This window comes from Piliocolobus tephrosceles, chromosome 13 (assembly GCF_002776525.5).
Source record: "Piliocolobus tephrosceles isolate RC106 chromosome 13, ASM277652v3, whole genome shotgun sequence".
Classification (NCBI taxonomy): Eukaryota; Metazoa; Chordata; class Mammalia; order Primates; family Cercopithecidae; genus Piliocolobus; species Piliocolobus tephrosceles.
The window spans coordinates 92,728,020-92,800,108 of NC_045446.1; the positions used below are offsets into that span (position 1 = coordinate 92,728,020).

General features: G+C 39.7%; 1 protein-coding gene and 1 pseudogene across 1 annotated transcript; one reads left to right on the top strand and one right to left on the bottom strand.

The window, feature by feature from the left end:
• Positions 1-15,702: 15,702 nt before the first annotated feature.
• MMP12 (matrix metallopeptidase 12) lies at positions 15,703-28,006 on the bottom strand. The gene is made up of 10 exons (XM_023208134.2): positions 27,808-28,006; positions 25,840-26,087; positions 24,772-24,920; positions 24,562-24,687; positions 20,857-21,018; positions 20,207-20,330; positions 19,253-19,386; positions 18,711-18,870; positions 17,091-17,197; positions 15,703-16,139 (listed from the first exon to the last, which is right to left on the bottom strand). The coding sequence occupies exons 1-10, from the start codon at positions 27,907-27,909 to the stop codon at positions 16,039-16,041; spliced, it is 1,413 nt and encodes a 470-aa protein (XP_023063902.1). The 5' UTR covers positions 27,910-28,006; the 3' UTR covers positions 15,703-16,038.
• Positions 28,007-33,780: 5,774 nt separating this feature from the next.
• LOC111540054 lies at positions 33,781-34,129 on the top strand (annotated as a pseudogene).
• Positions 34,130-72,089: the final 37,960 nt, after the last annotated feature.

Genomic DNA, 72,089 nt, shown 5'->3' on the forward strand with positions numbered 1-72,089 from the left:
TTACTTAGAGAACTAAATAATATATTAGTTATGACTGAAAGGCTCACAGCAAATGTCAAACAGGTAAAAGTCAAAAAAATCCACAAATCATGTAGACGTTTCTAGATTTGCAGATTCTACATGTCAGATATACTCAATATTCTAAAAACTAAATTTTTAAAAAGTTGTATTTCCACAAGAAAGATCAAGTTATCATCTAAAGTCTCTCTAATATATAATTGAAGTCCTCATTCATATGTCTGCAGAACACTCAAACTAATCTTGTAGAACCAGGAGTTTTCTAACCTTGCATGAGACAGTCAAATTGCATTTTGGAGTGTACGTTTTAAAACCAATGGAGTAATGAGAAGGAATAGGTAAAATTAAACAACAACTGAGTGTATGAAGGAAGGGAGGGAGGAGGGAGAAGAGAAGGGGAGAGGAAGAGGAGGGGAGGGGAGGAGGAGAGCAAACACTCCAGATGTAGAGGGAGGAACTGAATATCAGGAAAAAAAAAAATGGGCATTTCCAGCAAGAAATGAAAATGACTGTTCCACAGAACAATCGTTTGTTATATGATTAAATAAACACAAGGGTCAGATAATGGCTAGTCTTATAAATCTGACCTCCCAGGGATCAGAGGCTTAGAATTAAATTTACATTCAATCTAATCCTTGGATTTAAAAACTGGATTTAAAAAGCCAAGTAACATTCTATCTCATAACTTTTCACATTTGTCTTCCTATTTGTCACACTTCTCCATGACTAATCAGACATGATTGTGCAGGATCCTTGCTACTTCTAGCTGATAACTGATATAATCATTATTTCAGCTATACATTCATTTATCAAGTGTCTGAGTCTCAAGGGCTTCAGAATACCCAAACTTAGAGTGTAGATTTGAAGATAAAAATTTAGAAAATTTTAGTAAAAAAAAAAAAAAACTGACTTAAATTAGCTATTTAAAAGCAGGAAAGAAGAAAGGAAGGAAGGGAAGGAGCAAGAGGAAGGAAGGAAGGAAGGAGGGAGGGGGGAAGGAAGCAGGGATGGAGGGAGGGAAGGAAAGAGGGAGGGAGGGAATATAACCTAGCCAAGGAGAGAATCCCTTATATAATTAATTCTATAAGAAATAGCTCTGGTGTGGTGGCTCTTGCCTATAACACCAGCACTTTGGGAGGCTGAAATAGGAGGATTGCTTGAGCCCAGAAGTTCAAGACCCGTCTAGGCAACATAGGGAGACCTCAGCTCCACAAAAAAATGAAAATAATTAGCCACTTGTGGCGGTGCACACCTGTAGTCCCAGCTATTTGGAAAACTGAGGCAGGAGGCTCACTTGAGCCCTGGAAGTGAGCTGTGATGGCGCCACTGTACTCCAGCCTGGGCAAGAGAGCAAGACCCTGTCTCAAAAAAAAAAGTACAAATTTGTACAGGAATTAAGCAGAACGTGCTTGCTTACTTTAGGTGTTTCCTTTAGAAAAAACTCATAGATAAAGTAGCAGATAAAGTGAGCCTGGAATGATCTGGAAATGGAGGAAAAATTGCTTCTTGGCCTTTTGGCTAAGAACAAATGTGGAAATGGAGGAAAATTCAGTAACAGAGTATATAAGTATGCAGAGTCAAGAAAGAGTCTATATGGAAAATGCCAAAGAGTTACTTTTTATTGAAATAAAAGGTATGTGAAGGGTAATAATGAAAAATAAAAAACAAAGTTGTGAAAAGATAGGTTGGAGTCCAGTCATAGAAGACCATTAGTCTGTAGCTAAGGTGCTTAGAGTTTATTCCATTGTTGGTGGAAAGTCATGTGATATGGTCTGGCTGTGTCCCCAACCAAATCTCATCTTGAATTTTAACTCCAACAATTCCCACATATTGTGGGAAGAACCTGGTGGGGGATGATTGAATTATGGGGGTGGGTCTTCCCTGTGCTGTTCTCATGATCGTGAATGAGTCTTGTGAGATCTGATGGTTTAAAATAAGGTAGTTTCCCTGCACAAGCGCTTTTTTTGCCTGCTGCCTTCCATGTAACACATGACTTGCTCTTCCTTACCTTCTGCCATGATTGCGAGGCTTTCCCAGCCACGTGGAACTGTAAGTCCATATTAAACCTCTTTTTCTTCCCAGTCTCTAGGATGTCTTTATCAGCAGTGTGAAAACAAACTAATACACTAGTTTCTACAAAACATTTAAATACATTTTACATACTTAAATAAAATGTTAAATGTTTATTATAGAAAATTTAGAATATATAAAAAGTACAAAGAAGAAAATAAATCATTTATAGTCTTGACCCAAAGAGAAAACACTACTAACACTATTAACTATGTACTTCCTCTAATTTTTTTTATGCCTATGTATTCTTTTTCACATCATGCTGATCATGGGAGTTTATAAAATCTCATCTACGTTTTCCACAATTTTGAATTTCACTAGCTGGACAGAAGTACTAATAAGGCAACTTATTCCATCTGAATTATAGGGCCATGTTGCTCAGACTGGTCTTGAATTCCTGGGCTTAAGTGATTTGCCCACCTTGGCCCCCAAAGTGCTAGGATTACAGACATGAGCCACCATGCCTAGCAATAAAATATTTCGATACTGGTATGCAATGTGTAGCAATCACATTGGGGTAAATGGGGGTATTCATCACCTCAAGCATCGATCATTTCTTTGTGTTACAAATATTCTAATTTATTGTTTTAGTTATTTTAAAATGTACAATAATTACTGTTGACTATAGTCACCCTGTTGTGCTATCAAATACTAGATAATACTCATTCTAACTATGTTTTTGTATTCATTATCCATACCCACTCCCACCACCCCAACTGCCCTTTCCAGCCACTAGTAACCATCATTCCACTCTCTATCTCCATGAGTTTAACTGTTTTAATTTTTAGCTCCCACAAATAAGTGAAAACATGTGAAGTTTGTCTTTCTGTGCTTTGCTTATTTCACTTAATGTAGTGTCCTCCAATTCCATCAATGTTGTTTCAAATGACAGATCTCATTCTTTTTCATGGTCGAATGGAACTCTACTGTGTATATGTACTATATTTTCTTTATCAATTCATCTGTTGATGGATATAGGTTGCTTCCAATTCTTGGCTATTGTGGATAGTGCTGCAGTTAACATAGAAGTGTAGATATCTCTTTGACATGTTGATTTCATTTCCTTTAGATAAATATTCAGTAGTGGAATTTCTGGATTATATAGTAGGTCTATTTTTAGTTTTTCAAGAAATTTCCATACTGTTCTCCATGGTGGTTGTACTAATTTACACCCTCACTAAGAGAGTACGAGGCTTCCTGTTTCTCCACATCCTTGCCAGAATTTGTTATTGCCTGTTTTTTTTTTGTTTGTTTGTTTTTGGAAAAAAAGTCATTTTTACTGGGGTAACATGATATCTCATTGTAGTTTTGATTTGCATTTCTCTGATAATCAATGATGTTGAGCACCTTTTCGTATCACATAGCTTTTCATAGTTGAAATCAGACTATGTATTCTGATTTTTATGCCTATTTGTAATAGAAACTTTCAAACATTCTAGTTGGAAGGGGAATTAGAATAGAAAAGGGATTAGGCAACATAAAGCCATCTAAAAAAAAAAAAAAGAAAAGGAATTAGGCACAGGTAATTTCTGCACGTGATGTCTCAGTCTTTTTTCATTTATAAAAGCATAATGACTCAGATCACTCCACATGAGTGGTAAAAATGTTGAAATCTATCACTTAAATTCTGGGAGGGGGGAGGGGGAAGGGATTGCATTGGGGAGTTATACATGATATAAATGATGAATTGATGGGTGCTGACGAGTTGATGGGTGCAGCACACCAACATGGCACAAGTATACATATGTAACAAACCTGCACGTTATGCACATGTACCCTAGAACTTAAAGTATAATAAAAAATAAAAATAAAAAAAATTATTATTTTAGTCACAGTGTGTTTTATATCCTTAAAATTTAAAAACCATCTTAAAAAAAAAAAATTCTTTGGGAATGACAATGGTTTTTATGTGGCCCCAGGCAACTCTGGTTTTATGGAGGGAAAGAGCATTTTGTAATATTCTTGGCACAAATATTCCAGTTATGTAAAACAGAGTAACATAAAGTTTTCAGTGGTTCTCCAACACGCAGTATATTTCATCTGGTTGTAGGGTAAAATAATGATGCTTGATAAACAATTTTTCTCATATGAGGATTAGAGTGGATACAGGAGAACAGGTATGAAAAACATGGATAAAGCTTAACTCCAGGCTGTCAAATCCACCTGAAAAGATATTTTTCAATCAGAAAACTGACTTTTGCAAACAAGCTCAGTAAAGGTAGCTCCATTAAGCTTTTCATAGCCTGACCTATGCATTCTGGAATTGTTCATTTTTAGCGATTTGGCAATTGTATGTCTTTATGTAAATTTTTTCCAAAGGTGGTTCAGGAGTGAAATTTACTGATTCCAGCATGTCTGAGCATGTCTTTTGTTAAAATATCCTATGGGAAATACCTTAGGTGAATATGAAAGTCAGTTCACAATCATTTTTCCTCTCTTCCAAAATCAACACCTGTTCAGTAGAGATACAGCTTCAATGTTTTCTATTATAGTTGATAAAAATATATATTTCCTGGCCCCGAAGAACAAATATCTTTCTAGATCTTTCAGATGACAAGAGATTCTTCAGGTTTCACAAGGCAAACATAGACAGGTTTCTGAATATTTTTTCTAATATAACTCTGCTGTTTTTATAAAAACTGGAAAATCATTCTTTAAAAAAAGCTTTTATTTTATGTGCTCTAGTGCAAGTTTGGGAAAGGCTGCTTCAGTGGCTACTAAGGAATTGTCCTTTTAGACTGAAAATGTTCTGTGTATTACTCTTGATAAGTGACATCAGAACTGTGCTTCTGTGAGATTTATCTGGTAGCAGTGACTGAGATGGATTAAAATGCGAAGCAAGTGAAGTTGACTAGTTCAGGGGCTGTTATAATCATCCAAGTGAGGCACAAAGGCAACACGAAGGACTGCAGATATAAGTAAAAAGAATTAAGAGGCCGGGCGCGGTGGCTCAAGCCTGTAATCCCAGCACTTTGGGAGGCTGAGACGGGAGGATCACGAGGTCAGGAGATCGAGACCATCCTGGCAAACACAGTGAAACCCCGTCTCTACTAAAAAAAATACAAAAAAATACTAGCCAGGCGAGGTGGTGGGCGCCTGTAGTCCCAGCTACTTGGGAGGCTGAGGCAGGAGAATGGCGAAAACCCGGAAGGCGAAGCTTGCAGTGAGCTGAGATCCAGCCACTGCACTCCAGCCTAGGCGACAGAGCGAGACTTCATCTCAGAAAAAAAAAATAAAAAAAAAAGAATTAAGAAAGGAAAGTGATGTTACAGACAGAAAGTAGAAAGTACAGGCAAGATGAGAAAGGCATGGCATGGCATTGAGGCTTGTAAATTGGGAAGAACTGGAATGAGCTAGTCTATAGTTAAGGTTGGGGTCCTTTCTTTGTGACTTGGCAAATCTTTGTCTGGTGTAGAAATAAACAAAGACCAACTAAATAGGAAAAAGCAAAGGCTGTTTATTCAGAGCTTGTCATAGCAAGGGTGTCAGCCACTGTTGCTTGTGTTTTGGCAGAGACTCTGAGGCAGGCGGAGAAGAGGAAAAGCTTTATAGTGGAAAAAAAGGGGGATAAACTGGAGGCTTTGGAATGGGGATGCTATAGGCAGGCTAACTAGCTGTAGGCATCCTGTGTGATTGGTTAGGAGTGCATATCTTTCTCTAAGTTGGAAGCAGGGACAAAAATTAGGGATGCTGTCAGTTATTAACCAACTCTTGCTCATTTGGGGCCAATTGTGATAGAAGTTATGCTTAGCTTCCTGGATTGTCACTAGAGGTAACAATCTGGCAGTCTGCAAATCTGACTTGCAGCAGGCTGGCCTATTTATTGTAGACAATAAATTGAGCTATTTATTCTAGACAAGAGGATTGGTTTCCTGAGCAGTTTGCCGCAGTTTGTGGGTCAAAGTTATATATATATATAAAATCTGGCCATTGTCCATTTGTACATTCAGTCTCTCACTGGAAAACTGTCTTTTAACTCCGTGGCTTAAGTGTCTCTGTAATGGATGAGTCCTGGGTATTTCCTTGGCTCAATGACCTCTTCTTTTGCTACCCACATGATTTTTGCTTGAACTCCGGAATTCGTAAGTGCTTCATTCCAGAGGTTAGGTTTCTTCATATAGTTATAACCAATAATGCTCATTGCTCGGACAGATCTGTGGTAATGGTCCTAGGCACTGCTTCACCTCAGCTCTGACACAGGTCATCATCTTCTGAGTCATGACTTCATGAATGCTGACACATCCTTTGAATGGATCACATTATGTAAGAATGACAGAATGAAAGTTTGTGTTGTAGTAACAGCTAAAATTAGGGTTGATGTACACCAAGGCAGAGCTAGCTCATACAACTCCACAGAGCTGCTGTCGGTGAGCCAGCTTGTTCCACATTTAATCCATGCTGCGGAAAGAAGAGAATCAGGGTTCTAAACTTTTGTTATACTTTATAGTTTTAGGTAATTAATGACTTTGAATCTTCTCAGAGTGTGTAATGTGGTCAAAAAGACATATATACATATATATACATACATATATGTGTGTATGTGTGTGTATATACATATATATATAACTTGTCCTTTAAGAACATAAATATATATATATATATATAACTTATTTTTTATTTCATTTTATTTTATTGTTTTGAAACAGAGTCTCCCCCTGCTACCCAGGTGGGAGTGCGGTCACATGATCTCAGCTCACTGCAACCTGCACCTCCTGGGTTCAAGCGATTCTCATGCATCAGCCTCCTGAGTAGCTGGGGTTACAGGCATGTGCCACTACGCCAGCCTAATTTTTTGTATTTTTAGTAGAGACAGGGTTTCACTATGTTGGCCAGACTGGGCTTGAACTCCTGGCCTCAAGTGAGCCACCCGCCTCAGTCTCCCAAAGTGCTAAGATCACAGGCATGAGCCACCATGCCCAACAAATATATGTATATACGTACACACACACACACATAATCTTATAAGTTATATGTATATATAACTGTCCTTTAAGAAAGAGGAAAACCACCATATATTGATCATCAACTAGGTACCCAACATGTTACATGTATTATGTCTTATCTTTACACCCACATTGCAAGGTAAACATTAGTATCTCCATTTCACAGATAAATAAATTGAAGATTAGAAAAAGTCAAAAGGTTTATTCAAGTCCACATAGTCAGTAAGCAGCAGAGATGTAAAAATCTTGTCCAATCAAAATCAGAACAAACAGAAATAAGGGTTTGAAGTCTTTAGACTTATCTCAACTCCTGCTTCTTATCTGTTTATAATACTCTCTTGGACTGGACTTAACCCTTTCTATAAATTTTATCTTTCAAATTTTCATATTCTTGAAAACCGAAACCTGGAAATGTTTCTTAATTCAGTGTCTAATGGATAATTAGCATCAATTTTGGGGGTATGTCTCATCATTTTTCTAACTTTCTTCCCCTCTCTTTAAGCTTGGTCTTTTGTGCCCATCATCTTCCACTGGTGCTGCCCAGATGTGACCCAGTTAGGACCCAAGTCTATGAGCAGTCACTATGTGTCACTATGATTCAAAAATACAAAGCCTCCTCATTCAAGAAGGTTGGTAAATGTTCCAAATCCTGGGAAAAGAACAAAATCTTACTGGCTGTGAATTTGTAAGCACTCATCAACGTCAACAAAATCCATCTCTAAGGTTCTGAGTATACACATCCAATCCAGTACCTTTGTGGTTTGATACACATTTCACAATCCTTTTTTGTTTTGAAAGTCATATTTTATTCAATTATAAGATGGGAACATGCTGTTCAAGATCATGAATTTAGAGTATAAGTGGAAAAACCTCTCCTCAAACTTCACTTATGTTCACATCTTTCTTAATATTTTCATAGTAACTTGACTGCTCCAAAAAGTACAGAGAATGTTGATAATTTACCAACTTTTAAATTTTGTACCAAATAATTGGGCCAAATAGTATCAAAACATATTCCTTGTTAACTATAAGACTATCAGCCAAGAGAGACTAAGTTCTATAGTAGAAAAAGCATGGGTTTGGGGGTTAAACAGCCCCCAGTTAGAATCCTAGTTTCTGTACTCAGTAGCTCTGACACCAAACAAATTGCTAATCTTCTCTATGACCCTTTTTCTTCACTCTTAAAATGGCAATTAAAATGTCTATCTTATGGGCTTGATATAGGTAACAGAAATTATGTAAGAACTTCATGGAAGATAATAAACATTATTATTCATAGCAATTAGATAGTTAGAGTGAGGGCAAAAAAAAAATGAAGTATGTCTAACTTTGGATGGTCTTAAGTAGTTGGGACTGAGGGTAATATGGGGAAAACGAAAGAGTGAACACATGAGTTCTCTTCCTTCTCGACAAGTCAGAGTGGTTATTAGGGGATGAATGTACTTAGTGAGGAGGAGAGCAGCAAAATTGGGAAATTCTGGGTCCAGAAGAAGTTGAGATGCGAAGAAATAAGTTTATTTTGTTATTTAGTTCAGCCTACTACGTGTCAGAGGCCTTACCTATTTAATTCTCAGAACAAATCTAAAAGGCAGATACTGTTTTCCCTGAGATTCAAAGAGGTCCATAACTTGCCTAAGATCACACAGTGAGTCACAGAGCAGACTTTCTAACTTATCAAAATTGTAAACTTTGTATAACCAGTCACTGCCCGAAACTCTGCCTTTCAAGATATTTGCAACAGGTTGAGACAAGCCACAACTTCACTTCCTGCAACAGAGCAGATGATATATTCTGAAGGACTATTTCACAATAAAACAACTACAATCTTTTTTTTAATTAGGTAAGCACTCAAATTACTTTTATCTAATAAAAGATATTTTTAAGAAAACATTCTCAACTAACATTCTCATTAGAGGTAAGTGATTCAAATTACAAATAATACTAACCTAAGCATTGTCATTACTTTTAAAATCCAAGTTTCTCAAAGTTTTATTTTTTACTTAATACAAAAATGACCTGGTTCTCCCTATTAGCTGCCCAACAAACTGTTTAAAAATTATTCTTTGTTGAAGAGCAGATTACAAGAAATGCTTTCTATGCTCTTATTTAAAAAAAAAAAAAAAAAGATTCTGATACACATAATGAATCTAAATCAAAATTCACAAGTGGTGGCTGAAATCCTGTCAACTTTCAGCCCAATAAAATAGAAATCCACAGTTATGCATAAACAATTCAAAATTAAAGTTTATAATGGAAATGTGAACAAGTCATAACTAGTACACATTACTACTGATGAGTTCCACTATACTTCAAGCACAGTAGATGTGCATATCTGACAGACAGACTGCTTAGAAAATTAAAGCTATTGGAGCTATAAAGAAAAGGAATACACAAACATGAACATAGAAATGCCAAAGCTTTTGAGCCATTGAAAAAAGTGAATAACGAGGTCGAGAGATTGAGACCACAAGAGATTGAGACCATGCTGGCCAACATGGTGAAACCCCATCTCTACTAAAAATGCAAAAATTAGCCAGGTGTGGTGGTAGGCACCTGTAGTCCCCGCTACTCAGGAGGCTGAGGCAGGAGAATCGCTTGACCTGGGAGGTAGAGGTTGCAGTGAGCCAAGATGACACCACTGCACTCCAGCCTAGTGATACAGCGAGACTCCATCTCAAAAAAAAAAAAAAAAAGTGAATAAGATGTGATGTAAACACATCTGATAGTTCTCTCTGTAAGCCACTGACCACTGGTTTATAAAGCTATGGTTTTATAATTCTTTTAAAAAGGAATTTTTTTTCTACACTGCTGCATACAGTAATTTCATTGTACATTCTTGACTACAATACAATCTTCAAATCCTCTTGCAGAGCTTGTATGTATCATCAGAATTTCTCCAGAAAGTCAGCTTGTCATATTTTCAGCAGCCTGTGACAGAAAAGAACTTCTTAAACATGGCACTGTAGAATAATTGGCTGGTTAAATTAAGTACATCAAAATTAATTTCAAATGATGTCAGCTGGGATGGTAGAGTAAGGACCTTCAAAATATCGTTTTCCATAAAACAAGAACATTATCAGAAAAAAAAGTCAAAATCAACTTTTTCAGAATCCTGAAAATGAATCAACTGCGTACAACAATCTTGTTAGCAAAAAAAGTGGTTGAATGTTCAGAGAGCTGCTCAGTGGTGGTCTTGTAAGCCAACAACCCACAATTACAGCGAAAGCAAGCAATCTAGCAGCTGCTAGAGTCCAAATAAGGTAAGAGCTCTTTCAAAACCCTATCTGAAGAATTGTCATTATTTGACCTGTCTGCCGGTTTCCTGGAAAACACCACTCACAAGGCTTGTTTTTATTTAACCTGACTCAGAACACACCCAGTGCAATCAACATTTTCCCAGGTCATTTGTCAAAAACAATCAGCAGTAGTTGTTTAACATTATAGCTGCCTGAGCAAGTAAACACTTGATAATTCCAACATGCAGTCATTCCACATTTAGGGATATACTATAGAGAAACTCTTGCATTTGTGTTTTTTGACTTAGACAGAAATCTACCACCTCATCTGTAATAGTAAAAGACCAGAAATAACCCAGATGGTCATTGGACAGTAGAGTGGATAAATTGTAGTATATTCATATAATGTTTTATAACTTTATTAAGCATTCAAACATATAAAATGCTACAACTATACTTAGTATTATCAAATATTATAAAAATAAAGTATATATGAATTTTTTAAAGGGAGGAACTGTTATGTACTTAAGAACCAAAATATGAGATATAAAAAGTACATCTGGGGGAGATGAAGACCAGTGAAGGCTGGACTTGCTTGTGACTATAAAGGTAGTTAGGATTTGTATATAAGACCAAGAGTGCAGCAGTTAAGGAGAAAAGACATGAGGAGCAAATGTGCAGAGGGGGCCACTGGTATGACAGGAGAGATTCAATATGAACATATCAAATCATTGCAACAATTTTAACAATACATTTATCAGTCACTGTTTCTGTGACAGTGGTATAGATACATACATATATTATATGAAATCTCTAGCATTTAATAGCCACACTTCACAGATGAGTAAACCAAGATTCAGCAGATTAAGTGACCTTCACAAAGTGATGTGGTCAGATGAGTAGCAGCACTGGTATCCAAATTCATCTTGGATACTTTGGTCTTTTAAAATAATTGATACATTTATAATTATGAAATGCTCCTCTGTATACAGTGAGTCTCAAACTGTGGCATGAATCAAAGTCACTCCAAGGACTTGCTTGATGAAAGAGACTTCTGGACTTCAATTTTAAATTGATTCAGTAAGTCTAAAATGGGACCTGAAATTTACATTTCTAGTAAGTTCCTGATTTATTGATGCTCCTGGATAAGGAACCACATTAGGAAAACCAGTTTCGTATCCAATTTAGCTGTTATTAACGTACCCACTCCATCTTTCTTATGATTAGTGTTTGCATGGTATATTATTTTCATCCTTTTACTTTTAACATAAATGTCATTATATTTAAAGTGATTTTCTTAGAGACAGGAAATAGTTTTTGTCTGACAATCTCTTTCTTTTCATTAGAGTGTTTGGACAATTTATAATTAATGTAATTATTGATATGATTGGACTTAGATCTACTCGCTTGCTGTTTGTTCCTATTTGTCCCATCTGTTCTTTCTTCCTTTTTCCTCTTTTCATATCTTCTTTTGGATTAATAGAATAATTTTCAGTATTCTATTGTATCAACATTATTGGCTTATTAGTTATACTTCTTTGTCTATTTTTAGTGGATTTTTTTGGAATTAAAATTTTTATCTCTATCTTTTCAGAGTTTACCTTCAAATGGAATTATACCACTTCAATTACACCTGTAAGAATCTTGGACCTATATTTTTCCTCACATCCTTTTTGTGCTATTGTTGTCATACATTTATTTTGCTTGTATATATTCTGTCAACTCCATAACACACTTTTATTTCTTTGCTTCACATAGTTATTTTTAATAATTAAACATAGAAAACTGCCTTTTATATTTACCTATATATTTACTCATTATGATACTCTTCATTTCTTTGTATTGATATGTTACCATTTGTTATCATTTTCCTTCTACTTGAAGAACTTCCCTTAACATTTCCTGTAGTGCTTTGTCTTCTGATAATCAATTCTGTCAATTATTGCTTGTCTGAAAAAGTCTGCACCATTTTTTATTTTTGAAAGTTATTTTCACTAGATATGGAATTCTAAATTGATAATGCCTTTTTTCTTTCAACATATTAAATGTATCACTCCATTGTATTCTCTCAATATGCAAATATATATATATTTAGAGAGATATTTATTTATGTAAATATGTTTACATAAATTTTATAGTGTTTAATAATATAAGATTACATTTTATAAATATAAATAAATATTTCTCTGCATATATAGAAAGAAGTCAATAAATGTTTCTTATATTTCTCTATATATAAGACAGGGTCTTGCTCTGTCACCCAGGCTGGAGTGCAGTGGTATGATCATGGCTCACCTTGACCTCCCAGGCTCAAGCAATCCTCCCTAACTCAGCCTCCCAAGTAGCTGGGACCGCAGGTGTGTGCCACTGCTACCAGTTAAATTTTTGTAGAGAAAAGGTCTCCCTATATTGCTCAGGCTGGTGTCAAACTTCTGGGCTCAAGCCATCTTCCAACCTCAGCCTCCCAAAGTGCTGGGATTAGTCAAGTAATTTACAGATGAGTTTGATCTTTTCAAAGTTTGTTTTTAAGTTTTTTTTAGGGTGGGTCTAGTGCTGCTTTAACGGTAGGACTAACTGAGTCCTACTATTAAAGTGGCTTCACTGATTTCCCCAGGTGTTAAAAGATATCTTGCCATTCAACCTGGATGAAATTCAAACCTCTCCTAGCCCTATGTAATCTCTGGGAATTGTTCAGTCTACAGTTCCTTGATGGTGCATATGCAGTTTAGTATTCATCAGCAGACCTCAAGGGGACTTCTCTCCCAATTTCTGGAGTGCATTCTCTACGCAACTTCCTCCTCTTCCTTACTTTTCCCTGAAAATTATAGCCACCTCCACCTCCCTGAACTTTAGTATCTATCTTCTCAACTCATTGAGACCACTGCATTCTACTTGGTTCCTTTCCCCTGTGCTGTGTCCTGGAAATTACCTACAGGTAGAAAGCAGGGAAGACTAGGGGTTTGCACCATCAATTTTCTTCCTTCTTGGACTATTTGCTACACTACCTAGTGCTCAGTGAATGAAACCATCTCTTTCATACATTTTGTTCAGTTTTATAGTTAATCACAACAAGAAGCAAAATCCAGTACTAGTTACTGCAATATGACCAGAAACAAAAGTGATCCTGGGATGCTATATTTATATACTAACACAAACAAAGACAAGAGCTTAGATTTTAACCCTCATGGACTGGGAGCTGTCTTGCATAAATGAGCAAATCAGGTCTTCTGCCCTCATAGGCCCTCATGGACTGGGGACTGATGATATAAATAGGTAATATCTTTATAGGACAGTAAAATGTAATGTTTGAGAGTATCTCTTCTATCTGGCACAAATCAATTTTATCTCTAAGAGGTAAGATTTATTTGCATTGATATAGAAAGAACCTTTCATGTAACTGTCAGTTCGCTACTATTTCTACCCTTACAGATTTATAAACTAGTCTATCCAATAAAAAGTCAAAGATGCATACCCTCATAAAATCAGCTACTCCAGAATATTAGCTAGACAATGTGCAGCCCTCAATTGTAAAGGCATCTGTAATTTCCAAGTCTTGGACATTTCCTTTCCTGACATCAACAAAATAATACTCCTCCATTTCCCAGAGAAAAAGTGATATTCCCCAGACGGGACACACACACAACTCTTAAGACATTTTGAAGTCTTTTAATTGAAAAGTAAAAATGCAAAGCTTTATAGAGTGAAATGCCAGAAGTTTTAGCTTTAACTTTTTCCACTTTATAAATCTAAAAGGCACAATCTAGTGGTAGTTAGTAACATAGATTTTGGTGTCAGGCTGCCTGACCGTGCATCACAGCTCCAAGGCTACCTGACCTAGAGCAAAGTAAAAACTCTTGATGCTTTAGTTCTCTCATCTGAAAAGTGAGAATGACAGTTACCTCATGTTTGTAATCAGGACTACATGAGCTATTTTCATTTTATATTTTGTGTGTATACAGCACTTGGAACAGTGCCTGGCACATGGTTAACATTATAAGGATTTGTTTAACAAAATTCGAAAGTGTGACACGGATAGAACAAAAGGAAGAAAGGTTCACATTTAAGTCTTTGAAGGCATCTTCATGAACATTCATGATAGTGACTCTGGACTTTTATTCCTATTCAGCCATCATTTAAGAGAAATGCCTCCCTCCTGAATTACCTAAGGCCAAAGACAATTCACCCAGATATCATTCAATTTTCTTTTGATGCTGATTCTGTAGGGAATTTTCTTCTTTTGAGGGAAATCCAGCATTTAGTAACCTGTGGGGAATAACATTTCTCCTAGTGGTGAATTGATTCTACTCCTTGCAAAGACAACTCCAATAATACTGAAGGAGCACATACTTGAATTAAGAATGGATCTGAGCACAGCGGCTCATGCCTGTAATCCCAGCTCTTTGGGAGGCCTAGGTTGGGGGTATCACTTGAGGTCAGAAGTTCGAGAGCAGCCTGGCCAACATGGAGAAACCCCCGTCTCTACTAAAATTACAAAAAGTAGTTGGGCGTGGTGGCTGGCGCTTGTAATCCCAGCTAATCAGGAAACTGAGGTGGGAGAATCTCTTGAACTCAGGAGGTGGTGGTTGCAATGAGCCGAGATTGCGCCACTGCACTCCAGCCTGGGCAGCAGAGTGAGACTCCGTTTCAAAAAAAGAAAAAGAAAAAAAGATCTGAGACACGAGGGACAAAGAGCTCTATCTCCCTCTAGATACTTTCTGAGCCTCATATTTCCCCTGATTTCAGCTTGTTCCACTAGCTAAAAATGATCATCCAACTTGAAATGAACTTGGTCATTTCTGCAAACTTAAGTACATCAATCAGCAATGATTTACCAATAAATTGAAAACTAAAAGCATTCCACAAACCCCTAAGCTATAAGTGAGAGCTCTACAATGTATACAACCCAGAAGATAGGGGAACTATGTGTCAGGGTAGTGGAGAAAATGGATACAGGACAGGCCAAATTGCCAGAATGATGTGTTCACCATGCATTGTGTGGTTTTTCACAATAAACCTGTGAGGTGGGTGCCTCCTAATTCTACTTCCTCTGAAATTTAAGGAAGTTTAGATTTAATTGCTTGTTAAGGTCACACAGCAATTACACTGTGACACTTGACTGTGGATTTTACCAGAATGGGTAATTCCCACTTCCTCCCTTCTCTCCAGTCTTGTGGCCATACTCTATGAGTACTCCTTGGAGTCATGTGTAGCCTAGAGAACGCTTTCTTGCCTTGAGACCAAGGACACAGGTGATGCTACCCAAGTGACCAAAAGAAATCTAAGCTTTTTTTCCTACTTGCCATATTTCTATTCATCCCTTGATACAGTCAGAGAGACTTGTTTTTATTTAGGAGTAGGTTCAGAGTTATTTTCAAAATACACATTCTGTTTCTCAAGAAAAATATATTAAACACCAACTGATTGTTTTTCAATTTTTTTATTTGAGCCAAAATATATATATTTAATTTTAGTTATGCCAAAAGTAATTATAATTTCTCAGTCCAAGGATGTTAGGAACTGACTTACAGAACATGCTCCAAAAAGAATTCTCTTGGCCTTTGAAAGTATCTATTTTCAAACTTAACAGTAGAGTCAAGCAAGAATTGACAATTAGAGTTTTCATATATATTATATAATCATTATCTATGGTTTACAGATTTTATTTTTATGATACATATCTCTATGTAGTGGTACACTGAGGACATAGCAAATATGCAATAAATACTTATTAAACTGAAGTGAACTAACAAAAACCATTAATTACACCATCTCTAACAACCAAACCAGCTATTGCTTTTCAGTATTTTGGTGATACGTTGGAGTAGGAAGTCATATTCGAATTGATTAGATCCTTGGAAGAAATAGTAGTATTCTGAAAATGAAAACAAATTAAATGTATTTTGTTTAACAAAATAACTACCTGTATTTCTTTACAACAACAACAACACAAATGTGTTTTCATAGATTATCTAGAATAGATGACCTATGGGCTGTGGTTCATGCCCTTTACTACATACTTTGAGAGGCTGAGATGGGAAGATTGCTTGAGGCCAGGAGTTTGAGATCAGCCTGGCCAACATCACAAGACCCCATCTCTATTTTTTAATCAAAAAATAACAAATAAAAAAAAGATGAGATGTGATTCGAGAATGTAAATGTTGGGGACCCTTGGTATCATGCTCCCCAAACATCTACCTACAGCCAGTCATACTCCAAGTGGAGGACTCATGAGACAGGATATCAGACCCAGCTAGGGCACACAGGGGCTTTGATGGAAGAAACAACACTGGGGAGGGGAGGGAATACAAACAAAAACTATTGGTCCCTTGAATAGTTGCTTAGGCTGGTCTTGTTTGAAGACATACGACACAAACTCAAGCTTTTCTCAACCCACCCTCAGTCCCCAGCCCATGAGGGCCTATGAGGGCAGAAGGGACTACAGGAAAGGTCAAGAGTGCAAGGTGTAGGAAAGGGTGAGACTCCAGACTGCCTGAGTCTTGGCTGCCATGTGCTCGCTTGCACATACTGTGTGGCTGATGTGGTCAAAGGAAATTCCAGAGACTCAGGTACATGGGAAATAGGAACAATCACATTCCCGCTGCCTGCCAGATAACCCTGGGAATACACCACTTGTGCCACCAGCCCCTGCTCATTCTAGCTCTCCTATTCAGAGCCACGTACGGTGTGAGTTTTTCCTTGTGGCCCTGTGGGGAACTGCAGAGACCTGTCCCTTTCCAATTTGGAGCCCTATTCTCTAATCTTAGAGGATTTATAGTTTTGAAATGGCATTTCCAGTATCTTCATGGTTTCCTCATCTACTTACTATTTTTAGAGTAGAAGACTGCATCAATTTTAGGCCCAATTCCTCGGAAGTTCTTGGTAATCAGTTTGGGATAACCAGGGTCCATCATCTGTCTCCTTTCATCATACCTGAGCAAGGAAGAAACCAGCAGGAACTCAGTCAGAAAGTGGTTTTCCTGACATGCACCACAAACCTGCCTTCTCTACTGAAGAGCTGTTCTCTACTGAAGGGCTTAAGTTGTTCTGATGAAGAAAACCAAGGACATAAACAGTTCACTGATTTCCTCTAAGTCCCTATAGGACTCAAACCTACGCTTCCTGACTCTGGTTAAGTCTTTTTTCCACTATCCCATAATACTTCCACTAGTGCTTGTTCCTGCTTCATAGAGTCTGGCATAGAAGGTGATTTGGCTACAGCATAGGCCCCAGTGACCAATTTTTCAGTTGCTTGTCATTGTCTTCTTATCAAAGCTATTCACTGAGACAAAAATACCCATTTCCCCCAAGAAGATAATAAACAGGTCAAGGGGCTAAGAGCCAGGGAACCAAAGGGATTTATAGACACATGTTTGAGAGAAATTGAAAATAAACCCTTTCGTTTACAGGCTGTATGGTCATATCCTAGTTTCTCTCTTAAATTCTCTTTTACCAGCAAGTGGAAAGAGTTTTGTATCTCTCTAGACTTTCAAGTGGCAACTGAATCTAACCGTTGTCTTGTTTTTATTCAATTTGGTTCTCTAAGTATTTATGGCTTGCTTAGCATTCTCTCATTGGCCTTTAAGGGAAAAATCGTGGGCCAAGTAGAAGCAGAAAACTAAACAGAACCACTGTTCAGAGGTGAAATGTCAATGTTCATTATAACAGGCTACAGCAAACTACGCCCATTTATGAGCTCTTTGGAAAGTGTTATTTGCTAAAATCAAGTTTTGTTTCTCAAACAGGGCTAAGGGCTGGTGGACAAATTCAAGTCATAAGCACCCGGTATTCAATTGGAATTAGATGTTGAGTTTTAAGTGTTTAAGAATAAATAATAGTTGTAAATGTAAGCTTAACATATATGTTATGTCTCATGTCAACCAGGTAAGCAATCTAGCAAATGACTGGCTTACCCAGAAGAAGGAATAGAGAATCCTCTCCTCCTTCAAAATTTAGACACTTGAGACAACAGAGACAGACACTCAAATGAGCTCCTATCCTCACTTGACCATATGACTTTCTTTTAAGGAAGACCTTGCAGGACCTCCTGACCTCCTGTCATTTAGAGGATGGTTTCTCGTTTTGTCTTTTAAATCCAGTGATTATAGAAAGGAATCTGGAAATCCATAATCCTCCAAACTGACTGTAGATTAAATACTTGGTCTTGTACATCTATGATACTCTTTTCCAATGTGTTTCCACTATGATTAATAAGATGATATTTTTTAAAGTGTTTTTTAAAAAAAAACACATTATCTACTATTTCTTATATTAGAAACCAAAAACACAAAGAACTTGGTTGACAACAATTATTTCAGTCTTAACCTCTCTCCCTGGAAGGTCAAGGAGTTTTGGGAACTTGCACAGAAAACATGCCTTTTAGAAAACCTCATTCCATGCCTGTTTCACAATCTGAGGGGTGAAATGACCAACTGTTAAAACTCACCTCCAATATTGGTTATCTACGAAGAAGTAGGTCTTATAAAAATGTGGGTTAAAAACAGCGGCATCAATTTTTTTCACAAAGTCAGGAAAACCAAAAGAATATATGCTCTTGGGATAATCTGGCTGTGGTCTTAAGTTACTAATTAACCAGTATTTGTCATCTGTGAAGACAAAGAAATAGGGTAAATTTGAATTATACAGAAAGAGTAATAAGAAAATACTGATTTACTATAAACAACATAATTCCTTTCCCACAGTTATAAAATGTATTGCTTATTGATCTTAAACATAGTCTCTTTTCCTTGGTTCCTATGGTTTTTTTTTTTTTTCCACAAGTATTACTATTTTGTAGTTTACAAACTTTTCCCAGAAATTGTATGTATTACTTAGGTATTTAGGCTATTTTAGTTTACAGTTCAGAGCCACTATTAATAAAATCAAGAGTGGTTTCTTGGCCTATATCTATTAAAAAGTATTAGTCTCTTCTTAATTTATTCTCTTCCTTGAATTAAACTCAATGGCAAAACTAAAGATTAGAAATACCTTTAAAAAGAAAAACTTGATTTCTGGCTTCAATTTCATAAGCGGCTTCAATGCCAGATGGCAAGGTTGGCCATAAGGAAGAAATTAAATTAACACTGGTTCTTGGTCTCTCAGAAAGCTTCAGCAAGAAGAACCTGACATGAAAGACATTTAACACATGTTATAAAACAATGTGGACTCAAGAACCATGGCATGTGAGTAGGAAGGACCTGTGAAAAGACCCAATGTTTCTTTCCATCGTCTTCACATTCTGTTCCATGGATGTCTGATGTTCATGTATCCATAAGGAAAGAATATCAGTCAACTCTTTGATAATAACAATGACTTTAACAAGCAATCTAATATACAGAAATACCCTGGAGCTTGGAATCCAGGGATCTAAGCTTCTAGTGTGACCCTACAATCCACCCACCAGTTTTGTAACCTCAAGGAATTCACCTATCCTCAAGTGTCTCAGTCTTATAAACTCAAAAATGGGAAATATTTGTACTACTTGACAAATGTTAGTCTTCCCAACTGCCCCTCCTTACCACCAATATCTGCTTCACTCTGTGTTCTAAGAAAGAAACAGAAAGTTATCCTGGAATTCTCTCCTCCATAACCAGGAAATCAAGTTTCTTGCATAGGTACTCTTTTACAGTCTTAGTTTCAGACTTCACCATTTTTATCTATAATTAAAATAGTCTGGCTTCTGTTTCCTGTCTTCTGATTCCCCATCCCAGATTCCTACTGCAAATCCTTTTTTCACACCAGTTTTCTAGTTAAAACGCAAATGTGATTACACCTGTCTCCTGCTTGAAAACCCTTAAGATCTCCTCACTGCCTACAGAATTGAGTCCAAGCTCCTGCTTACAAGTTTCATCTACTTCATTTTCAATTATTTCCCACTGTTCTCTGACAAAAAAATTTAAAGGCAGAAACTTTAATATTGGTTAGATATGAAAATGATCCTACCTGTCTTTGAAGAAAAAGATCTTATCTCCCACTGTAGTGACAGCATCAAAACTCAAATTGGGGTCACAGAGAGCTGGTTCTAAATTGTCAGGTTGTGGCATGGGTTGGTGCTCTTTTGGGCCTCCTGAAAATACATTTCAAGAAGCATCAGTAAACAAAATCTGCATTTTATTTCAGAGGAGGAACTGTTATTTTTTAAGTACTCAATTTTCTTAATGAACATTGCATCAAAATCATTTTAAGCTTTCTATAACATTCACAGGAAGCATAAAGTAAGGTATTTTTTTCCATATGATTGCAATATCATGGAGGAAGAAAATCTGATTATCTTTACTTTCCTTTTCCAGTTATAATGGATTATTTAATGGATTATTTAATGTGTGGCCTTCATCAATAAGGCAGTGGTATCTTGGATAGAAAGAACATGAGACTTGAGGCCTCTGGTTCTGCCTCTGGCTCTGACATTAACCTACTAGGTCTCTTGTCCTCATCTGTATAATGAAGTTAATACCTGTGTCACCTGCTACAGAGGGTTCTTATGGAGCTCAAAAAAAGACAGATATTAACATTTTATCCAAATATAGATATTGTTAGACTATTCATAAGAGCGAGTATCTTATTTGGCAAAATGATAAAGAAATTCAACTCACCATAGAGGGACTGAATGCCACGTATGTCATCAGCAGAGAGATGAAATGTGTTGATGTCAACATATTTGTAGGTGGGGAACATTATGGCCTTTGGATCACTGGAATGGCCAAGACCTAAGGAATGGCCAAGCTCGTGAACAGCAACAAGGAACAAGTTTGTGCCTAAGAAGAAACCAATCAAAAGACAGAACGCTGTGAAATGCATTATCATCTTGGACAGTAACATGATATCTTACACAGTGAAAAAGAAACATTTGAGAATCTTTTACTTATTTCTCTACCCTTTTGAATAAGGTTTCTCAACCTCAGCACTACTGACATTATAGGCTAGTAGTCTGGGCTGTCCTATGCATTGTAGATGTTTAGAAATCTCAGGTTTTACCCCTAAATGCAAGTAGCAAATCCTTTTTAGTTTTGACAACCAAAAAATGTCTCCAGACATTGTCAAATATCTCCTTGGGGATAAAATTGCCTTGGGTTAAGGACCTCTGTACTAGTAGACAAATGAAATATATTCTGCTGTAAAAATTCCTGGAATAACTCAGAGCTGCCTTCAACAGTTTTCATTGCTTCTAAATAATCCTCAACTCTCATGACTCAATTCTGGTTTTAGTCTTCATGAAGCTTCACTGGATATAGAAAAAAATGTCTTTAGCAATCATCTTTTCGTAAACCCAAATATAAGGCTATCATTAAGTTTCAGGTACTGTGAGTCACTGAGAAATGTAATACATTATGTCTAATTCCCATACAACTGAAAGGAAACCACCGTGCTCTCCATTACAGATGAGGAAACAATATCTATAGGATTAATCAAATTAAGTGCTTGAGCCAAGATTAGTGTTTATGCTTTTACTACACATGATTCTAAATAAAATTAAAGAGTCTATATGACTCAAGGAAAGAATGTAAGAAACAAAAAAGAGAAAGTAACTAATTCTTAAAAGAGTCTATACTTATAATTTAGACATATTTGGACTACCAAGTTACAGTGTTTTCTGTCTTTTATTTTGAGCCCCACTCAGAGCTTACCATTTTTATCTATGATTAAAATAGTCTGGTTTTATATCTGTCTTTCCTTTTGAGTCCCATAAGAAATCCTTGTTCATTTTTGTGGTATGTCCTAGAGAATACACCTTTGTAGGTAAGAGAAGAGAGAGGAGTGTGTCCCTTCTTTTGAATTTCTCAATATGCAGAATATTTGAAAATTCCTGACCAACAGTTTTGTTTCCTAGTCCAATGCCTTCATTTTTATCTTTTTCTATGACAAAATTGCAGTTCAGAAGAACTGACTTGCCCAGAGTCACACATCACTTAGCTGCAGAGCCTGGCTTTGGAATAGTCTCCCATACCCAAGTGCAAAGAGCCTACACTCTCTTGGGGAGTGTCTAGACAGAAATCCTTCAAGAATTTTCTATATCATGGGTTCAGTAACCTTCCCAGCAAGACTGGGAAGAGTAAGCAAAGTTTTTACAATTTGTCCTAAACCTGAACTATTCTCAGTTCCTATAATATGCCTATGAGCCACCACCACTGATCCTCATCTGGAAATAATGGGTTTATGTTTGTATTCTGTTTCTCACTAGATTGTGTGCTCAGGGGTTGGATTGTGTCCTTTTCGTCTCTGTACTCAAGTAACCTCATCACCCAATACTGTAATAGAATAGATCAGCAAGCATTGACCTATTTGTTTATTTGATTTACTGGGTAAAAGAAAATAGGCTGAGGCTGAATGCAGTGACTCACGCCTGTAATCCCAGCACTTTGGGAGGCCAAGGCAGGAGGATCACCTGAGGTCAGGAGTTTGAGAGCAGCCTGGCCAACATGGTGAAATCTCGCCTCTACCAAGAAAAAAAAAAATTAGCAGGGTGTGGTGGCCAGCACCTGTAATGTAATCCCAGCTAGTCAGGAAGCTGAAGTAGGAGAATTGCTTGAACCCTAGAGGCGAAGATTGCAGTGAACTGAGACTGCACCATTGCACCCCAGTGTGGGCAACAGAGCAAGACTCCATCTCAAAAAAAGCAAATAACAGCAACAACAACAAAAACTGCTGAAAATAAGCATTTTATGTTATAATTGTCATAAATAACTTCACCTTTTGAAAGCATTTAATCAATCCAATTAAAAAATAAGGCAACATGGACAGATAGAAAATACTGGGTTAGGAGGTAGGAATACATATTCTGGCCCAGCTTTTCCACAAACTAGCCACTAACCTTCTCTTGGTCTTAATTTCCTCTACCTACAGAAAGCTGTGTTAAATTACTCTTCTAAGGTCCATTAGAATTCCAAAACATTTTTTTGAGGCTAACTGGCACATGTATCCCACTTTAGATGAAGGAATTACAATCCCCCAAATAACCTTGGATAAAATTTAGGCACATATAACATGTCTCGCTGAGGATTTGCAGTTCAGCAACCACCTAATCCTACATGATCTGTCTTTTGACAATATGAAAGTCCTCTTCTCATCAAAAACTTTATAAGCCTCAGGCTGTGTGTTAGATTAAAACAGTCTTTCTGGTGGACATAGTATTTATAAAAATATTGCCATCCAACTTGTGCAATATCAGCTAGAGAGGAGGATGCTGAGTAGAGAATATTATTGATGACTTTCTCCCCATTTACTTTCCACATGACGGAGTCATACACTCTCATACACTCTAAAATTTCCAATAGAAAAATTAAAAAGGCTTCTGTCTTGATGGTTAGGATTTTCCCATGCTAGTGATTCCCCTAAATAACGGGGGAGTTTAATTAACCCCATGTCAACTATCTGCAGGGGATAGTAAGTTACTGTTCTTCTGTAAATGCCCCCAAGGTATTAAATGTTCAGTTGAACATTCTGAAATTTTTATCCCAAGACCACTTGAAAGTACATGACTGTATAATCTTGTGTTTCTCTATAGGGATATCTAGATTCTCTATAACTTTTTCTTTCCTGGTCACTATGAACCTAAGAAATTGTCAGTATATTATGAATCATGCAGATGACCATCTTATCCTCTAATTGTTGGCACACACAGAATTAGTATGTGTTTGTTTTTGAGTTTATGGATTTCACTAGGTCAAGAACTTATCACCTAGGCTGGGCACAGTGGCTCACACCTGCAATCCTAACACTTTGGGAGGCTGGGACAGGAGGATCTCTTGAGGCAACACAGCAAGATCCTGTCCCTACAAAAAATAAAAAAACTAGCCAGGTGGGTAGCGCACACCTGTGGTCCTAAGCTGCTAGGGAGGTTGAGGTGGGAGGTTTGCTTGAGCACAGTAGTTCAGGGCTGTAGGGAGTTAGCATCATGATATGTCATGGCAGCCTAAGTGACAGAGCAAGAACTTGTCTAAAACAAAAACAAAAACAAAAAAACTTACCACCTAAATAACAGCTTTTAGCTTTTCATATTGTGCTTCTTAAGGTTCCTCTGAGGTTATGCTAATGAACCAGCTCATAGTTCATTGCATCCTCATGGATTGTTAGAACTGACCTTGAAGATGATCTAGTTTAATATCCTCAATTTATAGAGGGTGAAATCAACACCCATACAAAGTGTTAAATTTCATTTAGAGGCAAAATTATAATCAGAACAAGATTTTCCATCATATAATCATTTGTCAGAATGTAGTCTCTCGAAACCAGAATTTTGAATTTGTCAGGGTTTTTGTTGTTTTCCTTTTCTGTTTGCTTAGTTTTTTTTTTCCCCCCACCTTCAGAATGTGTAGTCCAAAATTCGTCATCATCAAAATGTGCATCCCCTCCAATGCCAGGTCCAGGTCCAAAAGCATGAGCTATGGTTCCACCTTTGCCATCAAAAGCATGGAAGTCTCCATGAGCTTTTGGAAAAGGAAAGAAAATTAGTCCTTCTATACATCCTATAGATCATGCCAAACGACAAAGATGAAGTACAGGTTCCCTACCTCCACGTGCAAAAACCACCAAAATGTCAGCCACGCCTGTGTTAATCCTGCTGAATTTCAAGGGGGTAACATTACTCCATACTTGGAAAGCTTTCTGGATTGCATAGTCAACATCCTTACGGTTCATGTCAGGTGTGTAATTATTGATTCTTTATCATCAAAAAGAGAGAGAAAAATGTATGGAAGGCAGTGTTAATTTCGTCTTACCACAATACTTCATTTTTTTTTTGCTAGCACAATTGGAAGATGGATCATTTCATAAATCAGGAGTCCAGATTTTAAAACTTGCTTCATTAAGTACAGAAACATTTTTTTCTTGGACAGCTTCCTGCTTAACCAAAATCTAATTTAATTTCTTCTTATTTAAAACTCACAGATCATCACTGGGAAGGGTTTGCTTTCATAGATGGTTATGCTTTTTGCTCCTGTTCCCAGGTTCTGCATTTATCCATCTTGACTACTCTATAAACTTCCCCTGTCTCTTATTTTTAGTAAATTATCTTATTTATAGTAAATTTAGCTTCATTCTCCTTTTATTTGCAGATTTTTTTTTTTTTTTTTTGAGACGGAGTCTTGCTTTGTCACTTAGGCTGGAATGTAGTGGCATAATCTCGGCTCACTGCAAGCTCCACCTCCTGGGTTCACACCATTCTCCTGCCTCAGCCTCCCGAGTAGCTGGGACTACAGGTACATGCCACCACGCCCGGCTAATTTTTTTGTGTTTTTAGTAAAGACGAGGTTTCACTGTGTTAGCCAGGATGGTCTCAATCTCCTGACCTCGTGATCCGCCCGCCTCAGCCCCCCAAAGTGCTGGGACTACAGGTGTGAGCCACCACACCAGGCTTATTTACAGCTTTTAAAATCTGCTTTGGACTGGCAAGCCAAACGATTCTCCCCCGAGTGAACAATTCTTCCTTCTAGAGAAAATGAATCTTAACAGAGATAGCATTAACAATTGAGGGAGGTTCCTTTATTTACTTCCAGATTTAGGGCTGTCCAACTGGTTCAGGTTAGAAGTCAGACCTATGGGAAAGTAGAAAAATACAGGGCGACATACACCAACATTACCTGTAGGTGATATAATGTTTCCTCCATACCTGCCCCCCTGGCATTGCCCTGAAATGATGGACGTCGGGGACTCCACATCGAGGTGCGTGCATCATCTCCAGAGTAGATGTGTCCAGTTGCCCAGTCACTTTCAGCCCCAGGAAGTGCTGCATTTCCTGGATTTTTTCCTTCATTAAGTTTCCACTGTATTTCATTTTTGTCACTCGAAATTTGTTCATCTCAAGGCCATAAAATCTTTCTAAGTATCTCTGGAAAAAAATACATTCAGCAATGCATAATTATGCACAGAAAAGTTTCTGTTGGGAGCTCCACATATATGACTCAATGGCACACTGATGCTTTTGGACCAGGAATTTTGCACATCTTACTCACAGGTTACATTATTGTTGTTTGGACAATTAATTATAATCAGTAAAAAAGTCTTAATTTTTTGTACTATCGCAGACATGTCAGCCAGGAGCAGTAGCTCAGGTCTGTAATTGCAGCATTTTGGGAGGCTGAGGCAGGAGGGTTGCTTGAGCCCAGGAGTTCAAGACTAGCCTGGACAACATGGCGAAACCTCCTCTGTACAAAAAATACAAAAATTATCCCAGAGCATTGGTGCATGCCTGTAATCCCAGCTACTCAGGAGGCTGAAGTGAGAGGATCACTTGAGCTTGGGAGGTAGAAGCTGCGGTAAGCCCTGATTGTACCACTGCACTCCAGCCTGGATGACAGACACAGAGTCTGTCTCAAAAAAAAAGAAAAAACAAACAAACAAAAAAACAAAGATATGTCATAAACTACTAGCTAGATTTATTCCCGGAATCCCAGTGGAAATATCTTTTTTAAAATGTCATTTATTCATTTTTAAGAGACAGGAGTCTCTCTTGGTCACCCAGGCTGGCCACAGTGGTGCATACCTGTAATCCCAGCATTTTGAGAGGCCAGGGTGGAAGGATAGCTTGAGCCCCAGAGTTTGAGACCAGCCTGGGCAACAGGGTGAAACCCTGTCTCTACTAAAAATACAAAAATTAGCCAGGAGTGGTGGCACATGCCTGTAGTCCCAGCTACTTGGGAAGACGAGGCAGTAAGATCACCTGAGCCCAGGAGATGGAGGTTGCAGTGAGCCAAGATCGTGCCACTGCACTGTAGCCTGGGTGTCAGAGTAAAACCCTATCTCAAAAAAAAAAAAAAAAAAAAAAGAAAGAAAGAAAAGAAAAGAAAAGAAAGGATACATGAATTATTAATGTTATTCATATAAGTTGGGACACAAATTTCTTGCTTAAAAACTCAAAGCTAAACGAAATGGACAACTATGATAAATTCAATGTTAAAATCATCTTAAAAAATAGGGACCAAACTCTTTTAATTAAGAAAAAGAAATTAAGAATTGAAAAAAAAAATCCATAAAAAATGCTATAAAGATGGGCCCAGCATGGTGGCTCACACCTGTAATCCTATCACTTTGGGAGGTTGAGGCGGGGGATTGCTTGAGCCCAGAAGTTACAGACCAGCCTGGGCAACATAGTGGAACCCCATCACCATAAAAAAAGAGAAAAAAAGCTATAAAGATATATCTGAGATGACTGAGGGTAAAGGGAATATGCTTAAATTATCATGGCAGCCTGAAGTGGTTATATTAATCCAGCCATTGTTCAGATCTCAGATTATTAACTGACATTTAATGATTAGTGTAAAATACCATAACAGAAGTGAACGCCAATTATATTGAATGGAAATTTCTTGGCCAAAGGGTTTTAGAAGAAGAAACACGTTCACTTGCCAATTTCATAACACTCCTTCAAAACCAATACCTCTTTTGTATATTCCTCTTTGGCAAGAAGAACAATACTGAAAGCAGACAGCCTCCTAGACCAATTTTCAGCTGACACTTAAACGCAAACAAACAAACAAACAAACTGGTTAATGCAATAAATCTTAAAGACAAACATCAAGCTAGATAAATACTGTAGAGTCCATACTTACTTCACCAAATAGCACATTATTTTTTTCCAGGCTTGTAGAGCTGTTCAGGGGAAGAGCTCCAGAAGCAGTGGCCTGCAGGAGCAGTATTAGAAGAAACTTCATTGTAAACTTCTAAGTGGATCAACTCAGTTTATTCTGTTCCTTTCTAGTCTAAGTTCCTGAACCGTTCCTCTTTATATAGCCCTTAGTCCAAGCTCTGTGAATATGAATCCCATGAATGACTCATAGTTGATATCATCCCTTGATTTATCTCAAAAACATGCAAACAAAAGCATGACCTTATTCAGACGACAATGGATCAATTAGCATCTACTCCATCACTCAAGCAATTCAGAGTATGTACCTTCAAAATGATAAATAAGCCCCTACTTCCACCTATCCTACGAAATAAGCCTTTGTAAAAGAAATATCAAGCAACTAAAAGAGAAAGAGAACTTAAAATACATTTTCTTAAAGCCTGATATTCTCAATTTTCATTATAATACTTTCCTTATATTCATTATAGATAAAAAAGTTTTAAAATAAATGTTGAAAGATTAGATAAAATCCTTTTGCTGGAGTAAATGAATGCTTTTTAAACTGGATCTAGCTCTCTAGAGAAATGCAATACAGAGATTTTATATGTAGCAAAAAAAAAAAAAAAAAGTTTGTAATATCGTGATACTTTGTTGTTTATTCCACGTGTTGTACCGGCTCAGATTGTGATTCTATAACTTAACATCTTCAGACATCTAAGCTGAAGCTCAGTCCCAACTGGGTACCTGGATAGATTCCAGAGGCAAACTTTCCCTACATCCTAGATTGTCTAGTGTTGGTAGGATGTGGGTTAACTCTTTTCAACTTTAGCAGTTGGGAAAAGTTTGCCTCTGGAATCTATCTGCCTGTCACCTCAGCTTCTTTCCCTCTTGACCTAATTGTCCCATTGCACAGAATCTGTCTCTTACGCAGTAGAGAATATTTAAGCACGAAAAACTTTTACGAGTCAGGGAATAAAATTCCAAAGGTAGAATTGCAAGCAGTGGTGTTGCAGTGTGAGGATAGATTCTACTCAACACCTCTTCAAATCACATGACAAGTTCCCTGCCTCCTGATTGTATGGGGACAGTCTGGACGGTGGGGTAGGGGGCACATAAGAGTGTGTTAAGATTTAGCCATTGCTCTGACCCGCCTCGGTGGCCTGGGAAACAGTCTGCTGGCTGCTTGAGCGAGGCTTAAAGAAAAGGAGAAAAATATAGAAAAAAATAATTTTCCAATTTAAAAATTATCTTGCCTCACTCTTGCAGAGAACTGTGCAGATTCTTTCCGACCTGTTCTCCTCTCTCTAGCCATTGATTTGTTTTCTCTGAGTCTATCTAACCTACAAATACAGATGGTCATTCTGCTGTGAGAATGTCACTTTTTAATGACACACAGTTTAACAGACTTGCCTTCTGTGATCTAAACAGTATCTCTAAATCCAGATCACTTGGTTTTATAAATGTTTTCCAGAAAATTGTTATCAATCTTCTGTGAGATGCCACATTGGACCAGGTGACACTGGTGTCATGGGTCACTTACTGATCTGGTAGTGTAGAGTACAGGTTACTCCATTAAGATGTCCATTCTCAATGGGGAAGCTATCACTCCCAACTGGGTGAAAAATTGGTCATCAAGGGCAGAAAATATTTGTGTGTATAAAAGACAGATATGCATACAGCACATGAGCAGACATATAGTTTATCTCTGCTATTAAATTTTTATGGGGGAAATCTCGGGCTGGGCGCGGTGGCTCAAGCCTGTAATCCCAGCACTTTGGGAGGCCGAGACGGGTGGATCATGAGGTCAGGAGATCGAGACCATCCTGGCTAACACGGTGAAACCCCGTCTCTACTAAAAAATACCAAAAAAAAAAAAAAAAAAAAAAAGCTAGCCGGGCGAGGTGGCAGGTGCCTGTAGTCCCAGCTACTCAGGAGGCTGAGGTAGGAGAATAGCGTGAACCTGGGAGGCGGAGCTTGCAGTGAGCTGAGATCCAGCCACTGCACTCCAGCCTGGGTGACAGAGCAAGACTCCGTCTCAAAAAAAAAAAATTATGGGGGAAATCTCTAAAATGTCTACAAAGCCTCTTTCTCAGGATTAGTGATAAATGTTGAGAAACCCTGATCTACGTATTACAAAGGAAAGAGAACTAACATTTATGGAGAGGCTTTAACAGTTGCCAGCAGTTTCATGCACCGTCTTATTTAATCCTCACAATAGTCATTTATGGATGAGGAAACTGAACTCAAATAACTTACCCAAAGCCACACAACTAGTAGGTGGCATAGCTGAGGTTTGAGGCCAAGTCTGTTTCCAAAGCCTTTCTGCTTCCATTAAACCAGGCTGCAAAGTCAAAGTCAGTTCAGAGATGGCTTGAGTCATTCTCTCTGCCCCCAGATATTTACCTTGTTGTTGGAGAGTAAGAACAGGAAAATAAGCAAATCACTAACAGTACATACGTATATGTCATTACATTGTCTTTACCTTATGATGTACACATAGGACAAGTTAATTTGTCTATGTCAACACAACTGGCTAAGATAGTTCCAAACATTATACTCCTCAGAGGTGCTCTGGGCCAGTCCCTGGGGAGCCCTAGCAGCTGAAGGCACCTTAGCAGTAGGGCACTGCTCAGGCCATGACAGGGGAGGAGATGGCAGAAGTTTATCCTCCAGAGAACAGATGAGAACCTCTACCACCCTGGGGAACCCAGATCCACCTACAATATTCCTAGGACTGTCTGCTTACTCCTGGCACCTGCAAGAGCAAAGGGGATAGCATGGCTTTAACTAAAAAGCAAGAAAGTATGTATCACAGTATTATTTTTGTAGTGTTTGCAGTAATAAGATACTCATAGAACTTGGAGGGGTGGCTTACACCTGTAGTCCCAGCTACTCAGGAGGCTGAGATGGGGGGATCCCTTGGGCCTGGAGTTTGAGGCCAGCCTGGGCAACATAGCAAGACCCTGTCTTAAAAAAAAAAGATATTCATAAGAAGACCCAAATTTGAAAAAAAATCAAAATGACAAAATGAAATGTGTTGTAGCAACAAGTCAGGACAGGATCAGGAGACCTTCCAGATGTCTCCTTAAGCAATTCACTTCCCTTTTTTGAATTTCCATTTCTTCATCCATAAAAGGAAAAGGTGAACTAGCCGAAGTTTTCTTCCTCCATGGACAGACTCTCGGTGTGTGAAAGGGATTTCTTTGTATATCTTGGAAGAATTCTTCCTTTCTGGTCCTTGCTGATGACATACTTAGATTTGCCTCTGGATTCCTGGGGATGACACCACAAGTGACTTCAGGTGATTGTATCAGGGATATACCCTGGAATGTCCTGGTGTCTGGCTAAAGAAGGAAAAATATAACAGATGCTTTTGGAAGGTTGGTGCTACAAAATCTGCGTTATGATAAGGAAATTGCTCTCAGCACTTTCTCACGAGAAACTCTGAAGTCAGCTACTTTCTGCGCTTTCATAAACATGCTCTTCTTCACACAGAGCATGGGCAATGACCCTTGATTCTTCCTTTCCTCAGTGTGGCCCCTGGAAGCTATGTCTCTGCTGGGAACCCCAGCTTCCAGTCTGGGCCTATGTCAGAATCATTTAATAGCTCCTTTCTACCCAGGAGAGAGATCTGGGCAGACAGGTTATCTCCCTTCTCATCCCCTTTACCAACCTTTTTTAGAGGCTTACCTAAGAGCGCAGTAAAGGAAGATGGCAATCATTGACCCCTCAAAGTGTGTCAGGCCGTAGACTAAATACTTTTCCCTATTATTTAATGGAATCATTGTAACAACTCTTTTCCAATAGTTACCATTATTATTCCAGTTTTACAAATGAAGAAATTAAGTGTTAAACAGCTTGATTGCCCAAGGTCATAAAATGTCAGAGCTAAGATTCCAAGGCAAGTCATCTTGAGCATAGCTTTATCAAGCAAGTCACTTGAGCATAGCTTTATCAAATGGAAGCGGAATTCTTTTCTGCCCAAAGTGGTCATCTTGACTCCACCACTTTAGTTTGTTCCATGGCTGCCCAAGGGGCCTTGATCTCCTCATACTTGACCTTTCTGGGTCACTTGGTGAGTCAAGACCTAGAGAGAATCAAAATTTGAGTGTAATATCCTATTTGTATTTCCAGTGAGTACATTCTTTCACTTCTTTGAATCTTTAGCAGCTTTTTTCTGTATCTTACATCCTACTCTCTCAAGAGGCTTCCCACCAATCTTCCAAGAGCAGGTTCCTTCCTGCTGTGGTTAAGGCCAGTTCTTGCTTTCAGTGAGTCTTAGGAACACATCCTCCCTGTAATGACTGTTCCACAAGGGAGGTTCACTCCTGATGTCCTCTGGGCCCTATTGTCCTGCTAGATGCATTCATGCATATTTACCGAGCATCTACTAACTTCAAGGTAGTTCTAGGCACCAGGAATACAGTGGTGGAGAACCAGAGTCTCATCTGGCTGCAGACTTAGATGCACGATGTTCTCCTCTCGGGCTAAGGGGAAGAGAATAAATATTAGTGAGCAGCGATAGTATGTCCTAGTATTTATAATACATTGCCTCATTTAATCATCACTAAAGCATAAAAAGGCAAAGGTCACTTATTTATTTTTTTAGAGATGAGGTCTCATTCTATTGCCGAGGCTGGAGTACAGTGGCACGATCACAGCTCACTACAACTCCTGGGCTCAAATGATCCTCCCAACTTGGCCTCCAAGTAGCCGGAACTACAGGCATGGACCAGCACAGGCAAAGGTTATTATCCTCATTTTTTTTTTTAAAGATGGAGTTTCCCTCTGTTGCCCAGGCTGGAGTGCAGTGACGTGATCTCGGCTCACTGCAACGTCTGCCTCCTGGGTTTGAGCGATACTCCTGCCTCAGCCTCCTGAGTAGCTGGCATTATAGGTGTGCGCCACCACGCCCAGCTAACTTTTGTATTTTTAGTAGAGATGGGGTTTCACCATGTTGACCAGGCTGGTCTTGAACTTCTGAGGTGATCCACTGGCCTTGGCCTCCCAATGCTGGCATTTTAGGTGTGAGCCACCACACCCAGCCATTATCCTCATTTTCAAAGGAAACACCAGAGGGTCCTAGAGGTCAGATCACAGAAACTTAAAAAAGGTAGGGTTTGCAGGTGGATGCCAGGGATGATGCAGAGGGCCTCTTTTTCTTTTACTTGAGAAGGGAATTATTCTCCTGGAGTCCCAGCCTCAGAGAAATGCTGGGGAGAAGCCACATTTCTTGCCCCGGCATTTATGACCCTGAGCACATTATTCACATTCTTACTTCTTTCCAAGAGCCTAAATCCACTAAAATGAATACAGTTTAAGAAGAGAGTAATCTTTCCTGAAGTGAGTTAATACTGAGAATGGTAGGAGAGTCCGTGGGTTCTGGTTGCCAGGAAGAACTGAGCCCCACGCCATGGCAGCACTGCAAGGATGTGGTGGGACCACAGAAGGAATCATCACAGGATGCTGCAGGGAAGTGAGATGCAGGGCCTGGTGCCTCTAAGTTCCCTGAAGCAAGCATGCCACAAAAGCAGCAGTGAGCAGAACTGAGAAGATATGTGGGCTGGGTGGACCAATAGGGAGGAGATGGAACTCCAGAGGATTACGGCTGAATTTCCTTCCAGTCCAAAGGGATGGAGGCTCAGAATAGAAGTTAAATTTTAGGGAAATGGCTGGGCGTGGTGGCTTACTCTTGTAATCCCAACACTTTGGGAGGGAGAGGTGTGAGGATTGCTTGAGGCCAGAAGTTCAAGACCAGTCTGGGCAACAAAGTGAGACCCTATCTTTATTTTTAAAAATGAAAATAAAATTTGGCCAGGTTTAGTGGCTCATGCCTATAGTCCCAGCACTTTGGGAGGCCAAGGAGAGAGAACTGCTTGAGGCCAGGGGTTTGACACCAGCCTGAGCAACATAATGAGACCTTGTCTCTATTTAAAAATGTAGGCGTCAGTCAGACATGGTGGCATGAAACCCGGTCGTGGCAGCACCTCTGCTCTGTGGGATCCACTATGTCCATACGATGTTTGCCCAGAATGATAGGGAGCTCAAAGTGACCCGAATTCTCAAAGAAAAGTTTCCTTGAGCTACAGTGATCAAAGTCACTGACATTTCAGGAGGTTGAAATTAAGTCAAAATTTAATTTAATTAATTCATTTAAATTGAATTTAAAATGAAATTAAAATTGAATCAGGAGAATTTAAGCAGAAGAGAACTATTCAGCAGTACCACAGGGTTAATCAGGCACTAAAAGAAGAAATCAAGGGATGCATGGATTGCAGATACTTAGCTCTGTCCCCAAACACTGACCATGCCCTGGCTGCATGGAGGCTGCTGCTTTAAACCTTGGATGAACTTGACTGACACCATTCTTCCCTAGACATTCACCAAAAAATGTGTATATTTTGTTCATATACATTTCCATGTTATAATGATAGAAGATGTGTAATCCACTTATATGTTAATTAAAGGAAACAAACAACTGAAGCTTTGAAGGGATAAATAAATAAAAATGTAAAACAATTAAAAATGAAAATAAAACTATAAAAATAATTGTAGGGAAGAAAATGCAATATATGTGGCACAGCTGGACTGAGATTCACACATACTACATACACAGGAGAGATACATAACATGGTACTTTCTACATAGTAGGTGTGGTATACTATCATTAATATTATTCTTATTATTGTTACTATTAATATATTTTAAGCATAGTTTTCTAAATGTTTTGCCTCATTTTTCAAGAAAGTATATAAACTTCATGGACTATAGACCCTTTTGTAGCCTTCAAAGACCACACAAAAAAATTGTACCACTAGACAGTTAATAAAGAGACAATAGACTTTGAATAAACTGAAATAAAAGCATGGAGGTGTTATCACTGGCTAGTACAGGCACTTGCTCACTTTTCTCCAGCAGGTAGTCCACTTTCCAAATAAATCAGGGTTCTCAGAAGTCTCTTTTGCTCCAGCTGACTTTTTTTTTTTTTTTTTGAAACAGAGTCTTGCTCTGTTGCCCAGGCTGGAATGCAGTGGCGTGATCTCGGCTCACTGCAACTTCCACCTCTGGGATTCAAGTGATTCTCCTGCCTCAGTCTCCCAAGTACCTGAGACTACAGGCACCCGCAGCTGCCACCACACCCAGCTAATTTTTTGTATTTTTAGTAGAGACAGGGTTTCACCATGTTGGCCAGAGTGGTCTTGAACGCCTGACCTCAAGTGATCCGCCTGCCTTGGCCTCCCAAAGTGCTGGGATAATAGGCGTGAGCTGCCATGCCCTGCCTCAGGTACCTTTCAGTCAATCCTTACACAAGGTAATGTTCAATGGCTCCTTAAAGAGCTACCCCTATTGTGGGCATTTTCATTGTCATAGACAAATCTGAAAGACATAACTTCAAAATATTGAAGTAAGACCCTATACTGGAAAAATGTGGAGAGCCACACATGGACTCTCAAGGGAGATAGTTTTTGATGCCAGGCACGGTGACTCACACCTGTAATCCCAGCACTTTGGGAGGCCAAGGTTGGTGGATTGCCTGTGCCCTGGAGTTCAAGATCGGCCTGGGCAACATGGCAAAACTCCATCTCTACAGAAAATACAAAAACTTAACTGGATGTGGTGGCACTCACTTGTAGTCCCAAGTACGCTGGAGGATCACTTGAGCCTGGGAGGTGAAGGTTGCAGTGAGCCACTGCACTCCAGCCTGGGTGACAGAGCTAGAACCCATCTCAAAAAAAAAAAAAAAAAAAGTAACCGCTAACTTAAAAAAAAAAAAAAGAAAAAAGAAAGAAAAGAATGGAGATTTTAAAAAATATTTTTGAGCAAGGACTCTGGCACTGGAAGCCGTGTTATTATCCCAGGTTGCCCACTTTTACTAGTGTCTTGACCAAAAATAAACCATGCATGTTCTGCTGGCGAATCAGATGAGCCCATACAGAAGAAGAGAAGGAGGGTGATTCAGGGAAGGGAAAGAGAAAAGTAAAAGAAACACACACACATGCACGTGCGTGCACACACACACACACACACACACACAGGAACAGAATGAAGTCACTTGAGCATAGCTTTATCGAATCAAAGTGGAATTCTTTTTTGCCCAAAGTGGTCATCTAACATATCTTAGACAAATACAGATGAAAAAGAGAGGTCCTTCCTTAGCACCAGGGCATTTCATGAGCTCAAGTTCCACATCTTAGTTTCATTATGAACAACAAATCTCCTGGGATTTTCCAACCCAAGTTAGCTCTGAGAACATCCACACTGTGGAGAGAGCAAGGAACTTCCTTGTTTCTAATACCAAGTCCATCAGATGATTCATAAGCCCTGCAAAGAAGAGTGAATCATTCTTAGAATTCATTTTGTAAATGCAAAAGATCTCATAGTGAGTGACAAATATGTCTAAACAACTGTGTTTTCGGCATAGTTAAAGAAGTTCAAGAAAGTCTTTCATGTCTTTAGCCATGTTCATGTCTGCTTCTGGAAGGACTTTGATCCTGTTTCTCGTTAATCAAAGTGTAGTCTGCCTTCCCAGGCCCAGATCTGGTATGGTAACTCCCATGAAGCCTTATCTCATGGCCCACTCCTTCACTTGAAGCCCCATTCAAGTTGCCAGTAGGCTCTGTGCTTCTTGCCTCAGCGTTTATGACCCTAAACAGAATATTCACATTCTGACCTTTTTCCCAGAGCCTGAATCCACTGAACTGAATTTAGTGGCTCTCTTTCCTCCCAACTGTTAGGCTACTGCATTGGTGCCACTCACACTGGCACCTACCCACATGCCACATCCTTGCCAAATCTACTCAGCTGGGGTGCATGATACAGAAATCATGACTTATGTGCTTTCCATGTCTCATTTATGAAAATAATGAACTTCATGACTAGTAGAATTATGCACAGAGAATGAAAAATGCCACCTGAAATAAATTTTTTTATCACCATCAAATTTTGTTTCCTCTGATTGTATAAATAATACATATCAGTTATACAATATTTGAATTACAAAAAGAGAAGAAAAAGAGTAAAGAATCAACTTCAGGGGCCAGGCATGGTGACTTATGTCTGTAATTCCAGCATTTTGGGAGGCCAAGGTAGGAGGATCACTTGAGGCCAGGAGTCCAAGACCAACCTGGCCAACATAGTGAGACCCTCATCTCTACTTATTTTTTAAAAAATTATAAAAAATAAATGAATCAACTTCAGACAATATGAAAAATAGAATAAAATATCAGTTGCTGTTCTCCTGAGATAACCACCATTCGAGTCATCATTCTTCCATGCCTCTCCTTATGCATATATGTACATATATTTAATTTTATATAACTGTGTTCATATCATGCCTGCAGTTCTTATTATAGGCCTTCCTTTTTCAGTATAGTGGGTCTTTTTGCTGTTATTTATTTGTTTGCTTGTTTGTTCATTTGTTTTGTACACATCCCCCTTCTCCTTTACTCCCTTAACTGAATAACTGACTCTCACCTGCTCTTGGTTCCTCTTCATTAACAATCTGATATCTGGTCTTCTAGATTTTTTCTCCTTGCTCATATTGCATGTATACACACACACACACACACACACACACACACATACACATATGTAAGGGAAAAGGAAGCTTATCATGATTTGTTCTATAAAAATGGAATTACATTACAAAGACTTCTCTGATTCTGGCTCTTCTCACTTTTTGATTACAGCAGGGAAAACCCTACAAATCAACTGGTATAGAACAAATGTCTTCATTCTAATAAAATATCTTTAGTATTAATCTCATAGTTTGAATACACCATAATCTTCAAGGCTTTTTGCATTGATGAGTGTATACTCTTTCCAGTTTTTTACCTCCACGATAGAAAGGAAATCTGAAGTCTACTCTACTGTAGCAATTTTCTTCTCTCACTTTTGAAGATTTGCTAAGGTAATTTTCCGTTTCTTCTCTGTCCCGCTGTCAAGTGACTTGACTGGAGCCATGGTTCAAAATCTTTAGGAGATCATGAGTCCCTTTGAAAATGTCATGAAAGTGATCAAACCTCTCCCCAAAAATGTACTGACATTTTTAAGAACTGCATATAATTTTAGTGGCCTTGAACCTAGGTGACAATTTCCTGAATTTGAGAAAAATTTTGCACTACAAAGAAGATTCTTTTATGGTTGCAATCATCCCCCAAATTTCCAAAATTCTTCCTCCCGATGATGACCCATAACAGATTATGGACTCAGCATGGTAGAGGCAGGCAGCTGAGAGGGTGAAGCCAGGCCACAGTCGTCCACACCCTTCTCTGTAGAAAGGACAAGGCACTTCACAGGCCACCGAACACATTCCTTCTTTACCTCCTCACTTGGGTGAGTTTGAGGGGCACTGTGGAAGTGATTGCTAACCTACATGTCACACGATTATCAAGTGCTTATCATTCATACATCGCTTGACTTATAAGCTTGCCATTTGCCATTGGTAATGTTGCAGTGGTTCTCCTTCTCTCTCTTTTTTTTTTTTTTTTTTTTTTTTGAGACAAAGTCTTGCCCTGTTGTCCAGGTTGGAGTGCAGTGGCACATGATCTCGGCTCACTGAGAACCTCTGCCTCCCGGGTTCAAGTTATTCTCCTACCTCAGCCTCCTGAGAAGCCAGTACTGCAGGTGTGCACCATCACATCTGGCTAAGCTTTGTATTTTTAGTAGAGAAGGGGTTTCACCATGTTGGCCAGGCTGGTCTCAGACTCCTGACCTCAGGTGATCCACCAGCCTCAGCATCCCAAAGTGCTGGGATTACAGCCATGAGCCTCGGTGCCCGGCTGGCCAGTTCTCATTCTTATAGAGATAATGGGCGTAATCATTCCATGGATGATGCATGCAGTCTTGACTCCCTACACCCCTTATGCTTGCCTGTGAGCCTATGTTTCAAGGGCAGAAATCAGTCCTGAACTCTAGCCAAGAGCAGTCTTCACCTGTCTGTTCCCACCTTCATAGAGTAGGAAGAGCAGTTATGGCATATGCTCAGACTGAGGGGCAAGAGACCAGAAACCTTTTTAAGTGCCACCCCTGTTTCTGTAGTAATAGTAAAGAAATGGGCTGGAGATGCTGAGGTTAGGGACTCGAACTCCATATGTTACTGCTCCTACATCTGTGTCTCATTCGTCACTGTCCCCTGAAAGTCAGAGGGAAGCCCAAGACCATAAGACATCAGGACCAGACAAGGACCCCTCTGTTTCTTGCTTCTGCTGAACCAAGGCTGGAACCCTTGTCACCCAACCACACATATGCTATCACATTTGGAGCAAGTAGCTTTTTGCTTAATATGTGGTTTTAAACAATAAGTGTTCTCTTATTTAAGTGACAGGTGGATGGAATTGTTACTTTACATTTAAGAAACCTCACAAAGAACAACCGGGCGCTGGTGGCTTACAGCTGAAATGCCAGCACTTTGGGAGACTGAGGCAGGGAGATTGTTTGAGCCTGGGAGACCAGCCTGGGCAACATAGAAAGATCTTATCTCTACAAAATATACCAAAATTATTTGAGAGGCTGAGGTGGGCAGATCACTTGAGGTTGAGAGTTCAAGAACAGCCTGGCCAACATGGTGAAACCCCATCTCTACTAAAAATACAAAAATTGGCCGGGAATGGTGGCAGGTGCCTGTAATCCCAGCTACTTGGGAGGCTGAGGCAGGAGAGTCATTTGAACCCGAGAGGCGAAGGTTACAGTGAACCAGAATTGTGCCACAGCACTCCAACCTGGACAACAGAGCAAGACTCTGTCTCAAAAAAAAAAAAAAAAAAAATTATCCAGGCATGGTGGTGTGCACCTGACGTCCCAGCTATGAAGGAGACTAAGGTGGGAGGATCACGAGCCCAGGAGGCTGAGGCTTCAGTGAGCCGTGATTGAAATACTGCATGCAGCCTGGAGGAAAGAACGAGACTCTGTGTCAAAAAGAAGAAAAGAAAACAGAAAAGGAAAAGAAAAGAAAAACAGATATCTGCAAAGAACAAAATGCAACCCATATGTGTCTAAGGTGGCACAGTATGCATGGAAAACAGAACCTCCTACCCAAAAGAGATGGGATGTTAATGGGTGTACACTGAACCAATGATGTGCGTGTGGAGGGAATCCCCACGGTAACCACGCTGGCACCACACAGTGCCGGCGCAGGCACCCAAGGGCAGAAGTGAATGAACAGGTGGTTCCTGAGCCTCAGATGGAGTAACCCAGGGGAAGTTTTAGAGCAGAGAAATTCTCTTGCTAGGTGAGCGTTGATTGACCAGGTTACCTTCGGCGGCATCAAACTAGGGAGAATAGAAAACTCAGAATAGAAAACTTGTTAAGAACAGCAAGTTAACACCACACGCTGCTGACAGGAGAATATGTCCATTTCTCCAAATCCTGTGTCAGAAGATGGCACACATGAAAATAGCCATTGATTGGATTTTAACGAGTCAACCGTTAAACATTCCTGTAAGACTGGTACCAAAAAGTAAACCCAAATTCCCTGCTATAATCATCCCTGGGAAAACCCACTGTTTGGCTATTTCATATTGCTGTCTGTTTGACTTACCCCTCTATGTTTCTGTGGGGAAAATCTGCACAGTGAGCAAATCCTGTAATTTCAGCTGCCCATCGTTGTATTATCATTGGCACCTCAGCAGCAGTGTTTGGCTGCATTTCAATTATGACGGGGATCCTTTCGCATTTTCCGTATTACTCAGGAGTCCCAGGGCCTGGCTGGCATTGGCTCCTCCTGGAGGCGCAGATGTTCTGTCTTCTGCTCTTCAGCCTTTGGTGCATCGGATCCAGTAGTATCTCCCTTTGACTTTATTAGGAACTCAGACTTAGAAAGCTAGTGAAAGGCCAGGTGTGGTGGCTCACACCTGTAGTTCTAGGACGTTGGGAGGCCGAGGTGGGCAGATTTTTGGAGCCCAAGAGTTTGAGACCAGCCTGGGCAATGGGCAAAACCTCATCTCTACAAAAAATACAAAAATTAGCCAGGTGTGGTGGTTCACGCCTGTAGTCCCAGCTACTCAGAAGCTGAGCCCAGGAGGTCAAGGCTGGGGCTGCAGTGAGTTGTGATCATGCCACTGCACCCCAACCTGGACAACAGAATGAGACCTAGTCTCAAAAAAAAAAAAAAAAAAAAAAAGCTAGTGAAGTGTAAAATAAAGAAATTGGAGAAAATGAGGACCTCACACAAATGAGGGCATTTTGTATGGCAAGAAGTAGGCCAGACACTTTATACACATTATTTCTTCAAGCTCATAATAACCCTAAGGTGTTGGTATTAGGGAACACAAAGCTCAAAGCATCCTAATAACTGATTGTGGCCAACCAACTAGTTAAGGAATTGGAATGCTTTTAGGTAACATTTTTGTTGTTTATTATATATATACATAGAAAAATGTACAAATAGGCCAGGCGTGCTGGCTCACGCCTGTAATCCCAGCACTTTGGGATGCCAAGATGGGCAGATCATGAGGTCAGGAGTTCAAGACCAGCCTGACCAACATGATGAAACTCCATCTCTACTAACAATACAAAAATTAGCCAGACGTGGTGGCTCACGCCTATAATCCCAGCTACTCAGGAGGCTGAGGCAGGAGAATCACTGAACCCAGGAGGCAGAGCTTACAGTGAGCCAAGATCGCACCACTACACTCCAGCCTGGACGACAGAGTAGAACTCCATCTCAAAAAAAAAAAAAAAAAGGAAAGAAAAGAAAAATGTACAAATAATAAATGCTGGTCTCAATGAATTTTTGCAAAATGAATATGGCCACAAAATAATAATCAGGCCATTTTGTTTATTTAGCGTTTAGTTTTTCTTTTTGAAACAAGGTGTATTAGTCGTTCTCACACTGCTAATAAAGACATACCTGAGACTAGGTAATTTCTAAAGGAAAGAGGTCTAATTGATTCACAGTTCCACATTGCTAGGGAGGCCCCACAATTATGGCAGAAGGCAAAGGAGGAGCAAAGTCACGTCTTGCATGGAGGCAGGCAAAGAGAGCTTGTTCAGGGCACCTCTCATTTATAAAACCATCAGATCTTGTGAGATATTCACTACTTCAAGAATGGTATCAGGAAACTGCATCTTTGATTCAATTACCTCCCACTAGTCCCTCCCACAACACATGGGGATTATGGGAACTACAATTCAAAGTGAAATTTGGGTGGGGATACAGCCAAACTATATCACAAGGTCTCACTCAGTTGCTCAGGCTAGAGTGCTGTGGCGTGGTTATGGCTCACTGCAGCCTCTACCTCCTGGGCTCAAGTGATCCTCCCACCTCAGCCTCCCAAGTAGCTGGGACTACTGGTGTGTGACACCACACCTGGCTGATTTTTTAAATTTCTGTAGACAAAGGATCTCACTATGTTGCCCCGGCTGGTCTCAAATTCCTGGGCTGAAGCGATCCTCCCACCTTGTTCTCCCAAAGTGCTGGGATTACAGGAGTGAGTCACTATGCCTGGCCTTATTTAGTGTTTTTCTTCAGGAGTTTCTTAAATTTTTTGTGGCTTTTCCAACTATTGACTGTTAATAAAAATTTTTATTAGGGGATTTCTTTTCAGAGAGAAACTAATTTCAGTTTTTGTCAAGAAAGAATTCCACCCATATCCACATCTGGCACGAACCTAACAACAGCCATTGCATAATTAGGGGTTTCTACTCCCCTCTCTCCAGCAACCTGTCTTCTCTCTTTGCTGGACAGAAAGATCCCATCTCACTACGGTGTGGCACGTCTGAATATGCTTTACCCCTGTCAGTCTACACATATGTTCAGGGAATTAAAGGAAGATACAGGCTCTTTCAAAATGCTTTAAAGAACTATTTAAATTTATCTCCCAGTCTAAATCTGCCTGTTTCTCTAACTGGTAACATAATTTTCACCACCATACCTGAAGCTCCAGAAGGGTTATGGGTTGTGCTGTTTTGTTCATTGATGTATCGCCACTACCTAGACCAGTGTCTGGGATGCAGTATGTGCTGCCCAGTAGATGTTTGATAAAGAGAGAGAGTGAAGAATACTTCCACTCATCCAATCTCCAACTCTTTCATTTACTTAACAAACATTTTGTTAACTTGTAGGGTCACTCGATACTCTTCCTTTACTCTAGTCCCCTCCCACCACCACTTCTAATCAATTTTCAAGTCCAGTTGTTTCATGTATTACTTATCACATTCATCTTAGTTCTTTTTCTAGTCCCTTCTAGTCCATCAGTTTAACATCTCATACCTTGAGTCCTAAATGTTCTAATCAGTCTTTTAATTCCATTCTCTGTGAGATGCACAGTTTTCAGAATCTTTTTCATACATTCAATTTTTTACATAGTGTTCCTTTTCTCAAAAATTCTCAAATATTCTCAAAATAAACTGAAAGGGGTCATCTCACAGCAGAGCAATTACAAGTAATTTTTACTTCCTCCTTTGTATTTTCTGAATTTATAGCTTAATTTTAATTCAAAATGTCAATACGTTAAAAAAAATAATATCACTGTTTCAAAGTTAATTCCGCAAATATTTCCAGCTTGTGTGTCCGGCATTGTTTTAGGTGCTAGGGATGCAGTTCTCGTTTTCAGGGTGCTCATAGTGTAATAGGGGAGACCGAGAAGGAAACAGATAATGACAATCAACTGATAAAGATGTATGCTCTGTTTGCTGCACAAGGGGCTTTACAGGAATAACCATGGAGAGTTATGGATCCTAGAAGGGACACAGGTGGGGCACACACCCTTTTCTTTTTTTCTTTTTTCTTTCTTTCTTTCTTTTTTTCTTTTCTTTCTTTTTTTTTTTTTTTTTTTTTTTTGAGACAGGGCTCACTCTGTTGCCTAGGCTGGAGTGCAGTGGTGCGACCATAGCTCATACAGCCTCAACTTTCTGGGCTCATGTGATCCTCCCACCTCAGCCTCCTGAGTAGCTGGGACCACAGGCGAGTCCCACCACACCTGGCTACACCCTTCTTCTGAGTCCTAGAATAAGTCAAAGAGAATGTGAAACCAGGTGAGAGTGTGAGGGAAGGCAGAGGGTGAAGAAGTTGAAGTCCACAGAAGTGAGAGAGTGTGCAAAGCCCAAGAGGATTAGGGTGACATAGTTGAAGCACAGAGGTGTGTGTGAGAGAGAGAGAGAGAGAGAGAGAGAGATAGGTCAGGGATGTTTCACGAGTGGGAACTACAGAGGAATGCAGGAGCCCAGATTCTGCTAACGAGTGCTAATTCAGTCCTGACAGCACTGGGAACCACTGAAGAATTTAAGTAGAGGCAAGGCATGGTCAAATTTGCATTTAGAAACGTCATTCTGGTCACCTTGTGGAGACTGTATAAGATACAGTCAGAACCCAGTTTATCAAGGTCAGATTTCTTCACTTGTCAAAGTCCTTGCCATCTGCCCCCTTCCTCCTTTTCTTGCTTATTCTCCCACAGTTCCCTGCCACCAACACTGTCAGCCTTCTATCCCTATCCCTCTTACTTTGCTGTTGCAGTTACTTCTTCCTGACAAAGAACTTTCTCTTCCCCTGTGCCCCTTGATCTCTCCAGATCTTAACCTCCCTCTGCCTCTCAGATACTCCCAACCATAGTGCCATCTCCCAGTCACAGTCCCATCTCCCTGCTTTTCATGGTCCTAGGAATTGTGACTTTGCTTTATATCTGCTTGTGGTCCCAGTTATCACCACACACCTACAAAAAGCAAAACTCAAGATGTGCTATTTCAAATGATAGTGACTTAAAATTATGATCCAGGCAAGGTTTTAATACCTTAATACCTGCCCTGAGATGGATGTATTGCCAAGTTGGTGGGTGTGTCTTGGATTGTGTAATTTCCTGTGGGCAAAGCTTCTTTTTCACCTGGGTAAACGCTGAAGCTCTCTTCCTAGAGTTTCATTTTACTAGCTTACACAAGTGTACTCCCTGTTTTTAAAAAATATTCTAGTTTTACATTTTATTTCTATAGAGGTGGAGTCTCACTATATTGCCCAGGCTGGTCTCAAACACCTGGGCTCAAGCGATCCTCCAGTCTTGGGCTCCCGAAGTATTGGGATTACAGGTGCAAGCTACCGTGCCTGGCCTTTACTCCCTTTTTAAAGTTAATTTTTTGATGTAAAAGAAAGCTTTACCATTTATTTTTACTTCAATATGAAACCTTCTCATGTGCTTTCTCTTTTTGGTGTTTGAAAGCAACCTAGCTAGAGAACAATCATAATGTGGGGTTGAGAGGAAAACTCAGAAATCTGAGGTTGGAGTGGGAATGTAGATAATAGGAATGGAAGCCACTAAGTCAGAAGACAAGCTTCCCAAACTTCTTCATGGTATAGGGCAGTAGTAGAGCTCAGGTTCTAGAGCACTGTTTCTCAAAGTGTGGTCCCAGACCAGCAGCATCAGCCTTTCCTGGGAATGTGTTAGGAATGCGAAATGTTGGGTTCTTTCCCAGACTTCCTGAATCAGAAACTCTAGAGGTGGAGTCCTGCAATGGCAGTTTGAGGACCACCGCTCTAGCGTTTAAAGGAAGGATCTACAGAGGATTTGCACTACAATCTGCCGTTAGTGTTTTTTTTTCCTTTTTTCCTCCTTCCCTGCTCCTAGGCAACCAAGAGAAAAATACGTTAAAAACTAGGTGTTTCTCTGAATGGCTGGATTTGAAGAAGTTCTATTTTAAAACTACATTTAAAAAAAGGGGGCCAGGTGGTTCACACCTGTAATCCTAACACTTTGGGAGGCCGAGGCTGGTGGATCACTTGAGCCCAGGAGTTTGAGACCAGCCTGAGCAACGTAGTGGAACTCCATCTCTATAAAAAGCTGGGTGTGGTGGCATGTCCCTGTAGTCCCAGCTACTCAGGAGGCTGAGGTGGGAGAATCACTTGAGCCCAGGAGGTAGAGGTTGCTGTGAGCTGAGATTACACCACTACACTCCAGCCTGGGTGACAGAGTGAGACCCCACCTCAAATAAAATAAAATAAAATAAATAAATCCCAAAAAACCGACAAACAAAAAAACTTCATTGAATACCTGCAGGGCACCAGCCACTGTCTGAGGAACAGTAAACAGAAAGAGAGAAACTACCCCTGTGCTAGAGGAGGCCTGTCAAGGCAGTATGTGTGTGTGTATTTGCATCTGTGTTGGGAATGGGGATGAAGTGGAAAGTGGGAAAGGCTTTTTGGAAATGATGAATCCCAAATTGTGTTTTGAAGAGTCAATTGGAGCACTAGGTCAAACATGCACTTTAGCCAAAGGACCAGTTGTAGAAATGCTCAGTAATTCCCTTGTGACTCTTTTGATCCAGAAAGGTATACTAGAGCAATGCAGAAATGCAGCTGCACAGGAGTTTGGTTTTACTGCCTGACTTCACTTTGATTTCATGGCTTGGATGAAAAAGAGACATCTACTTCCTAGTTTCTCTCCATCTTAAAGTTCAATATTGCATCCAACTCCATTTTCTTGCTGTCTTTCAAGGATTTTCCTGAGGCTTCTGTTCCCACTGTTTCTGCCTAGATCTTCCACATACTAGAAGCACCAATCTTCTCCCACCATCCACAGCTCCCTGTGACCAAGATCATCATGGGCAACATTTATCACACTTGCTTTTAACCAATGAACTTGGTCTTTAGAGCATTTACAAATAAGTATGAGATGCTTTCCCTCAGAAAACTCACAACCTAATTAAAGATACAAACCTTGACATAAAAAAGTAACAATTTGGACTGAAAATGACTTAGTAAAGAATTATATGAACTGTAAACCCCATAGAAGGACATGGCTTAACAAGTTATGGGCCACAGACCAAATCCAGCCTGCAAGCTAAGAATGGTCCCTACAGTTTTATTTTATTTTATTGTATTGTTGGTGGGCTTTTCTTTTCTTTTCTTTTCTTTTTAGAAACAGGGTCTTACCACCTTGCCTAAGCTGGTCTCAAACGATTGGGTTCAAGTGATCCTCATGCCTCAGTTTCTTGAGTACTGGGATGACAGCACATGTCACTGACCCAAGTTCCATTTTTAAATGGTTGAAAAATAAAAATAATACACAGAGACACATGAAAAGTACATGAAATTCAAATATCAGTATCTACAAATAAAGTTTTATTGAAACACAGTCATACTCATTCAACTATATATCATCTATGGCTGCTTTCTTTCTCCAAGGGCAGAGTTGATCTTTCTTTTCTTTTTTGAGACTGAGTCTTGCTGTGTAATATGGTTTGACTGTGTCCCCACCCAAATCTCATCTTGAATTGTAACTCTCACAATTCCCGTGTGTCGTAGGAGGAACCCGGTGGGAGGTGATTGAATTATGGGTGAGTCTTTCCTGCACTGGTTTCCTGATAGGGAATGTGTCTCACAAGATCTGATGGTTTTAAAAAGGGGAATTCCCCTGCACAAGTTCTTCTTTTCTTGCCTGCTGCCATATGAGACATGCATTTCACCTTCCACCATGATTGTGAGGCCTCCCCAGCCAAGTGGAACTGTAAGTTCACTTCTTTATCAGCAGCGTGAAAATGGACTAATACACTCTGTTGCCCCAGCTGGAGTGCAGTGGCATGCTCTTGGTCACTGCATCCTCTACCTCCAAGTTCAAGAGATTCTTCTGCCTCAGCCTCTGAGTAGCTGGGACTACAGGTGCATACCACCATATCTAGTTAATTTGTATTTTTTTTTAGTAGAGTGGGGGTTTCACTATGTTGACGAGGCTGGCCTTGAACTCCTGACCTCAAGTGATCCTCTTGCCTTGGCCTCCCAAAGCACTGGGATTACAGGTGTGAGCCATCACACCCAGCCCCCAGTGGCAGAGTTGAGTAGTTGCAACAAAGACCATATAGCCTATTTTCCAAACTTTGATGCTCTGCTTCACTTTTAAACATAAGTTCCAAATATAAATCTATCTTTGTAAATACATAAAACTGAATGCTTTTAACAGCTCCCGTCCCCTCTTGAATGATTGGCTGCTTCGAAATTTCTTCCACCAGATGCCCTAAAGCATCTCTTTCAAGTTCAAAGTTACACAAATCTCCAGGGCTGGGACAAAATGCTCCCATTCTCTTGGCTAAAACATAGCAAGAGTCACCTTTATTCCAGTTCCCACAAGTTCCTCATCTCCGCCTGAGGCCACCTCAACTTGGACTTCATTATCCATATCACTATCAGCATTTTGATCAAAGTCATTCAACAAGTCTCTGGAAAGTTCCAAACTTTCTCACATCTTTATGTCCTCTTCTGAGCCCTCCAAACTATTCCAATCTCTGCCTGCTACCCAATTTCAAAGTTGCTTCTAGATTTTCAGGTATCTTTACAGCAGCACCTCACTCTACCAGTACCAATTTACTATATTAGTCTGTTCTCATTCTGCTAATAAAGACGTACCTGAGCTGGGTGCAATGGCTCATGCCCATAATCCCAGCACTTTGGGAGGCAGAGGCAGGTGGATCACTTGAGGTCAGGAGTTTGAGACCAGCCTGGCCAACATGGCAAAACCCTGTCTCTACTAAAAATAAAGAAAAATTAGCTGGGCATGGTGGTAAGTGCCGTAATCACAGCTACTTGCATGGCTGAGGCAGGAGAATCACTCGAGCCCAGGAGGTGGAGTGTGCAGTGAGTCAAGATTGTGCCACTGCACTTCAGCCTGGGTGACAGAGCAAGACTCCATCTCAATATTAAAAAGACATACCAGAGACAGGGTAATTTATAAACGAAAGAGGTTTAATTGACTCACAGTTCCACATTGCTGGGGAGGCCTCACAATCATGGTGGAAGGTCAATGAGGAGCAAAGTCACATCTTACATGGTGGCAGGCAAGAGAGTTTGTGCAAAAGAATTCCCATTTATAAAATCATCAGATCTTGTGAGATTTATTCACTACTACAAGAACAGTATGTGGGATACCATCCCAATGATTCAATTTTCTCCAGCTGGCCCCACCCCTGACATGTGGGTATTATTACAATTCAGTGTGAGATTTGGGTGGGGACACAGCTAAGCCATATCAGTATTCCATAGTGTATAGGTACCACATTTTCTTCATCCAGTCTATCACTGATGGGCATTTAGGTTGATTCCATGTCTTTGCTAGAGATCTACTTTCTAAGGTCCCATATGTGAGTGAGAACATGCAATATTTCAATTAACATAATGACCTCCAGTTCCATTCATGTTTCTGCAAATGACAGGATTTCATTCTTTTTTTTTTTTTTTTTTACCATAATCAAACATGGTCAAAGGATTTAATTTTTTTGGCCGAATAATATTCCATTCTGTATATATACCACATTTTATTTATCTATTCATCTATTGATGGACACTTAAGTCAATTCCATATTGTCACTATTGTAAATAGTGCCACAGTAAACATGGGTGATATGGTTTGGCTCTGTGTCCCCACCCAAATCTCCTTATGTAGCTCCTATAATTCCCATGTGTTGTGGGAGGGACCTGGTAGGAGATGATTGAATTATGGGGGCAGGTCTTTCTCATGCTGTTCTCATGATAGTGAATGGGTCTCATGAGGTCTGATGGTTTTAAAAAATGGGAGTTGCACTGCACAAGCTCTCTCTTTGCCTGCTGCCATCCACGTAAGATGTGATTTGCTCCTCCTTGCCTTCAGCCATGATTGTGAGGCCTACCCAGTGATCTGAAACTGTAAGCCCAATAAACCTCTCTCTTTTGTAAATTGCCTGGTCTTGGGTATGTCTTTATCAGCAGCATAAAAATGGACTAATAGAATGGAGAGTGTAGATGTCTTTTTGATATGTTGATTTTCTTTCTTTTGAATATATACCCAGTGGTGGAATTGCTGCATCATATGGTACCTCTGTTTTTAATTTTTTGAGGAATCTCCATACCGTTCTTCCTAGTGTCTGTACTCTATGCTGTTCTTCCTAGCAGTGTACAAGAGTTTCCCTCTCCCCACATCCTCACCAGCATTCGTTATTGCCTGTGCTTTTGATAAAAGTTATTTTAACTGTCTCCCGCACTCAAACCATCCTCCTACCTCAGACTCCTGAGTAGCTGGGACTACAAGTGCATACTAACACACCTGGCTAATTTTCTTATTTTTGGTAGAGACAGGGTTTTGCCATGTTGGCCAGGCTGGTCTTGAACACCTGAATTCAAGTGATCCTCCTTCCTCAGCCTCCCAAAGTGCTGTTATTACAGGCATGAGCCACCATGCCTGGCCAAAGGATATTTTCAAAAAATTCAAAACATGGCTTATATGAGGATTTGTTCAATTTGTTAATGAGAGAATTAGCACGATGATAGAGCTGGTCCAAAGAATATTTGAGAAACTCAGTATATATAGGAATTTGAAAAAGAATGTTAGAATAAGTTTAGGTTAGGTTTAAAAATTGGTTAATATCCTACAGGACAATAAAACCATAATCATTAGGGTTATCTTTTCTATTGAACAGAAATCATTCGTTTTGCTAACAGGCAAAAGCTTACAAATTAATATGTAACTTCACAAAGTTTAGACTTTTAATAAATAATGAATAGCAAGTCAAATAATAATACTTTCCCCTAAAGGATCAATCCTTGGGTAGACCAGTTACACAAAGCTCAGTAACACCATCAAAAGGACATGCTGGCCGAGTGTAGTGGTTCACACCTGCAATCCCAGCATTTTGAGAGGCCGAGGCAGGCAGATTACTTGAGGCCAGGGGCTCAAGACCAGCCTGGCTAACATGGCAAAACCCTGTCTCCACTGAAAGTACAAAAATTAGCTGGGCATGTTGGTGGGCTCCTGTAATCCCAGCTACTTGGGAAGGTGAGGAAAGAGGGAGCATAGCTTCACCACAGGAGGCGGAGGTTGCAGTGAGTGGAGATTGTGCCACTGCACTCCAGCCTGGGCTGTGACAAAACGAAACCCTGTCTCAAATAAAAAATAATAAAAACATAAACCTTAAAAAGAGGACATGCTATCTTCTCTTTGCCTTAGTTCCAAATTTTGTCTACTTTTACTTAATAAGTGGTAAATAAAAACATTCCTTTAAGATTTTGTTCCTAGCAAATATTGGGAGGCAAGAATGTATGGAGGTTATGGAGGCAGGGCATTTAAAAGCAGAATCTCAAAGCAGGTTTCATCCGGTAAGCTAGCAGTAGGAGAGAGGCTGAGGCATTACATTTATATTTTTAAGCAGCTGCCTTTCTTCTTTGTCACGTTTCTAGCCTGAACTACTTATTTGACGTTTTCAACATTAGTCCTCCAATTCTCAGAGGACACATTAAATTCCAGTTTACTCCTCCAAAGACATGTATTATTATTATTATTATTTTATTTTTTATTATTTGAGATGGAGTTTCACTCTGTCTCCCAGGCTGGAGTGCAGCAGCACAATCTCAGCTCATTGCAACCTCCACCTCCTGGGTTCAAGCGATCCTCCCACCTTAGCCTCCTGAGTAGCTGGGACCACAGGTGGGCACCACTATGCTCAGCTAATTTTTGTATTTTTAGTAGAGACAGGGTTTCACCATATTGGCCAGGCTGGTCTAGAACTCCTGAATTCAACTAATCAGCCTGCCTCGGCCTCCCAAAGTGCTGGGATTACAGGTGTGAGCCACCATGCCTGGCCTCTTCCAAAGGCATTTAATGGGTATGTTCAAAAAGCCCTATAGAACCAAGAAAATTAAAAAAACAAATTATTGTTGCCAATTATAGATAAAATAATGGCATCTTATTTTAATTTGTATTTTTATGACTGCTAGGGAGTTTAACATTTTTACTTAAATGCTTTTCTTTGAATTTTCTGTTAATATTTAGCACATTTTTCTCTCAGATTATTTTCTTATCAATCTGTAAAAGCTTTTGTATTTAAAAGGAAAATTGACTCATTTTTATATTCACTCCAAATATATATAAAATACCTGTTCATCTTCTCTCTTCTGGCTTTTAGATTTCCTATAATGCTTAAAGCATGTGTCTCCCATACTCTTAAAGATATAAGTACATTCTCCTAAATATTTTTTAAATATTTTAAATATTTTCTTTCTTACATTTGGATATTTAATCTATACAGAATTTAATTTTATACAAGGCATGAATAAGGAGCTAACTTATTTTCTGCATAACCAATTATCCCAGTATTATTTTTCAAACTAACCGGCAAGTTCCCAACAGAATTTAAAATACCACATTTGTCTTATATCAAGTTTTTGTATACATTTCACTCTACCTCTTCACCCTCTTTCTTTTTATAGATTAATTGCTGAACTCTTGTTAAAATCCTGGTTTTGATTACAGGCCAAAGATTCTTCAGGTTCCTGTAACTGTGCATATGATTCAGCTACTCAACTGTCTAGACGTGTTCATTGAAAATGTGCTGTGGTGTTCCCTGAAGCCCTGGGAACTGCACATCACTGCGCAGCTCCTCTCAGAACAATGCCAGTGTGGTTTTCTGTCTCACATAAACCTCTCTGTGGGCTCTTTCTACAGACTAATCCTTTCTAAATGTGATTTAATTAACCAGGAAGACGTTTGAAGGAAAGTAGATAAAATGTAAAAGTCTGGTTGTGTCTAACAATGGGAGCTATTTCAATAAGGACTTTGAGCAGGCACACATGTATTAACATGTCAATTCATTCAATACTGAGCACCTACTATATAACAGGTACTACCCTAGACACTGGGTATGCAATCATAGTCAGAAGTCCTGGCCCTCATGAGGCAAGAAGGAGGAGACAGAAAATAAATACATTACTTTCTTTTTTGAGACAGAGTCTCACTTTTTTGCCCAGGCTGGAGTACAGTGGTGCGATCACAGCTCACTGCAACCTTGACCTCCCAGGCTCAAGTGATTCTCGGGACCTCAGTCCCAGTCCTGAGTAGCTGGGACTACAGGCATGCACCACCATGCCCAGCTAATTTTTGTATTTTTTGTAGAGATGGGATTTCACCATGTTGGCCAGGCTGGTCTTGAACTCCTGGGCTCAAGAGATCCACCTGCCTCAGTGAATTGGTGATCTCTAAGTGGTGGGATTATAGGCGTGAGCCACAGTGCCTGACATATACACACAAAACATTCCTTAAAAACTTTATTTTTAACTGGGATATAACAAATATCAACTTAAGAACAGTTTAATTAACTTTTACATATTTGTAACCAATACCCATATCAAGACAGAGAAAGGATATTTTCAGCCTTTCAGAAGGTTTCCTTGTTTCCCTTCTAAAAGTAATAACCCTCCAAAGATAACTATTATGCTGATTTGTATCAGTATATATTAGTTTTTTGAGTGAAAAAGCCAGACACAAAACACTACATTCCGTATAATTAATGAAATTATATGTAAGAAAAACAGTAATGGAATTATATGCGAGGTACTGTTTTGTGTTGGCTTCTTTCACTTAAAATTTTATCTGAGATTCACCATGTAGCTGCATGTAACTGAAATTTATTCTTTGTTTTATCATATTTTGTATTATAAATATGCCATAATTTTTATTGTTCTCCTGGACATTTTATTGTTTCCAGTTTGGGGATATTGGGAATAAAGTTGCTATGAACATTCTTACATATTCTAACATAACTGATCACATTACTAATTTCTCTGAACTCAGGAGTGAATTGGTTGAGTTAATTATTTTTTATAGAGAAATTTATTTTTTTATTAGAAATTAAGAGTGAATCGGCTGAGTCCATTTTAAGTCTACATATACATTATTTTGTATAGAAAGAATTCATATAGAAAATACATAAAGAACTTCTATAGATGAATAAGAAAATGATAGACAACACAACTTTTTTTTTTTATTATTATACTTTAAGTTCTAGGGTACATGTGCATAACGTGCAGGTTTGTTACATATGTATACATGTGCCATGTTGGTGTGCTGCACCCATCAACTTGTCAGCACCCATCAATTCATCATTTATATCAGGTATAACTCCCCAATGCAATCCCTCCCCCCTCCCCCCTCCCCATGATAGGCCCCAGTGTGTGATGTTCCCCTTCCCGAGTCCAAGTGAGCTCATTGTTCAGTTCCCACCTATGAGTGAGAACATGCGGTGTTTGGTTTTCTCTTCTTGTGATAGTTTGCTAAGAATGATGGTTTCCAGCTGCATCCATGTCCCTACAAAGGACGCAAACTCATCCTTTTTTATGGCTGCATAGTATTCCATGGTGTATATGTGCCACATTTTCTTAATCCAGTCTGTCACTGATGGACATTTGGGTTGATTCCAAGTCTTTGCTATTGTGAATAGTGCCGCAATAAACATACGTGTGCATGTGTCTTTGTAGTAGCATAATTTATAATCCTTTGGGTATATACCCAGTAGTGGGATGGCTGGGTCATATGGTACATCTAGTTCTAGATCCTTGAGGAATCGCCATACTGTTTTCCATAATGGTTGAACTAGTTTACAATCCCACCAACAGTGTAAAAGTGTTCCTATTTCTCCACATCCTCTCCAACACCTGTTGTTTCCTGATTTTTTAATGATTGCCATTCTAACTGGTGTGAGATGGTATCTCATTGTGGTTTTGATTTGCATTTCTCTGATGGCCAGTGATGATGAGCATTTTTTCATGTGTCTGTTGGCTGTATGAATGTCTTCTTTTGAGAAATGTCTGTTCATATCCTTTCCCCACTTTTGGATGGGGTTGTTTGTTTTTTTCTTGTATATTTGTTTGAGTTCTTTGTAGATTCTGGAAATGAGCCCTTTGTCAGATGAGTAGATTGCAAAAATTTTCTCCCATTCTGTAGGTTGCCTGTTCACTCTGATGGTAGTTTCTTTTGCTGTGCAGAAGCTCTTTAGTTTAATGAGATCCCATTTGTCAATTTTGGCTTTTGCTGCCGTTGCTTTTGGTGTTTTAGACATGAAGTCCTTGCCCGTGCCTATGTCCTGAATGGTACTACCTAGATTTTCTTCTAGGGTTTTTATGGTATTAGGTCTAACATTTAAGTCTCTAATCCATCTTGAATTAATCTTCGTATAAGGAGTAAGGAAAGGATCCAGTTTCAGCTTTCTACTTATGGCTAGCCAATTTTCCCAGCACCATTTATTAAATAGGGAATCCTTTCCCCGTTTCTTGTTTCTCTCAGGTTTGTCAAAGATCAGATGGTTGTAGATGTGTGGCATTATTTCTGAAGGCTCCGTTCTGTTCCATTGGTCTATATCTCTGTTTTGGTACCAGTACCATGCTGTTTTGGTTACTGTAGCCTTGTAGTATAGTTTGAAGTCAGGTAGCGTGACGCCTCCGGCTTTGTCCTTTTGACTTAGGATTGTCTTGGCAATACGGGCTCTTTTTTGGTTCCATATGAACTTTAAAGCAGTTTTTTCCAATTCGGTGAAGAAACTCATTGGTAGCTTGATGGGGATGGCATTGAATCTATAAATTACCTTGGGCAGTATGGCCATTTTCACAATATTGATTCTGCCTATCCATGAGCATGGTATGTTCTTCCATTTGTTTGTGTCCTCTTTGATTTCACTGAGCAGTGGTTTGTAGTTCTCCTTGAAGAGGTCCTTTACATCCCTTGTAAGTTGGATTCCTAGGTATTTTATTCTCTTTGAAGCAATTGTGAATGGAAGTTCATTCCTGATTTGGCTCTCTGCTTGTCTGTTACTGGTGTATAAGAATGCTTGTGATTTTTGCACATTAATTTTGTATCCTGAGACTTTGCTGAAGTTGCTTATCAGCTTAAGAAGATTTTGGGCTGAGACGATGGGGTTTTCTAAGTATACAATCATGTCATCTGCAAACAGGGACAATTTGACTTCTTCTTTTCCTAACTGAATACCCTTGATTTCTTTCTCTTGCCTGATTGCCCTAGCCAGAACTTCCAACACTATGTTGAATAGGAGTGGTGAAAGAGGGCATCCCTGTCTTGTGCCAGTTTTCAAAGGGAATTTTTCCAGTTTTTGCCCATTCAGTATGATATTAGCTGTGGGTTTGTCATAAATAGCTCTTATTATTTTGAGGTACGTTCCATCAATACCGAATTTATTGAGCGTTTTTAGCATGAAGGGCTGTTGAATTTTGTCAAAAGCCTTTTCTGCATCTATTGAGATAATCATGTGGTTCTTGTCTTTGGTTCTGTTTATATGCTGGATTATGTTTATTGATTTGCGAATGTTGAACCAGCCTTGCATCCCAGGGATGAAGCCCACTTGATCATGGTGGATAAGCTTTTTGATGTGCTGCTGAATCCGGTTTGCCAGTATTTTATTGAGGATTTTTGCATCGATGTTCATCAGGGAGATTGGTCTAAAATTCTCTTTTTTTGTTGTGTCTCTGCCAGGCTTTGGTATCAGGATGATGTTGGCCTCATAAAATGAGTTAGGGAGGATTCCCTCTTTTTCTATTGATTGGAATAGTTTCAGAAGGAATGGTACCAGCTCCTCCTTGTACCTCTGGTAGAATTCAGCTGTGAATCCATCTGGTCCTGGGCTTTTTTTGGTGGGTAGGCTATTAATTGTTGCCTCAATTTCAGAGGCTGCTATTGGTCTATTCAGGGATTCAACTTCTTCCTGGTTTAGTCTTGGAAGAGTGTACGTGTCCAGGAAATTATCCATTTCTTCTAGATTTTCTAGTTGATTTGCGTAGAGGTGTTTATAGTATTCTCTGATGGTAGTTTGTATTTCTGTGGGGTCGGTGGTGATATCCCCTTTATCATTTTTTATTGCGTCTATTTGATTCCTCTCTCTTTTCTTCTTTATTAGCCTTGCTAGCGGTCTGTCAATTTTGTTGATCTTTTCAAAAAACCAACTCCTGGATTCATTGATTTTTTGGAGGGTTTTTTGTGTCTCTATCTCCTTCAGTTCTGCTCTGATCTTAGTTATTTCTTGCCTTCTGCTAGCTTTTGAATGTGTTTGCTCTTGCCTCTCTAGTTCTTTTAATTGTGATGTTAGAGTGTCAATTTTAGATCTTTCCTGCTTTCTCTTGTGGGCACTTAGTGCTATAAATTTCCCTCTACATACTGCTTTAAATGTGTCCCAGAGATTCTGGTATGTTGTATCTTTGTTCTCATTGGATTCAAAGAACATCTTTATTTCTGCTTTCATTTCGTTATGTACCCAGTAGTCATTCAGGAGCAGGTTGTTCAGTTTCCATGTAGTTGAGCGGTTTTGATTGAATTTCTTAGTCCTGAGTTCTAGTTTGATTGCACTGTGGTCAGAGAGACAGTTTGTTATAATTTCTGTTCTTTTACATTTGCTGAGGAGTGCTTTACTTCCAATTATGTGGTCAATTTTGGAATAAGTGTGATGTGGTGCTGAGAAGAATGTATATTCTGTTGACTTGGGGTGGAGAGTTCTATAGATGTCTATTAGGTCCGCTTGGTGCAGAGATGAGTTCAATTCCTGGATATCCTTGTTAACTTTCTGTCTCGTTGATCTGTCTAATGTTGACAGTGGAGTGTTGAAGTCTCCCATTATTATTGTATGGGAGTCTAAGTCTCTTTGTAAGTCTCTAAGGACTTGCTTTATGAATCTGGGTGCTCCTGTATTGGTTGCATATATATTTAGGATAGTTAGCTCTTCCTGTTGAATTGATCCCTTTACCATTATGTAATGGCCTTCTTTGTCTCTTTTGATCTTTGATGGTTTAAAGTCTGTTTTATCAGAGACTAGGATTGCAACCCCTGCTTTTTTTTGTTCTCCATTTGCTTGGTAGATCTTCCTCCATCCCTTTATTTTGAGCCTATGTATGTCTCTGCATGTGAGATGGGTCTCCTGAAGACAGCAGACTGATGGGTCTTGACTCTTTATCCAGTTTGCCAGTCTGTGTCTTTTAATTGGAGCATTTAGTCCATTGACATTTAAGGTTAATATTGTTATGTGTGAACTTGATCCTGCCATTATGATATTAACTGGTTATTTTGCTCATTAGTTGATGCAGTTTCTTCCTAGGCTCGATGGTCTTGACATTTTGGCATGTTTTTGCAATGGCTGGTACTGGTTGTTCCTTTCCATGTTTAGGGCTTCCTTCAGGATCTCTTGTAAGGCAGGCCTGGTGGTGACAAAATCTCTAAGCATTTGCTTATCTGTAAAGAATTTTATTTCTCCTTCACTGATGAAACTTAGTTTGGCTGGATATGAAATTCTGGGTTTAAAATTCTTTTCTTTAAGAACGTTGAATATTGGCCCCCACTCTCTTCTGGCTTGTAGAGTTTCTGCCGAGAGATCTGCTGTCAGTCTGATGGGCTTCCCTTTGTGGGTAACCCGACCTTTCTCTCTGGCTGCCCTTAAGATTTTTTCCTTCATTTCAACTTTGGTGAATCTGGCAATTATGTGTCTTGGAGTTGCTCTTCTGGAGGAGTATCTTTGTGGCGTTCTCTGTATTTCCTGAATTTGAATGTTGGCCTGGCCTGCTAGGTTGGGGAAGTTCTCCTGGATGATATCCTGTAGAGTGTTTTCCAATTTGGTTCCATTTTCCCCCTCACTTTCAGGCACCCCAATCAGACGTAGATTTGGTCTTTTTACATAATCCCATACTTCTTGCAGGCTTTGTTCATTTCTTTTTCTTCTTTTTTCTTTTGGTTTCTCTTCTCGCTTCATTTCATTCATTTGATCCTCAATCGCTGATACTCTTTCTTCCAGTTGATCGAGTCGGTTACTGAAGCTTGTGCATTTGTCACGTATTTCTCGTGTCATGGTTTTCATCTCTGTCATTTCGTTTATGACCTTCTCTGCATTAATTAGTCTAGCTGTCAATTCTTCCACTCTTTTTTCAAGATTTTTAGTTTCTTTGCGCTGGGTACATAATTCCTCCTTTAGCTCTGAGAGGTTTCATGGACTGAAGCCTTCTTCTCTCATCTCATCAAAATCATTCTCTGACCAGCTTTGATCCATTGCTGGCAATGGGCTGTGCTCCTTTGCAGGAGGAGATGCACTCTTATTTTTTGAATTTCCAGCTTTTCTGCCCTGCTTTTTCCCCATCTTTGTGGTTTTATCTGTCTCTGGTCTTTGATGATGGTGACGTACTGATGGGGTTTTGATATAGGTGTCCTTCCTGTTTGATAGTTTTCCTTCTGACAGTCAGGACCCTCAGCTATAGGTCTGTTGGAGATTGCTTGAGGTCCACTCCAGATGCTGTTTGCCTGGGTATCAGCAGCAGAGGTTGCAGAAGATAGAATATTGCTGAACAGCGAGTGCACCTGTCTGATTCTTGCTTTGGAAGCTTCCTCTCAGGGGTGTACTCCACCCTGTGAGGTGTGGGGTGTCAGACTGCCCCTAGTGGGGGATGTCTCCCAGTTAGGCTACTCAGGGGTAAGTGACCCACTTGAGCAGGCAGACTGCCCCTTCTCAGATCTCAACCTCCGTGTTGGGAGATCCACTGCTCTCTTCAAAGCTGTCAGACAGAGTGGTTCGCGTCTGGACAGGCCTCTGCTGCTTTAGCTGAGCCCTGTCCCCAGAGGCGCAGTCTACAGAGACAGGCAGGTTTCCTTGAGCTGCTGTGAGCTCCACCCAGTTCGAGCTTCCCAGTGGCTTTATTTACCTACTTAAGCCTCAGCAATGGCGGGCGCCCCTCCCCCAGCCTCGCTGCTGCCTTGCGGTTAGATTGCGGCAGACTGCTGTGTTAGCAAGGAGGGAGGCTCCGTGGGCGTGGGACCCTCCCGGCCAGGTGTGGGATATAATCTCCGGTGTGCCGGTGTTACAGCACAGTATTGGGGTGGGAGTTACCTGATTTTCCAGGTGTTGTGTGTCTCAGTTCCCCTGGCTAGGAAAAGGGACTCCCTTCCCCCTCGCGCTTCCCAGGTGAGGCGATGCCTCGCCCTGCTTCAGCTTTCGCTGTTCGGGCTGCAGCAGCTGACCAGCACCGATTGTCCGGCACTCCCGAGTCAGATGACCCCAGTACCTCAGTTGAAAATGCAGAAATCACCGGTCTTCTGTGTCGCTCGCGCTGGGAGATGGAGACTGGAGCTGTTCCTATTCGGCCATCTTGCTCTGCCCCCGAGAGCGGCTTTTCTAGGAGTGGGAGGGCAATAGGCGGGGCACGGGCATGTCTGACAACACAACTTTTAAAAACGTAGGCAAAGCACTTGAACACAATAGCCTCTTCACAATACAGGCATACAAATGGCCACAAAGCACATGAAAAGGTGCTAATTGAAAAGTGCACATTAAAACCACAGTTGAATACCACTACCTCACAACACCAGAACGGCTAAAATTAAAAATGACTTGTCAATTTCAAGGGTTGACAATGATTTGGAGCAGTTTGGAATTTCATACATTGCTGGTAGGATTGTAAATTGGCACAACCATTTTGGAAAACTGTACTATCTATTAAAGCCAAAATAAGCATGTCTTACAGCCAAGTAGTAAACAAAATTTTTTAAATTAAAAAACAAATAGTATATTAGAAGTCTAAGTACTGTGAAAAATAAAGCAATGAAGGAAAATAAAGAGTGTGGAGAAAGGGTTGTGATATACCTTCAGTTAATTGGCATTTGCTACATGCCAGGTCTAGTGTAAGTAGTGGAGGATATAAACGAGGAATAAGATAAGATGTCTCCCCTGAAAGAGTCCCCCCAAAAAGATGGGTATGTAACCAACTAATTGTGGTATCATAAGATGAGTGCTCTTGTCTCTACTAGGTGCATGCTATGAGAAGACACTAGGAAGGACTGGAAAATTATGACTGGGTCAGTCCATCTCAACTCTGAAACTGAGCAGTGGAGCACATGAGGAAGATAGAAAGATGGCAGAGATTCAAGAAGGGAAATTGGGGCCAGGCACAGTGGCTCACACCTGAAATCCCAGCACTTTGGGAGGCCGGGTCAGGCAGATCATTTGAGGTCACGGGTTCGAAACCAGCCTGGGCAACATGGTTAACTATGTCTCTACTAAAAATACAAAAAGTAGCTGGATGTGGTGGTGGGTGCCTGTAATCCCAGCTACTCAGGAGGCTGAGGTAGGGGAATCACTTGAACCTGGGAGGCAGAGGTTGCAGTGAGCCAAGATCACGCCACTGTTACTCCAGCCTGGGTGACAGAGCAAGACTCCTGGAATCGGAAGTGGTGGCTCCCACCTGTATTTTAGGAGGTGAGGCAGAGACAGGAGGATCACTTGAGCCCAGGAATTAGAGACCAGACTGGGCAACATGGCGAGACCTTGTCTCAAAAAAAAAAAAAAAAAAAAAAAAGAAAAGCCCTGCGTGGTGGCATGCCTGTAGTCCCAGCTACTCAGAAAGCTGCAGTGGGAAGATGGTTTGAGCCTAGGAGGTTGAGACTGCAGTGAACCATGATTGCACCACTGCACTCCAGCCTGGGTGACAGAGCAAGACTCTGTATCAAAAATAAAATAAAATAAAATTTAAAAAAGGGAAATAGAAGGCATGAAGCCAGAGATAAAGTAGCTGAGTCTATGGGACCATGAGGGCTCATATATCTTAGTGGTTAAGAGCTCAGACAGGATGCAGACTACTTGAGCTGACATCCTGGCTGTGCCACTTACCGTGTGACCTTCAGTACATACCTCAACCTCTCTGTGCCTGTTTCCTCCTGTATAAATGTAGTACCGCCTTCACAGGGTTATTCTGAGGAGTACACAAATTAACACCTGTAAAACACGGCACTTGGTACATAAGAAAGGCGTTATTACTACAGTGAGGATGAATGTGGTTCCTGGGTTACACAGCATGCTCCTTATACAAATTCAACTTTATAGCAATTGATCCATACTCACATGCAATACTCTTTTAAAGAGGCTGAAATTTCTGTATTAATAATGAGAACACAAAAGTAGCAAGTATGCAGCAAGACCAGGATGCTATCAGCAGGAAACCATTTTATTTTCAGTCTTCAGTTGTCTCTGCTACCGCTTGAATCTGGATCAGTCAGCACATGGGATATCCGTTTAATTTGTGCTTTTCCATTCTTTGTTGCCATCTAATAATGTCTAGAAAGTGACTCAAGCAAAGGTCAGTGATAAAAGGGAGCCCATGATTTTTGGGGGCAGTCTAGTTTTCACCAAATTCTAAAAGAGCCTTGACTGTGGAAGCTGAGGCCCTGATGGCTTAAGTTGGACGCCAAGAGTTTTGTTTTTGAACACAGGTTAAAATATTTTAAGGGAATTATAATGATCCCACTGCAATGTGTAACCCACAGTTATGACAGTAATATCCGGAAGCTTACAGAGGTTCAGTTTGTTACACAAAGAGAATCTTATGTTATGCATTTATGCATAGACATGGAGTATTGGGATTGCTATAAAACAGTGGTTCTCATAATGTGGTCTCCAGACCAGTAACACCAGTGTCCCCTGAAAATGTGTTAGAAATTTTAATTCTCCAGTGGCCCCAGGCCTAAGACTTCAGAAACTCTGGTGATGGGACTCAGCAATCTATATTTTCTGATACAGATTAAAGCTTGAGAGCCATTTCTTTAAAATAGTCCTTCCATTTTCCTATTACCTTTCTGTCTGGAATGGAATGTGCTTCAGAAGGGACAGCCTCAGACCCCTTCCATTTTTTGGGATCTTTTTTCCATCCCCTCCTGCTCACATCAATTCCTGCTTAGCCCTAACTCTACTGGAAATGAAGTGTCAGGTCTCTCCAGCATTAGGTTCCTATTCAGATGGAGGGTCTACAAGATCAAGAAAACTTTCTGATGCGAATTTTGCCTTCATCTCAAGCAAAACTGATGTAATATTTTGCTATAAAACAAACAAATAAAAACCTGCCTTTCCTAAAAGGGGAAGAATGAAAAAGAAGGAAATCGGTTCTCTCACAAAAGTTTATGGTTCAATAAAGCTAAATCATCTGCCTGCTTTTATCATATAGAAGTGAGTGTCAGTCTCCCGGTCTTGTTGAAGAGCAGCAGAAATGCATTCTGAAGCTTTGTTGATTTATGTAAATTTTGAGTTGTGTTAAGTGAGGATAATTAGAATAGGAGTAAAACTGTAAGTAATTCTCATAGTGTGACCTCCTACCAGAAGCTTCTGGTGGGCATGCTTCAAAGACAGAGAGAAGAGAAGGACTCCTAAGCTGATCTCAGCATCACATTCTTTAGGAGCTCTTAAATTTTACCAAGTAATTTTCAGTCACACATGCATCACTCTAGAACAATGAGCAAAGTTTTAGTTCAAAAAGAAAACTTTTAGATTCATAGAGAAGGGGGAGCTTCAACAATATCTGTAATATTGTTTTTCTGTGATAAGTATATTAACTATTTGCCAGAGAAATACATTAAATTATTATAGAAATATTAAATATTATAAATTACTATATATAAAGGAGACAGCCAAGTATAAAGGGGCCACCAGAACATCTCCAACCAGCCTGCGCACTGGGAGAATGGGGTGGAGCCACGGAAGCTTAGGCCATTTGCAGTCGGAAGGACCCTATCCCCTCCTGTTCCTGTGTGGAAACCTGGGATTCAATTGGTGAGGTGGAGAGCCTGTAAGCAGGGCTTCATCACTTTTCGCTGTTGTTTTTCCTTTTTAGCCAATACCTTCTGTTCCTCCTCACCCTTTAAAGTGTCTGCGAGCCTAATCTTTGTCAGGCCTCTGAGCCCAAGCTAAGCCATCATGTCCCCTGTGACCTGCATGAATACATCCAGATGGCCTGAAGCAACTGTAAAACCACAAAAGAAGTGAAAACAGCCATTTCCCGCCTTAACTGATGATATTCCACCATTGCGATTTGTTCTTGCCCCACCCTAACTGATCTATTGACCTTGTGACATTCCTTCTCCTGACAGCTCCTGAGCTCCCCACCCAGCACCTTGTGACCCTCACCCCTGCCAGCAAGAGAACAACCAACCCCCTTTAACTGTAATTTTCCACTACCTACTCAAATCCTATAAAACTGCCCCACACCTATCTCCCTTTGCTGACTCCTTTTTTGGACTCAATCCGCCTGTACCCCGGTGATTATAAAAGCTTTATTGCTCACACAAAGCCTATATGATGATCCCTTCACACGGACACGTGTAACAATCTTTCCTGGTCATGTGACAAGAGCCCAGTATTTCCTACAACATAAATATATTTAATAATATACTATACATACAAATATAATAAATAATTGTTAATAGAAATAAAACAACAGCTTGAAGCAAACAGAACAAACACATTCAACGCCTGGGCCTGCAGGATATCAATTGTTGCTTTTCTTTTATGGCAGTGGATGGTGGGTGAGGCATGAAGGAGAAAGATGTCCTATGATTCAATAGTAGTAGTGGTTGTAAGGAGAGCTAAGGTGAGGAACCCAAGAGAACACAGCCAGAGGCTGGAGCCTCCTGGAAACTAGAAATGGAGAAACAAGAGGAACTCAGACCAGAAGCCCACTAGGGTCCGGCTTGTGAACAGGAAAGCAAGTGGAATGAGATAGGAATAGATGAGAATAGATGGCGCCACTCTAAGTGGTTCTTGTGCCAAGTGAAGAGCTTTGAGAACATGAAAGACAGTGGGTATAAATGTGTGAATAAGGAACACGACATTTATTGAAGCCCTAGTTTATGTTAGTCATTTGCTAGATTCTATCAACTACTAAAAGTGGAAATGAGTAATGTAATTATATTTGAGAGTAAAAGTAAAATGCTATAAAGAAACAGTTTAGTTGGCATTTCAAGTCGCCTCAAAATTGATTGGAATGAGCACAGATTGCTAGTAATCAACCAATTAAGGAAATGTGTAGAAAAGAATTGACGAGAAATTATTATTTGAATAGCTACACTTAGACAAGGGAAATGTGTCATTTCTTAAGCTTTCATTAAGCCAAGCACTTTCTATGTGACATAAGCATTATTATTATCCCCTTTTGCAAACAGAGGTAATGAGCCTCAGACTATCCAAGGCCACACAGCTTCTAACTGGCAAAGTCAAGATTCAAAAACAGGAGCTAACTCTGAAGCCTAATTTTCTGAACCATTTTGACAGTGAATTGTCAAAGGACATTCTATTCATTTATATTTTTTTAAATTACTGAACGTTATTATGTACTAGACATTTTTAAGGCACTGAGAATGCAGTGATGAGTGTAGAATGAAATTTACTTTTTATTTAGAAATGATGAATCCTCTATGATAGCTTCTCCGTGGTATTGAAAATTTTGGAATTTGGTTAAAATCGTACTTGAGGATAGAAAGAAAAAAATGTAAATCAGAGGTAAGCACAGACCCTACATCAGAAAATTTTGGCCTATTTCAGTGGCTCACGCCTGTAATCCCAACACTTTGGGAGGCTGAGGTGAACAGATTGCTTGAGCCCAGGAGTACAAGACCAGCTTGACTAACACAGCAAAGATCGTATCTCTCCCAAAAAAAATAAAGAAAAGAAAATTTTATCCATACCAAAGCCATGTTCTAAATGGTACTTAATGATATATAAATTGCTGAGTATCGAGGGAGAATATCCAGGAGAGTTTAGGTTATATTGTTGTTTGGATTTTTAAAAACTTTTTGTTACATTAATTTTTTTATTAGTTTATTTTAAGTCATATTCATTGAAGTATAATTTACATACACATTTTGTATAATTTTCATACAGTAAAAGTTACACTTTGCTGAGTATTGGCAAATTAAGATGCAAACCACAAGATATAAAACATCTAAGAAGGTATGTCAGCAAGATAGCAGAGTAGGAAGCGCCAGACTCTGCTTCCCTGCAGGGAGACACTGAATCAACAAGAAAACATAAATCAATTCGCTTTATAAGAAAACCAGAAACCAGTTAGGAGGTTCCTGGTTTTTGCCTTCAAGGGATGGCAAAACCAGCCTCACTGAAAACAGTAGAAAAACTCATGGCACTCACTCACCATAGTCCTTTCTCCCATTTCAGTGTGAATGATTAGGAGAAAACTTGCAGCTCCTGGCTTCTGCTTGGGGAGGGAAAGAGAAGGCTAGACAGTACATCCAACATTCAGATCCTTTAGGGGGCTGGTCAAGGGGCTGGTTTCTGTCTTGCCTGAATCTAAGTGCAGACAGGAAAGAGTGTCAGGTTGAAAGCTGCTGAGAACAAAGGTGAAGATTTGCAGCACTCACTTGATATACTCAGTCTTCCTGGCTCAGTGCAAAATAAGTAGGAGAAAACCACCATCTCCTGGCTTTTCCCTGGGGAGGAAAAGTGTTGGAGCATGTGTTCAATGTTCTGGTTTTGCGGGGAGCTGCCAAGGGACTGGTTTCTTTCTCACCTGTCTCAGAGCACTGACGGGACCTGACAATAGAGAGGTATAGGGACCACTGAAAACAAAAGAATTGGGCAGCTTGATAGTGCTCAGGAGGAACTGTGGTATAGCAGATAGAGGCCAACACAGCTCCACAGCCGCCTCCTTGAGGTAGAAAGAGAAGAATTCCATGTATGTCCATGTTCCAACTCTTCTGGGGGCTGCCCAAGGCACTGGTTTCTGTATTACTAGACTCAGAGCACTGACAGGACCTGGAATATGCTAGAAGCCTGGAGGTTGCTAAAACCGAAAGAGAATGGGGCAGCTTGAAGCAGCTCCAGAAAACCTTCAGTGTTGCAGACAGACACCAGAGGGAGCAAAAGATTATGAGCGCCTGCAAAAATAAACTGGCAAATCCCTTTAATTCAGAATTTATGTGCTCAAATACAGAGATAATGCACCCCCAGAAAAAGTTTGAGAGATCCCCAGAATCTCTAGGTGGGATAATTGGTGAGGGTATTTTCCTGTTCAAAGTCAGACCATAAAGACTGGAAGCGGTGACTGTTTTTTCAAATGTGTGGATCCTAACACAATTACAAGGCATACAAAGAAACAGAAAGCCTGGCCCAATCAAAGGAACAAAATAAACCTCCAAAAAATGATTCTAAAGAAACAGAGGTATATGAATTGCCTGAAAAAAGTCAAGATAATGTTATAAAGATGCTTAAAGAGCTCAAGAAAATGATACATGAACAAAATGAGAATGTCAACAAAGAGACGGAAAATATAAAAAAGAATCAAGCAAAAATTCTGGAGCTGCAGAATACAATGTGAAGTTACAGTGGAAAGATGTTCCTCTACGAAGGAAGTGGGCCCTCACCAGACACCAAATCTGTTGGCACCTTTATGTTGGACTTCCCAATTTCCAGAACTTTGAGAAACAAATTTCTGTCGTTTATGAGCAACACAGTTTAAGGTGTTTTGTTATAGCAGCCCAACAAATTAAGATAAGGGGTTCAGCAGCAGACTTAGTCAAGCAGAAGAAAGAATCAGTGGACTCAAAGACGGATAAAATAGACTTTAAGTCAAAAATCATTACAAAAGACAAAGAAGGACATTATTTAATGATAAAAAGGTCAATTCACCACCAAGATAAACAGTTATAAACATACATGTACCCAACATCCAAGGACCTAATTATATGAAGCAAACATTGATAGAACTGAATAGGGAAATAGCAATACAATAACAGTGGGAGATTTCAATACTCAACTTTTAAAAATGAGAAAATATTGTTCACATTCAAAAAATGTAATTGGATCCTTGTCTTACACCATCCACAAAAATCAACTCAAAGTAGACTAAAGACTTATATATATATAATATGTCCTGAAACTATAGAAACTCTATAAGAAGACATAGGGGAAAACCTTGATAAAATTGGTCTTGACATTGATTTCTCAGATGTGACCCTAAAACCACAGGCAACAAAAGCAAAAATAGGCAAGTGAGACACCATCAAACTAAAATGCTTCTGTGGAGCAAAAGAAGCTATCAACAGAGTCCACCTATGGAGTGGGAGAAAATATTTGCAAACCATATATCTGATAAGGGATTGATATCCAAAATATATAAGAGACTCTTACCACTCAATAGCAAAAATAACTGACAACCCATTTTTTTAACTGGGCAAAGGATTGAATAAACCTTTCTCCAAAGAAGACATACTAATGGCCAACAGGTTTGTGAAAACATGTTCAACATCACTAATTATGAGAGGAATGCAAATCAAATCTACAATGAGATATTACTGCACACCTGTTAGGATAGTATCAGAAAATAACAAGTGTTGACAACGATGTGAAGAAGTTAGAACTTTGATACACTCTTCGTGGGGGTGTAAAATGGTGCAGCCACTGTGGAGAACAGTTTGAAGATTCCTCAAAAATTAAAAATAGAACTACCATGTGATCCAGCAATACCACTTTTGAATGTTTATTCAAAACAACTGAAAATAGGATGTATCTGCACTCCCATGCTCAATGAAGCATTATTCATACAGCCAAGAGGTAGAAACATCCTAATTGTCCTTCGAAAGATGGATGATTAAAGAATATGTAGTAGCAAGGTATGGTGACTCACACCTGTAATCCCAGCACTTTGGGAGGCTGAGGCGGACAGATCACTTGAGGTCAGGAGTTTGAGACCAGCCTGGCCAATATGGTGAAATCCCATCTCTACTAAAAATATATAGCCAGGCATGGTGGCACGTGCCTGTAATCCCAGCTACTCAGGAGGCTGAGGCATGAGAATTGCTCAGACCTGGGAGGCAGAGGTTGCAGTGAGCTGAGATTGAAATCGCACCACTGCACTCCAGCTTGGGTGACAGAACAAGACCCTGAAAAAAAAGAAAGAAGGAAGGAAAGAAAAAAGAAAAGAAAAGAAAGGAAAGGAAAGGAAAGCAAAGGAAGAAAAGAAAGGAAAGAAAAGAAAAGAAAGAAAATAAAGAAAGAAAAGAAGAAAGAGAAAGAAAGAAAGAAAGAAAAGAAAAGAAAAAAGAAAAAGGAAGGCAGGCAGAAAGACAAGAAAGGAAGAAACAAAGAAAGGGGGAGGGAGGGAGAAGGGAGGAAGGGAAAAGAAAAGAAAAAAAGAAAAGAAAAGGTATTATAGGGCAGGCGTGATGACTCACACCTGTAATCCTAGCACTTTGGGAGGCTGAGACAGGCAGATTACCTGAGGTCAGGGGTTCAAGACCAGCCTGACCAATATGGTGAAACCCCATCTCTGCTAAAAATTTGAAAATTAGCTGGGCATGGCAGCAGGCACCTGTAATCGAAGCTAGTTGGGAGGCTGAGGCAGGAGAATCGCTTGACCCGAGGAGGCAGAGGTTGTAGTGAGAGTGTGCAGAGATGGTGCTGCTGCACTCCAGCCTGGGCAACAGAGTGAGACCCTGTCTCAAAAAAATGAAAACATAGTATATAGGGGTGTGTGTGTGTGTGTATGTATACACATTTGTATATATATATATATATATACAAAGATATATTATTCAGCCTTAAAAAAGAAGGAAATCCTGTTATAAATCCTAACCTTGAGGAAATCATGCTATACAAAAGGAACCTTGAGGCACCTTCAGGAGAGTATGCTAAATAAAATAAACCAGTATTAGCCGGACAAATATTAAATACCACATGATTCCACTCAGATGAGATATCTAAAACAGTTAAACTCATAGAAGCAGAAAATATAACAATAGCTGTTTGCCAGGGTCTGAGAGGAAGGAAAAAATGCAAAGTTGCATTTCAGTGTGCCATGGTCTGAATGTTTGTGTCCCACCCCCAAAATTTCTTTATTGAAATTCTAATCCCCAAGATGATAATGTTGGGGATTAGGAGGTTATTAGGTCTTGAAAGCCGGGTCCTCATGATTGGGGCTAGTGCCCTTATATGAGAGACCCAGAGACCTAGGTTATGTCTTCCACTCTGTGAGGACTTAGCAAGAAGGTGTTATCCATGAACCAGAAACTGGGCCCTCACCAAACACCAAACCTGTCAGCACCATGATCTTGAACTTCCCAGTCTCCAGAACTGTGAGAAACGCATTTCTATTGTTTATAACCCACCCCGTCTGAGATATTTTGTTATAGTATCTAAAAAATTAAGATAAGGGGTTCAACAGTAGACTTGATCAAGCAGAAGAAAGAATACAGTTTAACCCAGCATTGAAACTTCACATGACACCCAAGCATTGCTTCAACAACCTAGGCCATATTGTCCTCCAGTAAACATCATGTACTAGATTAAAGGAAGACATAGCCATTTCCATTACCTCAGAAAATTCCTTTCACCCTTTTGCATCAGTCCCTCTCTCCCACTCCCAGCCCCTGGAGACCATTGATCTGTACATTTGTACTTTCTAAAATGTCACATGAGTAAATTAGGCATTATATAACATGTTATATAATGTCTGAATTCTTACCAGTAGTATGTTTTTAAGATTCTTTCCTACTGTTGCATGTACATGGTTTGTTTCTTTTAATTGCTGAGTAGTATTCCCATTTGTTTTGACTTTCTCAAGAATTCAATTGAAGTCCCATATGTAATACTATACCAAACATCTGTAATTGATGTTCCTCCAAAACAAACACAATACCTAAGAAACAGAAGTGATATGGAAACACAAGAATTTCTGAAGGAAGTGAATATCCAAAGTCAGGCTGCTTTGTTGTTGGATGATTCTGTTTTGTTGATTCTGCACACTTTTCTTTCAAGGGCTGTGGTGGATTGAGGAGGTTACTCTTGAAAACCAACTTTTCTCCTCCTAAGGCAGGGATAGCACCAATGTGTGCTGTCTATCATTTAGTGAAATAAAACTCTTGCTTACTAACGGAGGAGGGAAAAAAGCAAATTACAAACCTGTCATCCAAGTTACTGGTTCTCAAACCTGCCTAAGTATCAATTTACCATTAGAAACTTAAAATATAAACACATACCAATCTCCACCCTTGACTTTGACATTGGAATCCTCAGGTTGACACTAAAGTGTGAGTGTTTGAAACGTAGTTCTGGCCAAGCATGGTGACACTCACATGGTGACACTCACATGTAGTCCCAGCTACTCAGGATGCTGAGGCAGGAGGATCACTTGAGCCCAGGAGTTCAAGGCTGTAGTGTACCATGATCAGGCCTGTGAATATCCACCGCATTCCAGCCTAGGCAACACAGAAAGACTCTGTCTCTAAATATATATATAAATAAAAATAAAAAAAGAAAACATAGACCTCTGCTGATTGGTTCCAATGAATAATCAAAGTTGAGAAATCCAATATTTGAAGCTTTTCTTGATTCTTACAACTTGAATCCTCTAGTTAGAACAAATTCAAGCTTCAATTTTTCTCATCTCTTTTCTGCTCTATTCCCAAGGTGGAACAAAAACTGAGATATGTCATTTTATAGAAGCCTTTGACACCACATCTACATTTTGTAGAACTAGGTTCAGGAAGGTGAGACTCATAACTCAAAAGCATCCTGGGAAAGCCCATTATTCAATTCTGATGCATACTTTCAGAGGAAAGGTGAGTAAGGAGCCAATAGTAGGCATGAAAGATTGAGGTCAACCTACTGGTTCTTTTTTTTTTTTTTTTTTGAGACAGAGTCTCACTCCGTCATACAGGCTGGAGTGAAGTGGCAAAAATCTCGGCTCACTACAACCTCCAGCTCCCAGGTTCAAGCGATTCTCATGTCTCAGCCTCCCGAGTTGCTGGGATTATAGGTACACACCACTGCACCTGACTAATTTTTGTATTTTTAGTAGGGACAGGATTTTGCCATGTTGACCAGGGTCTTGAACTCCTGACCTAAAGTGATCTGGCTGCCTCGGCCTCCCAAAGTGCTGGGGTTACACACGTGAGCCACTGAGTCCAGCCTGGTTTACTTTTGAGCATAGCACACCATTCAGAGTGGTAGGTACCACATAACATTATGAAAGATAACTAGGGCCGTATGACCAAACTGCTGGACTAAAAAATGACCAATTCAGTATTTAGGTCAGCTTAAGGACATGATGATACAAGCTCTATAACTAACCTTCTCTGTTTCTCTATAGATTATATATAAAAAAAAGTCACTAAACTTGTCTGAACTATTGTGCAATGAAAAGGAGTTTATGTGATGTCTACAAATAGACACAGTTTATTTTTCCACTGTCTTAATTTTATTAAGATGAATTTTGATCATTGTAGAGGAAATGAAACCCAAACACATAATGTATTACTGTAACCCTAGTCAATTCACAGGAAAATAAGCTGACCACATCTTCCTAAATAATGTGAAAGGCTCTAAGTCATACACTGAAGTGGGAAGAGTTCTTATTTTTTCCTTCCTCTTTTGCAGAAGAGTCAGAATGGTTTAGATTACATTCTCACACATTTTCACAGCTGGTGAATTTTAAGTGGAAATGATGAAAATTGCTCAAACGACTGTTTAAAAAAAATTAGTGCAAAAGTTGCATTCAGTGGCCAAGACAGGGGTATGGGATGGGGGAAAGAGCACGTACAGGGCATGGGACTGAGCACCTCCTCTGCTTGCAGGCTCTTCAGAGCTGCTGCCCAAAGCGGTTTCCCAAGCAAAAAGTCACCATGCTGATATGGACGTGTGACCTGCCAACACCACCACAGATGATTAGCTCAAAGAGTGATCCCTTACCCAGGCACTCATGGTGGGAAAACAGTCTCTGGAACATAGTTATAAAAGGTCTGC

Coding starts and splice junctions, on each gene's coding strand:
- MMP12 (XM_023208134.2), bottom strand. CDS start 27,909: ATGAAGTTTCTTCTAATACTGCTCCTGCAGGCCACTGCTTCTGGAGCT. Junction 21,019..24,561: donor TTGGACTACACATTCTGAAG/GTGGGGGGAAAA, acceptor GTTTCTTCTTAG/GCACAAACTTGTTCCTTGTT. Junction 16,140..17,090: donor AGTCTTCTACTCTAAAAATA/GTAAGTAGATGA, acceptor TTTCATTTTCAG/AATACTACTATTTCTTCCAA.